The sequence below is a fragment of the Centruroides sculpturatus genome, unplaced genomic scaffold (genome assembly GCF_000671375.1).
Source record: "Centruroides sculpturatus isolate CEXI.00-Female unplaced genomic scaffold, Cexi_2.0 scaffold736, whole genome shotgun sequence".
NCBI lineage: Eukaryota > Metazoa > Arthropoda > Arachnida > Scorpiones > Buthidae > Centruroides > Centruroides sculpturatus.
The window spans coordinates 87,292-158,532 of record NW_019385055.1 but is presented as its reverse complement, the minus strand read 5'-3'; the positions used below and the strand labels follow the sequence as shown (position 1 = coordinate 158,532).

The 71,241-nt window shown below is 29.7% G+C and overlaps 3 protein-coding genes across 4 annotated transcripts; 2 read left to right on the top strand and 1 right to left on the bottom strand.

Annotated features, from left to right (window-relative positions):
- Positions 1-980: 980 nt before the first annotated feature.
- LOC111634007 (supervillin-like) lies at positions 981-5,420 on the top strand. The gene is made up of 6 exons (XM_023378676.1): positions 981-1,876; positions 3,029-3,184; positions 3,259-3,417; positions 3,496-3,617; positions 3,694-3,849; positions 3,973-5,420. The coding sequence occupies exons 1-6, from the start codon at positions 1,759-1,761 to the stop codon at positions 4,057-4,059; spliced, it is 798 nt and encodes a 265-aa protein (XP_023234444.1). The 5' UTR covers positions 981-1,758; the 3' UTR covers positions 4,060-5,420.
- Positions 5,421-27,518: 22,098 nt separating this feature from the next.
- Positions 27,519-51,683, top strand: LOC111634016 (patched domain-containing protein 3-like). 2 transcript variants are annotated; one of them, XM_023378695.1, is made up of 7 exons: positions 27,519-27,659; positions 28,014-28,110; positions 44,561-44,636; positions 46,645-47,636; positions 49,325-49,657; positions 49,904-50,288; positions 50,365-51,683. In XM_023378695.1, the coding sequence occupies exons 4-7, from the start codon at positions 46,649-46,651 to the stop codon at positions 51,461-51,463; spliced, it is 2,805 nt and encodes a 934-aa protein (XP_023234463.1). In that variant the 5' UTR covers positions 27,519-27,659; positions 28,014-28,110; positions 44,561-44,636; positions 46,645-46,648; the 3' UTR covers positions 51,464-51,683. The 2 variants fall into 2 exon arrangements, with proteins under 2 accessions (XP_023234463.1, XP_023234462.1); XM_023378694.1 differs by lacking the exons at positions 27,519-27,659; positions 28,014-28,110 and having other exon boundaries at positions 44,487-44,636.
- A 3,096-nt stretch (positions 51,684-54,779) lies between these two features.
- On the bottom strand, positions 54,780-59,364 carry LOC111634024 (patched domain-containing protein 3-like). Its single transcript, XM_023378702.1, has 4 exons — positions 58,827-59,364; positions 56,806-57,138; positions 56,175-56,559; positions 54,780-56,098 (listed from the first exon to the last, which is right to left on the bottom strand). Exons 1-4 carry the CDS (start codon positions 59,350-59,352, stop codon positions 55,000-55,002), a joined length of 2,343 nt encoding a protein of 780 aa, XP_023234470.1. The 5' UTR covers positions 59,353-59,364; the 3' UTR covers positions 54,780-54,999.
- Positions 59,365-71,241: the final 11,877 nt, after the last annotated feature.

Sequence of the window (71,241 nt, the reverse complement as noted above, 5' to 3'; positions counted from 1 at the left end):
AAATACTCGTTTACTTCAGAGATGACTTTGTCATTTGAGTGGAATCTCTTTCCAACCAAGAATTATTTTAAATTTGGAAAAAGGTGGAAGTCACTGGGGGCCAAATCAGGTGAGTACGGTGAATGTGGAACTAATTGGAAGCTAAGTTCGTTTATTTTTTGTTCAGTGATTCTGGCATTATCGTGGTGAAACAGAACCTTCTTCTTCAAGTGTGGCCTCTTCGATTTCTTTCTTCAGTTTTTCCAAAAGTATACAGTAATAGACAGCATTGATGGTCTTTCCTCTTTCTAAGTAGTCAATAAAGATGATTCCTTTAGCATTCCCAAAAACCCGAGGCCATCACTTTCCCCGCTGATGGAACTGTTTTTGCCTTCTTTGGTGGTGGCGAACTNACATACATATGTAATTTGGACTAAATGTGGGTGATTAAGTTGCCATCTTATTTTTAATTATTAAATTTTATAGAAGACAGTTGCATAACTTTCTACTTTTAGTCCATATTATGTTTATATAAAGATTTTAAATGTTTGAAAAATGGAGATATGACTTTAGAATATTTGATTATTAATTAAAGTACACCCTGAATAAATATATATATATCATGCATAGTCAATTAGAATTTCATCTGTAACATATGATTAGTCTTACCAGTCATATAAGTCTAATATTTTATTCCAGCATGATGGAAGTATCATCATTGAATTGAAGTGAGAGATTTAATAGATTTCAAGTAGTTACAGCATATTTTGATTTAAAACTTTGTCATAATCAGCATTTATTTATTTATTTATAGACACAAAAGTCTAAAATTGCTCTAGATAATGATGTTATTTCATATTCCATGCAATAATAATGGCAATATATTTAGTTCTCTTACAGTACAGTTCTATTTTACCTTTTAAAATTTACATGAAAAGTATTATTAATAAAAAAGAAAAATTTTTCCTATTACCCAGATAAAATAATTGCTAAAGTTTGGAAGATCTACAATCATTTTTCCAGAATTATTAATTTTAGTAACATATAAGGATATTTAAGAACTAGTATAAATATTTAATAGTAATAAAAAGTACAATTTACATTGCAACATATAGTTTGTGTTAAATTCTTTATTGTCACTGGGAGATTTTCTTGTTAGGCCTACTAAGCCTGGGCCACACAAAAATGCACGTGCATCACTGTGACAGCCTGTCACGACATTGCATGTGCACCACTAGAATATGCAACATTATTCATTGACTGTTCAACAACAGTTGTTGTAACATCTTCAACAACTTGTGAAGTGAGATTTGCACCCTTGACCAGGTTGAACTTCCAGTTTCTTCAAGTTGAGTAATAATTTTTTCCATAACTTGTGGAATCAATGGCTTTTGTTGATAACTGTAAATTGCTTTTTATATATCAAATTTGGACTTTGTTATTATCAAGCAAAAATTTTTAGCCATAATGCACTGGAAGTTTTGGTACATCAAAATCATCAGTGAATAGACTGTTATAACCTGAATTATTAACTTTTACTTACCTATAAACTTATAAAAATACCATAAAAAAACTAAAATTTTCCTAACTTTACATAGCTCTCTTGGAGGGAATTTCCTTTATAATACAAAACTGTATATACTGTGTAAATACTGTTGTTTGACTTTCAGCTATACCTAAATGACTACATAAGTCCAGAGACTGCCTATACTTAATAAATAATGTCAACCTTACATTTAAAATTAATTAGATTATTACTATTTTAGAAAACCACAGGAAATGTTTCAGAAGCATGTCAGTTTAACAATGAAAGAAATTGATGAAGGTTCAGAGTGTAAAGAGTTTTGGCAAGCATTAGGAGGTTGGAATCGTCATATGTATCTCTCGTTATTGGACAGTAAGTATTTTGTTTAAAATGCATGTTGTTAATGAATATTTTGAATTAATAATAATAATAAATTGTAATGTGGAGTTTATTATAATGAAATCTGTTTTATGTTAATTATTTTATGCTGAAATTAATACACTCATGTTTCTAAAATATATGAATTCCTTGCCTAAGTGTTATCATAATATCACAACAGATATTGAAAACTAAACCTCGTTTACTGCACACTTGAAGCTGAATACGTTTCTCTCTTGGGTATTCCAAGGAGGTCTCTGATTTGAATGAAATTTGGCGAGCATGTAGTTCTTAACACAAACAACTCCATGTCCAAATAATAGGATATACTTCTCAAGCATTTCTAAAAATTGGGTCTCTGAAAATTGAGTGTTTAGTGTATAAGACTTTGGAGGTTTCAAATTTCCTAGGAGTGGCAGTACCAAGTGGACAAGATGCTAGGCAATGGAGTGACATGATGTAGGTTTGAAACTTTGCAGTTTTACATGTAACATAATTATTTTATTATTACTACTGTTATTCCTCAGGTTTAAAGCTAATAAAATAAAAGCAGATGCAAAAAGTTTAAGTTTAATTAAAAATACACATACTGTGTCACCATTGGCAAATAAGCTTTGGATGCTACTGTAAATGGACAAAAAAGACAAGTGTGTTATAAAACTTTTATATGATGACACAAAAGATTTAAATCTACAGACACATCCTTTTTGCTAAACAGGAAATGACATCACAAGTTTTTAATTGTTTATAACCCAAAATGAATATTTCAAATAAAAAAGTGGCCCTAGAATTTTCTACTCAAAATTATTCTGTTCGGTTTTTTACACACAGTTTTATTACATCTTGTTTTAGTCTTATAAACACTCAATTTTCAGAGACTTGCTGTTCAGAAACACTTGAGAAGTGGGTCCTATAATTTGGACAAGAAGTTGTTTGTGTTAAAGGCTACACGCTCATCTAGTTTTCTTTGAATCAGAGACCTAAATATCTGATCTTCTCTTTGTTAGTTTCATTCTTAGAATGAACAGCAATTTTATACTTTGAAGCATTTGTTATTATTAAGTATACAATGTCTTATTAGTGAATTATTAGATTATAATTAACTGTATGTATATATGTGTATAAATTTAATTTAATTTATTTTAGGTACACTATCTTATGACTTTTCTCCACGCTTATTCTACTTGAATAGTATCTCTGGAAATTTTGCTTATGTTGAAATAGTATGTCCTCATTATAGTAAAAAACATTCCTGTCCTTATCCTTTTCTTCAGTCAGATTTATACAAAGCACAACAACCTGGTATGATCTTTTGTTATTATTATTATTTAAAATAATGAAATATATTCTAAAGTTTATAATTTTTTGTTTTCTAGCTCTGTTTTTATTAGATAACGAGTCTGCAGTTTACTTGTGGCAAGGCTGGTTGCCAGAAGGGACAGAAGATACGGAAAACGTTTCTACTGGTTCTGCAATAGTAAGATGGAATAATGATCGTCGCTGTGCCATGGAAACCGCTTTGCATTATTGTCAAAGTATGCTCATTTATACACTAATTTAAACTTTTGTTTCATTTTATTTTGATTTAAATATCTGTTTATTAATAATTTCAGATAAATGTCATGATAATCCTCCTAAAGCATATCTGATTTCAGCTGGTCTAGAGCCTGCAGTGTTTACTAATCTCTTTCCACAGTGGCAACAAAGGGATGATGTTGCCATTTCAAATATAAAAGTATTGAAGATTTTAATACTAATTATATAATAATATGTTTTAATTATTAAAAATAAATTGTTTTTTATAAATTTAGGATGGTAAAAAACCAGGAGAAATGCTCTTTGTACAAGAAGTATTAGCACAATTAACAAGGATGCATTATCCTTTATCGGAATTACAACAGTTACCTTTACCCGAAGGTGTAAACCCATCACGATTGGAATCTTATCTTACCGATCAAGATTTTGAGGTATGTAATTTCTTTTTTCATCAAAATTCTCAAAGATTTTCCAACTAATGATTAAGAAAGATTTATAATTTATATATGTTTACTCTTACCAATTAAATGATTGATTAATATTTTGAATTTTAGGAGGTTTTTAGAGTGAGTAAAGATGAATTTTATAATCTTCCCACCTGGAAACAATGTAATATGAAGAAATCAGTAAAATTATTTTAAAGTTTGTGATTCACGTTATTTTTATCGTCGGTGTTTTGAAGAGTTATCCTCCATTTTTCATTACTTCAACAGACGAATTTGTACATAAACATCAGAAAAAAGGGTGTATTACTTAATTTGATTATTTTTAATTATAATTATTATTACTATCATCAAATTTATATAAATTTCACACTTGGCTTTTCCAGTAATATATGTGCAATATTGTTACTAATGGTAATTCCTCTGTTTTACTTAATAGTAACACGACAATCAATTTAGCATTCGGGATAATTGAAAATTTTTTTGCCAATTTTTGGGGTGATAATTAATATTTCTCAGAGCTTTTGTACATAACATAAAATAATGCAGAGTATATTTAGTATTTATTTTTCATTATGGATGTATAGTGGTTTATGGTTTATGTGATGTCTTAATACAGTTTAGAGAAACAACATATATTCCCTTATGTTTCATAAAATTTGTATGAAACCTAATGTTCCTAATTTATAACTGCAATAGTGAAATGATTGTTGTGTAAAAATCCTTGCTTTATAATTTTTTTTAGAAATATTTATGCTTACAATAGGTATTTATATAAGAATTTTTGGTTATATTTATAAATATATGCATTTTGTACTGTTTCTACAACTTGACTTATCTATATTATGCATGAAAATCCCTTCAAAATTTTTCGACGAGACGAGGACGTAGTCAAACCTATATGTTAAAGAGGATTATTTTTTGATTTTTGTGGTGCTCGAGTGCCTTACTAGAGATAATCAACAGTTTGCCTTTTTCTGTATTTCTTGTGCCTCTACCAAATGTGTATAATCAAATGCAGTGATAAATTGTGCCTTTATTAGGCAGGCAATTATTTTGCTCAGTGGGGGAGTGCATTTCCACAATTTTGTGGCTTAATTTTATTAAAACATTATTTGTATCAAATGACAATTGTAAAAGGTTATTAATATTAGTCAAAAATTTCTTTCACTTGCAATTGGAATGAAAAATTTATTGCTAAAAATTTGAAATTATAATTTTATAAAAATGATGAATATTGTATAAATTAGACTAAAATGTAGCAAAATCTTTTAAATCTTGGCATATCATGCCCAAAAGAATATATATATATGCAAATTGGTAAAAAGTTATCTTGTAATTGGGCATTAAAACATATAGATTATACTGTTTCCTATGTATATATTTCTAATTTCATACTTTCATCATCAATTCCTTTGTGTAATGTGTGTTTGGTAGATGTATATTGCTGTGTGTAGCAATCTAGTTGAAGCCAAATGTAAATACTAATAATTTTTCAATATAATAAAGAAAAGCTTTTCAGATTGGCATTTGTGTTTTATTTAAGTTAAATCATTCTAGCATGCAAAATGTTTACAAGTTGATAGTTGTTAAGATTAATTAAGCCTTATTATGATAGTTTTCTATCATAATAATGCTTGTTTGTATTGACAATTAATATATCTTAGGTTTCTTATGGTAATCTAAATAAAAAATATATAGTCTGTTTATTTATATAATTATAACTTTTTCGAAAATCAACCTTTCTGGAAAGAACAAACAAATATTTCTAATGTTAAATAAATACATAAGACACTACATATAATGTTTTAATAGTATTGCTATATTGAAAAAAATGGGAAGGTTTACAGGAAAAAGATTTATTTTGTGTAATTTATCCAAATTAAATGGTAGTGTAATAAATTTTAAAATAAAACGATTTTAAAGTACAGTATTTTTTTATATTAAAAAATTTTACAACTAATACTTTACAAACATTCTCTTTTATTGTATACAGTAAATAGAAAGGTATATCCATTTTACTTTTGTTGTTTCAACAAATTTAAAAAAAAAATGCTATCACTTTTGATGATAATATCTAAATATTTATATACATTTTTAGTGAACATGCACGAATTGAAGGGGTAACAAATCTGTCTCTGTAAGGGGTACAAGTGAGTGCCGCCATCATTAGTGAGATTTTGTGCCATATTTTTATATTAATTATTAGAATTTTTATCTTAGTGTAGAATTTTAGCCCCTTATTTTGTCTGTGTAACATAGAAACTGCAAAATTTGGCATTTACAATCATCCCACACCAAAAGTATGAGGAGAGGTAATTGCAAATTGTACTTATAAATACAGATCTTACTATTTATAGTGACAGTTAAGAATAGGTCTATTTAATTAACTATGAGCATTTGATATAGGCTTTTAGAATTCCTCAAAAAAATACAAAAAAGTTGTCTAATTAATATCTGTTATCTAATATTTTTTGTTTTACCTTTTGTTTGTTACACTTTCACACCTAACAAGAAAAAATATGTTGGTCTTAATCCTTTCAAGCAAACTATTTATTAATTATAGGTATATTTTATGTAAACAGTTTTCAAAGGGCACTGAAAGTTATATGATAAATTACTGATTTTATAAAAACTACATGCAGAAACTTTGCTTTCTCTTGTTAATCTAATTTTTATAGGATAAAAATAAAAGATTTATATTAAATTATTTCATTTTTCATGTCTATTCTGATGTATTCAATACAGATTTCTTGTCTGTTTTTCTTCTGCATGCTGATATTAAAATTGCCCAATTTTCTTCATTTTGCATCTAAAAACTTCATGTTTATTTATAATTTCTCCTGTCATATTACATTTACCTCCTCTTGGTGAGGTAATGTAATATGGATTTTTTTGAACATTTTTTAAAAATTATCTTACTAATACAGCCTAGTAAGGACAATTGCAGATATACAGTATTAGTAAGATAAAACAACAACAGGGTTTTTCTATTCTAGTGGTATTATTAAGTTGTAAAACCATACTCCAGTATGATCTATGTGACCATCCCAATAGGATACGTTATTATTTTATTAGTGATGATTCTACATGATTTTATTTTTTGTCTTTATAAAAAATGCTTGAGTAGTCAAATGTTCTTTTATTTCGTGTGGTATAACAAGTTATTGATTGTTTAGTGTGAAAAAAAATACAAAAATTCATTGTTACACTCAAGAAACCGATTTAAATCAAATCGTAGTATATATTAACAAATCACCTATATTAGTTTTCAGCTGAATTTGAAAAAATTTTCGAGTAGTACATATATATTTATAATTAATTTTTTTCCTTCGGCATAAAAAGTTCTCTTTAATCATCAGTTTTTCTGGTTATCTGTGCACTATAACCCGAAAAATAATGTGTGTTCGCAGAAAAAATCCCTTCCGAATTTTAATGTATTTCTAAGGAATAAATGCTTTCAATTTGCGCAAATCTTAATTTATGTACACGTTGCAGGATAATGATCTAAGTGCAGAATTGACCCCGTCCTATTTCTGAGAATGAAGATCGACGATTCCTCAATATTATTTGACTAATTTCAGTTTAACGAATTCTATCATATGAGATTGCATTATTAAAATCAATTCTTTAATTATTTGTGATTAACATTTAATATTTGTGATGTAATTTTCATAACAAACGAATATTTTTCCGGTTTTGGAAGGTTCTGTTTTGAACAGTTTTTTTTTAAACAGAAAATCGCTGCATTCCAAAGAATTTTTCCCGTTTAAGCAGGTTCAGTTTTCGACAGGTTCTGTATTGTGTCCACAATTTACACTTTCTCTGTTATTTTCAATTTTTGAATTTACACATTAATTTGTATTTAATTTTAAATAAATGCAGATTTATTGTATTAATTATCCAGATATTTGTGTAAAGTTTTATTTTATTACATCACCTAATATGGTATGTTGTACTGTACTGACAGGGAATTCCGTACAATATTCTATTAACGTTTGAATGAAAAATTCAAATTTAAAAATTTAAAAGTGAACACTATAATTATAAAGACTTTTGTTGATTTAAATATCATGCATATTTAAATTATATTCAAACGTAGTCATTGAATGTAATTACGCGCAAGTATTTCACCTATTATCCTCGTTTTTTATGCCATACTTTTGAATATATAGGGATTTCCCGTTTTCTTTAACCGTAATCATAAATTACACGTTTGAAAAAGACGCATACAGTCGAATCGAGTGTTGTTTGCTAATACTCTTTTCAATCTATAAATATTAAGAGGTCCAATAGAAAAGAGGAAAAAGGACAGACAGCCCAGGGCGAAAATCGAATTCTTGTTGCACAGCGAGTGTTTGATTTCATCTGACATTAATTGAGTCTATATTTTATTTTTTAAACATAAAATAATGGACGTCATTTCTTTGTTATTCAATTCCTTTGCCTTTCAGTAGTGGCCATATAAATATCTGATAGTACACAGTAGTGCCACTGTTACGAAACGAACGAAGATGCAATTATTACGCCATAATAGACCTGGCATATATCAGAAGAACGGAGAAATAAACCTGAAAAACTTTATTATTTTGTGCGTTTAGGAGTTGGGCAGGGGAATATTTCAAATTTCTTTTCAAATTTAAATAATTTTATACTTAAAAGTAATCTTGAAAAAAGTTATTAAATTATTCAATTATTACAGTAGAAAATATATTCATAAACTTTTAAATAACTAATGTTTGTTTTGCCAGGTACAAATTAGGCCAAAAAATGCTACAAATATTTGAAATAAAAAATGATTTTCGGCTAAATACATGAAAATAGATATAAAACCAAATCGTATTATTAAAATATCCAGCAACGAGTTGCTTAACTTTCCCAGCAACATTTAAAATTGCGTGTAGCGCTATCTGTTATGATACAGTATTTTATTTAGAAACTTTTTATATAATTAAATATTATAAAAGTAGTAAAAAGCTTAATTTTGAGGGTTGTAATGAGTTTTATAAAAACAAAATTGTATCTAAGAACAGAATCGTCATTTTAGTCCGACCCCTCTCGAGATACGACACACGATCCCCTATATCTGACCTTTAACCACCGAAATTTAACAGCATCGATCCCCAATACACAAATCTCCCTGCAAAATTTCAGAAATTTTGGACAACGCACGGGAATTGTTATGCTTCAAAGTGTGTGAACACAAACAAAAACATACAAACACTCTAACATTCGTATACATAAAAGACCCCAGATTTTTTGTTTTTTTGTTATTGTTGCATTTCTCGACGTTTTAAGGTCCCCCGAGTCCAAAAATGTAAAAATCTTGCGGGAGAGCGTCGTTTTTTGACCGATGGCCACTCTTTCCCTCTGCTATATATAACAGAGCTGGCAAAGTCAGTTGTTTAAGATAGAACTGACTTAACATATTTTGTAAGAAATGCATTTGAGAAATTACGTTAACAGAAACAAAAGTTCGATACGTATTTTGTAGACGCAAGATACCAAGCAAATTAATGTTATAGAGCAGGATACAATTTGTCCCATTGCCAGAGGTCCCGAATAGGAGGGAGATATCGAGACAATTCCCGTATCCTATACCGGATTCGAACCCAGATCTAGGAGGTAGGCTGGCATTTTAATAAGGGATTGTCCGTAAATTACGTAACCCAATATTTATACTTTTCAACTCCCCTTCCCCTGTTACGTTCCATAACAGTGAATGGCACATGACCAATCCCCGAAATTACGTAACGCCTATCCTCGATCGATCCCCTTAATTATACTAAGGAATAATACACAGCACGGAGTACCGAACGTTATATTATTTTATTAATTGTACATATGACGTACAAAGCAGTGATACAGTTTGCTATACAACACTTCAGAAACAAAATGAATTATTCTCTTAACCGAGGTTTGAGCATTACGTAACGTTTTCTTTTGTAAACAGTCTCCACCTTCTTGTAACGATTACCTGCATACCCACACAACCATGTCTGCGTTACCTAATTTATGTACAGCTTCCACGTGTACGTGGCCGATAACATAAAATTTTTTTGGTTCAAAGAAAAAGGGAAATTTTTCTGAAGCTTACTTTTTAAAATTTTCTTCGTTAATACGACAATTATCACGAGTGAGGTTAAGAACAATCATTATTGTAAATAATATATATATTTTTTTAAATTTAAATGGACGACAAAGAAGGCATTTGTAAATCAGCTGAGGACGATAGCCTCTCGAATGGCCTTGATGTGTCAATTACACCAAGACAATTCTTTTCGGCCATATAAAGTAATAATAAAAAAAAGTAATTGCCTTTTTTATATGCATAAGAACTTACATCGAGTAGATGCGATATGAAATATTTGATTTTTTCGGTATTTGAAATAATGGAAATTTGAATTTCTTTTGATATTTTGGAATATAGCTAGTGTTTTTTATAGTATGTTTAATTAATTTTTAAAGACTCGGGATTATGTCCCTATCTGATATCAATGGCTGAAGGTCATCAGGGTAGAATATCATGTAAAATATTCTTTGCGTTTACTAGAATGAAAATTGTCGTTTTTTTAAATAATCAAAAATTCGTAATACGAAAATGGATTATCCGGGAAATAAGACGTAATTTGAAATAAATAAATAAATTAAATATAGGGCTATTTAAATATAAATAGAATTTTTGATTATGTAATCTCAATTATTCAATTCGTCTTTATACAAAAATACAGTAAAGTCATTTTATGTATTATCAATTAAAGTCCTAATTCGGAAATTTTAATGCCTGTAGCATTGTTAATTAAACATTAATATTCTAGTGGAATTTTGTAAATGTAAATAAAACAATTTTAATCTGTGTGACTGAGTTACAGTAATCTTAAATGCGAGTTTAATATGTCCTATTAATAGAAATAAACACTGTACTGGTGAATGAAATAATATTTGAATATTCTAGTGGGTTTGCTTTTTACTGTTTTACATTAAATGAGAAGAGATGGAGAAAATATTTTTGTAAGACTCATATTGAAAGATTTAAATAATTTTTGCTATTGATAATTCGCTTTTTAAGTAAGAAAATTCCTAACTAAACTAGAGATGGGAAGCGTCAAGGAAAAGAATTACTCGTAAAGAATGTTGAAAATACTGTATTTGGAGAAATGTGTTACATTTTTTATTATAAATTCGCTCATCAATGGCCCAGTGGATAAACTCCCTGAGCACTGGCTTGAACCTGGGTTTCTAGTTTTCTTCATGTGTTTAACGTAAATAGGAGCCAGTTTCCCATGGACAGTCCTCTCGAAAGTCACATCGTCTATGTGTTACATTGTTTCTCCCTTCCAATCGTGAATTTGAAGTAATTTCATCACATTTAATACAATTATATGAATAATAAACATTCGATTACTGTTATGTATTACATTCAATCGCCTAGAATACTTTAAACTAGTTCATAAAGAGCAAATTTATATAAAATTATAATATATTACATGAATGTACTGTACTGTACTTTATTTTGCTTAGGAATAGAGTTGCAAGAAATCCACCAAATGGTAAGCAGGTTTTTGATCCGTATAAGAAAATCATTTAGAGGGTTAATGTTTCCTAATAATGACCTGGAAGAAATCACAACATTCGGAAGACATTAGCCTTGGAGACTGATGACCTCGTAAAAAACACGAATACTCACTCGATAATACCTTCCAGTATTTTAAAAGAAAGATATCCTACTAGAAGAAATTAGGAAAAATTAAGAGTTTAAGACGGAATAGGCCTACTATTAATATTTAATCCAGTCAGTGATGGAAAAAGTAAAATAAAAAGTGATGATTTCTATTGAATGTATGTGACATGATTGTAAAAAGGAAAATATATTTTGGATGCTTTTGCTTCACTTTCTTATAAAATTTTATTTAGAGCCTATTTTTTTCAAATTCAAAAGCATTCCAATTTACAGAATCACTTAACACACTTTTGAATATAAAGGTTATAGCCTATTATCATTAATTTAGAAGAACGGGATAAGAGTGCAGAGTCCACAAAAATCAGAGTGAAACTGATCCGTTTCTTCAAAAGAGGTGCATTGTTCACGCCACCATGAAAAACAATTTAGTCTTCTTCGAATGGATCCATGTAATGTTCATTACATACAGGACAGAGAAAATCTTAATTGAAAGTGGAAGTTTTAGTAAGAGTGGTTTTTTCCTCATAACTTCGTTTAGCAGTCCTTTCTATAGCATGAATTATATTTTTATGTATAAATAAAATAACATTTTTATGAATCAATACTAGAAAGCTATCGTGAGAATAAGAGCATTTCCGGAATCTTTCCCCACGACATCACTAACGTCCAAATATTGTTTGCATGCTGTAGCTATGCTCACACATTGGCTTGCTTTGTTTTTCAATATAGTTCTCAATATATACCATTGTAAAATAAACCATTGTAAAATAATAATGGTGTGTATTGAGAACAAAATCATTGTTACCAAAAACGTTTTAATCTCTAAATAAATGGACGTAAATTCATACTCCACGCACATATAACCTACGTAAAATTAACTATAATTTGATTAAGAATTCTTACGTACAGTATACAGTACATTACAGTTGACCCCCTATAACACTGTTGATAATTCCATGTTATATGAATTCCATGTTGTACGAGTCACTTAGATTTTACAAGTAGGCCTACGTGTGCTGGGCTGTGAACGACTCATGTATTTGTAAAATCTAAGTGACTCGTACAACATGGAATTCATATAACACGGAATTATCAACAGTATTATGGGGGGTCAACTGTATATTAAACACGTGAAGAAATCCGGAAAACTCCAAATGGTTAGCCCATAGCTGGATTTAAGAATTTCGAGGTCCTAAACTAAACTCTGTGTCAGGCCCCTTACCAACCCTTTGCAAGTTTATAAGGCAATCATAGAAATAAAAATAATATTTTCTGTGAATCATTTCCTAAAATTCGTAACTTTAAAACGCATTATTCGTCTGTGAGAATTATATGGATTTTCATTCTTACTATTCAGGAAATTGTCGAAACGTGACTTTGTGGTGTCATAGCTTCACTTCTAAACAGGTAAGAATTCGTTTCTCATTAACTGATATGTAGTAGTAGAATAAAATTAACGGATTTTGCTTTTTGTTAACCGTTTCTGACACAATAATTGACGATGCCGCATTGTTCCAAAATATTTCCTTTCCCTGCGTCATTGCACCAACATTTTAACAAAATCAAATCCCGAAATACTAAAGAATTGGAGGACACCAAAGTAGTATTTCTATTTTTTAAAATATTATTTCGAGTTCGACTAATTGGGTCTTGTTTATGTTTAGATTGAAAACAATGAGAAACGGTGAGGAGAAAAAAGAAACTAGAATGGTCTCAGAATCCATCGCTAAACCCTTGGATTCTATGAAAACAGATGGAATGAAATAAACCTGTAAATATGTTTCGGGTTCCAAAAACTTACTTCAATGAGGTTATCACACGGAAAATAATATTGTCTGCACGTTTTGTGGCGGAAAATGATCACCAGATTACCACGGTGAAAAATGTAAATACGGTAATATTAAATTGAATAATGGCATTAATGTTGATGCACGTTGGAATAGATTGTAAACTATTAATATAAATACACTGCAGGCGGATTGAATTGCATTGTCACTGAAGATGCGGAAGCATTGTCACTTTGGCAAAATGCATTGGATAATAACTTATAATTGTATGGTGAAGTGTAAACATTAATATAACCTTGTCCTGATTTAAGTGTTCTTTGAATATTTTTAATCACCTGTGAAGTCGGAAGAGACAGAATTTTTCTCTCATATTTTGTTTAGTTTAAATGAAAGAAAAGCATTTTAATCTCCTCTTAACCTTAGTCGAAGATATAAAATTGCTATTATTTATCTTCATGGAAGTAACTGATTACTCAAGCTCAAGCTTGAGTAATCAGTTACTGATAACTTATATCTCTTAACCTTGTTTAATCGTCGATCTACTTTTAATTACTGGAAGACAGTGAAATTATCCAGGAAAACGATAAGTGACAATATTGGAGGTTACGACCTACCGGTTAGGAAATTTTGTTAAAGTACTTTATGTTATTTATATTTTTTTACGTAATCTTATTATGCTGTTTTCCAGATATTTAGAATGACACAAATATATAGATTTAGAAGGAATTCCCTGATTGTTATTGTTTTCAGCAGATGCTACGACTTGTTACTTTCCCATATAACACGGGAAAGTATTTGAATCGTGTCAGATTTGACCCTCCGGGTTTTTGCAAGTCTCGACGTTTTGAAACCCGTTGAACCAATAAATAAATAAATAAATAAATAAAAGGAAAAATTTTGTGGATATGGTATGTGTGTTGGCGTGTATTTCGTTTACTATTTCGGGATGGGGTAAAGATTAAATTTCGCAAGGTAACTTGTATATAAAGAGCATTGATGCTATTAAATTTTGATGATTAAAGTTCGAGGAGGTGAGGAGTTAAATAGGACTATAAATTAAAGATTTTTATCAGGTTTATAGTGCATAATTCGAGAAATTATAAAGCTTAGAAGCACAGATTTATGAAAATTATGTTTAACAGCCATACTTAACAATTTGAAACGTCATAACTAATAAATTTGCATAAAAGAGATGATTTTATGTCTTAAAATTTGATCTATTTATGGCATAATATGCTATTAAGATATTTAACTCTACTATTTTTTTTATCTTTCATGCGTTTATATCGTAATTTTAGAAATAAACTTTTAATAATTGATGAATTGACTAATTTAATATTTATTAGAGATTTCTTTTGTTTTTTTTTTTTACTTTTCTTCCCTGTGGGCACTAAGAACACCTTCTGTCAGACCCATCGTGGGTTCGACCAAGCCCAAAATTAAGTTGCATGGTGGTGAGGTAATTTTTAAAATAAAAGTGTTTAAAATTGCCACAATTATAATACACTTTCATATAAGTTTTTGTTTATTTAAAAAATAAAATAAAATAATGAAAAAAAGCTATTTGAATCAATGCCTTTAAGCTGGTAATTCTCAACGTTTGTAAATGTTCTAAAGAGTTGGTACTCAGGCATACTTTTGTGAGGGTAGAAGATATGCCGATACCGCAACATTCGGAATTTTATTGAAGATAAAGGAAAGTTTAAAAAAAATTTATTCAAAATTTATTATTTATTATTTCCTCGATAAACCCGAGGCACTATCGTGACACACTTGTGTGTTGCGGCATACGGGTTAGGAAACACTGGCTTAAAATATCAAATAGACCAGTGGTTCTAAACGAAGACTATGCAACGTATCAGTAGGTTACAGAAAAGATACGAAAGATTTGGAACCACAGGAATTGTCGCTGCAATTATAAGGAAATCGTGTCAATTTTACAAAGTAGAAAATAAAAAAATTTATTTTTTATTCTATATAAATGAATTCTAAATGTCATACTACAGAATTCCGAATTGAAAATTAAATGACAAGTAAAATATACTTGGGGAAAAAAATTTATATGATGAAATGAAACAAAAGTTAAGAGATTTACTAGATATGAGAGTTCCAGAATGGATAATGGATCCATTTGGAGTAAATCTGTCTAACGTAGTTATAAAACTGCAAGAATGTCTGTGGATCTGCAGAACGATTCAGCACAAATAAGATTCAGGAACAATTTCAGGATTAGTGCGGAAATTAAGAAAAAATTCCCTTAACTTTGGAACAAAGCAAAAAACTTCTTTATAAGTTTTTCAAGTTATTTGGTTGAATGGAGTTCTAGAAGAGTCATTCATCTGATATCAAGAGCACGAAACAGATTGGAAATTAATAACAGGGAAGATCTTCGGTTATGTTCAACCAGTTTCCAACAAAATGTACAAAAACTGACTTCCATCAGCCTGTGATTTTTTTATTTGAAATAAAATTTTACTCAAGAAAGAAAATGAATACTTATTCATTTGAAAATAAACGCCTTTAGTTTCATTTCTAGTTGTAAATTCAAGCTCACACAATTCAACCTGTTTGCAGTTTAGTAAAAATGTAACTTTTCAAATGAATGGTGCCACAGGGCTAAGCAAAACCTTCGAGACGTTACAATGGAACGAAGACAGCATTAATCTGAAATTCTATCAATATAAAAATAAAAAAACTAAACATTTGTATAATGCAAACTTATTTATAGATAGAAAAGAAATGATGTTAATGTTTTTTATGTTAAAACATTTTAAAACTAGAGTTTAACGTCAATATTTATGTTTATTAACTAAATCAACTAATTGTGTCATAAGATGCAAACAGAGGTCTTTCCTTGTTTACTAAAATAAAATTTATATTAAAAATGTAAATAAATAAATTTCATGATTAAAATACACAAAAAATGTTTTATGTATGAATGACCTCGTAAACGGGTAATATTTCCTTACGTATCCTTGACAAGACATACGAGATTAGTGTAATATTTTCTTTGTTGTTAAACAGCTAAATTTCTAACGATTCTATGATATGATAAATTCTATGATAAATATATTAGATTTTGTCCTTTTAGAATATAAATATACTTCAAAGGTATATAGTAGTCTACTATCATTCATATGCACTCGTTTTTATTTCAATACAGTTGTCGATAACCAAATGTATTTTACTTATAGATTCTAAAAACTATCAGTGTATTTGTAAAAACGTGTGTCATTTTACATAATGTATGACACTTTTTTATGCTTTGTTATTATTCTGGTGTTTTACATTTTTAACAATATTTTGTACCATGCATGGGCGACCACAGAAAATTTACCAGAGGAGCAAAGCTTGGAGACAAATAATATCAATAGATTTTTATCTAATCTTTTAATTTTTAGGTTTTTTCACAAGTAGATTATAGAATGCAATATTGCATCAAAGCTTCCCACGGTCGAGGACGTAAGGTTACTTATCTCAATCACTTTTACGAATATTTTAATCGATCCCAAAACAGGGCAAGTGTTCGTTTGACCCCTTAGAAAAAGCTTAGAAAAGAATGTAAAGAGCAGATATTCAAAATGTAATTATACTTTTTTGTGTAAAGTCGCCATTGAGAAAATATTAAAAGACGTTAGAAAATCAAAGTATATTTCTATCATGTTAGTTATACTCCGGACATAACAAAAAATGGAACAAATGACTCGATGTCCTTCGTGAGATGATGTAGAGAAGATAATATTGAAATAGAACATTTTTTAAATCACTTTTTGATGTTCTTGATTCTACGGGAGAAGGTCTTTGTGATATTGTAGTTAATAAACTACGAGAAGGAAAAGTGAAAAAAGCAAACAAAAGTATTATATTGCGGGTATTTTGCAACGTAAGAGAACAAGGTTACGACAATGGTGCAAGCATAAAGAAAAAGAAGAGTGGAATACAAATGTTAATTTTAGCAATGAATCCTCGTGCTTTTTATGTGCCTTGCACCGCAAGTAGCTTAAATTTGGTAATAGATGATTCCGTAAAAGTGAATTCATATACAATCGTTTTTTGGTACTGTCCAAGCAATTTATAACTTTTTTGCATCTCCAACAAAGTGTTGATGACATGATTCCCCTCTATCTTTCCACCTCCTCGACCTTCAACCACCAAATTTTAATAGCATCAATCCCCATAACACACAAACTTCGCTGCAAAATTTCAGAAATTTTCGAAAAAAAGGACAGGACTTATTAGGCTTCGAAGTGGGTAAACAAAATCGTGCCACCCATTTACCCACACACAAAAACAAACATCTACATACAGGAATAAACAGCTATTTTTTGCATTTCTCGACGTTTTAAGGTACCGAGTCCAAAAAAATGCAAAAATCTCGGGGATCTTTTTTTGACCGATTGCTTTACTTTCCATTTCTTATATATAACAGGCGGGTGTATTTCTAAAACCTTTATACGACACAATCTGGGATCATCGACATGATGCATTACGACCAATTCGATATCAAATCGGTCAAATATATTACTCTCTTTACGAATTATCAAGTGACGAAAAATGTGATAGAGATGAAAGATACGAATGACAAATTTTACATTTTAAATTGAAAGATCTTTGTGTTCTCTAGTTTTGTGGCGCGATCTTTTGAACCATGCAGAATGGATTAGTGAAATTTTACAGAGATCTTACGAAAATGTTGCGTGTGCCGTGACGTCAATTGAAAATTTCAAAACAATTATTTCTAAATACCGTATTGATGTTTATCACAAATGTTTGCTCAAAACAGTAGTAGATCTTTCTAGAGAAATTGATGGAGAAATAACATTCAAAACAATCGCAGCAATTCCTCCGAGGAGAAAAAAAGTACGCCATTTCAATATGAACAGAAAAATGAAGTACCTGATTCGCCTAAGGATAAATTTCGAATATTTTTTTATTTATACTGTTTTGAATGTTGTCCAAAGATCTGTAGAAGACAAATTTGAGTTATTGCAACACCCTAATATTTATTTCCAGTTACTATATGACATGATTCAATTGGTATCAATGGATATATTAATAAGTTTACAATAAAACTTAAAACAGAAGCTTTTTTCAAAGTACCATTAATCCTGTTTTTCTCGGAAATAACTGCATAAAACTGAAGACTACTCAAATTAAACAACTGTTTTCCTGAATAATATAAGCAATAATGAAACTGTACTGTACACATTAGCAACCTATTCTATTTAAAATATTAAAATTTAAATCATTGTTTTTTAAATTATTAATATGTATAATATATATTGACGCTTATTTTTGATAATTACAATTAATTTCGAAAGTATTGTGTTAAAGTTATTTGTTTTGTTCTTCTCGATTCGCTGACAAGCTCATGCCAATTCCTCATAATCATTACGTCAGAAGTGGTTGATGCATTGTGCTCTTCTACGAACTTCAAGGCAAACTTAATAATAAAAAAACGATTAAAAATGTACACACTCCAATACGAAAAGGTAAGATTCAGAGTACTGTACAATATTTTCGAAAATTTTTGCTTTGATCAGTCCGGATATGGGAGAGTCTACTATACTTTAATAAATGTTTATACTATAAACATCTATTGTTATTTTGCTTTAGTTAATTAGTTAAAACAGAAGTTAATTAAGCTAACAATAAAGATATCGAATTTCATAATGGAGGAGTTCTCAAACTAGAGTAAGCTAGACTCGTCTTAATAATCACTACAAAAAGAAATTTATAATTATATTTGTAATTAATTTTCTTTTACATTTTGAAGAAAATATTTAAAACTATTGATATATATTTTTATATGTAATTGTTAAATAATTTTAAATATTTCAGTGTGGTTTTATAAGTAATTCTTAACACAATCATAATTTAAATGTAAAATTTAACGTCAAAACTTTTAAAGAAAAATTTCAAAATTGTACGTTTTTTTAAAATATATATATATTACTTTTATACATTGTGATTTGAATATATAAAAGATTTACTGTTTACAAATTCTACAGCTTTTTTTTAACAGTCATAAATTGCTTGTTATACATTAGAAACTACAAAATGGACATACTTTATAATTAAATTTCAATTTAAAATATTACATTCTAAACAAAAAAAAGTAATCAATTTAAAAAGAAGTTTATGTTTTTGAAAATGTCATTCGTATTGAAAGTTATCATTACAGAAGTAGAATATTATCCGTATATTCTAACATACTTCGTATAGCTCAAGATCCCTTCTATGATGTCACGAAGTTTACGCTTAGATGCAGGTGGCACCTTTAGGGCATTGTGAAATTACGAAGTTCTTTATGTAATGCTTCATCCTAGGATATGATGAATGCCGTATATACAATACTTATAGTCTATCAGCCATCTTTACAGGAAGTCCACTGACATAATATCACTTGAGAGAATTCTACGAGATTCCATGCCAAAAACAACTCGAATAGAAGTAAGACTATTGGTTAGTTTTTGAAAACATAATATACAGTACAAAAAAGAAATAAAACATTATACCCAAGCAAGGAAAGTTAAATAAAAAAATATATATATACAGTAGTATATAATTTGACTCGCGTTGCACAATGCAAATTAATGGTTTCTTTAAGGAACCTTTCCTGATATTGTTTCATAACTGTGTTCAGGTAGTCGAGCTTAATTGTTGTTAGATTGTAGATGTAGATTCTGTTGGAAAATTATTTAATTGTTATAGAACAACAACATAATTTTAGTCATTACAAAATGTCGAAGTACTATGAAACATTTAATTAGTATATCAAACGTAATGTCTTTTACATCAGATTTATGGTATGGCTTTGGTTCTAAAATAAAATATTTTTCTAACTTTAAAATTAAATTCTTATGCCAAATGTCCGAAAAAGTAAAATTTCATTTTATGTTCAAGAAGTTCAAAGATATAAAGTAATTATCCGCTTGAGAATTTATACGAAAAGATTATTTTTAAAATAAAAAACAATCCAGCAACGAGTTTTGTAACTTTTCCGGCCAAAACAATAATGTGTAATGTCATCTGTTAATTATATTTTAATCAAAAAGCTTACTTTTTAGGATAGAGATGAGTTTTATTTTAAAAAATTGTAAATGCTAATAACGAGTAAAATCTTTATTAAGTCCGATTCCACTCGAGGAAAGACCCAGGACCCACTTCTGTCTCCCTACCTCCTGACCTTTAACTACCAAAATTTAATAGCATTAATCTCCTAAAACACAAATCTCTCTGCAAAATTTCAGAAATTTTCGTCAAAATGCACAGGATTTATTAAGCTTCAAATTGGATAAACAAAATCGTATTCCCCTATACACTAACATCCATACACACAGAAGAAAAACCCCAAATATTTTCTGGATTTCTCAGCGTTTAAAGGTCCCCCGAGTCCAAAAATGTAAAAATCTTGGGGGCCGTTTTTATGACCTCTTCTATATATAACAATCGGAAAAGTAATACTTTGTTTTTAATTCTACAATGCATTCTTCATTTCAAAATATTAATAAAAAATTACAAAATTGTCGTTTTTCTTGTGAAGTTTCTCCATATTCATTGAGTTCATTTAAGTCTGTTCATTGTGGACTCCATTATGGACATTACAGATATATATTTCTAAAAAAATACTTATTAGTGCGCACAGGACGAAAAGGAGGAAAAAACTAAACAAAAAATATTATGAACAAAATTCCAATGTTTGTGTTAATGCGATGTTATATAAGCTGCTTGTTAAGTTTGTTGTAGAGCATGACATATAGTGGCCTATAGAAATTTAATAGGAAATTATTTCTGAGAACAGGCCTATATCTTCAACTTTATATCGTAACAATTTTTCTACATTAGCCTAAAGGTAAATATTTATAAATCATACTTTCCGACATACACGATAGCATCTTATATGGGACGAAGACAAACTTTCAGGATGTTCAAAAATAAAAATACAAAACAACTACAAAGTCCAATAAAGTCGTTAAATATTAATTATATTTAGAAATGAAAGAATTAGAAAACTTAATACCAGATTTAACTATTATATATAGTCTACAATAAAATATATGTTTCATTCAGGTTATAGGCTATATTTAATTTTATTCATTTTCAAACGTCTCGAGTACGTATGAAACCACATTATTTCGTGTTTCGAATTCCATTCTATATTCACTCTATAAATCTTTCCTTCTCTGTTATATAATTGTAGAGAATGATTTGGTTACAAAATATTAAAACTAGCAAATTGTTTATAAATAAAGGTCATCGGATGTTAAGCGATGATCAATTTGCTCGCTAACATGACTTTTGCCATAATGGCAATTATTTTACATAGTCAGTATACAGTGAATAGATGAAAATATTTATTTATTTTTTGAAATTTAATCGATTTAATCTATGATATACTTTAAATATTATAGTGAAACTGGTTCTCGATAGAGCCGTCAACCTAAAAGAGTGGAAACCCCTAACAGCGTTCGACTATGTCCCTGTTGAGCTTGAATCTAAATACTGTAAATCAAGATGTAGGATAATGTTGAGTTACATTCACCGCTCTATTGTGATCTAATTGGGTTGCAATTTTCATATTGTAGACAAATTTTCACTGTCGTCCGTCTGTCCTTCGTTAATCTCGGGAACGAAGTTATATAGATGAAAATCGAGACCAGATATGGAAAGCTTGGGGTATGGTGACTCCGATTAATTATGTAAGAACGTCCAGTCTGGACCGGAAGTCACGTGATTTTTACAAATGTTTCTAGGTCATTAGATAATCAATTTGCTTTACTTTTCGTTTTCAACACATGCGAAAGCATTCTACAATTTGATGAAACGTGTTATAAAAATTTTTAAATACACGTGGAACACTGGATAACACTGGATCCACGAGTATTTTTTAAAAATTCCCATATCCGCGTCCTATTTTTGACAAAAAATTCCCATATTTTATCAAACTGGACGTAAAATTAATCATTGTGTCATCATTATTTTTGCTGTAAAGTAACTTTATATTCTCTTATTGTATGACGATGATTATACCTCGTAAATGAAGTATTTTTGCATGACGTAGTGAGTCACGCGTTAGAATGAAAACACGATTCTCCTAGCGTAGAACACGTATATCCAACTTAAATCGTAAGTTAAATTTAGAAATTAATTTGAGAAAGGAAATTTTTCGATAAAAACAACAAAATATCCACTTGTATACTTCTCTCATTTGTTAAAATAATAATCGAAAGAGGAAAGACCGGTAACAAGGGAGAATCTACCTTTTCCTCATTCGAAATCCAATTTAATACAAGAATAAACTTTGAGAATATAAAGGAAAAGCTTTATTACTCGTATGTTTTGTACAATTTTACGAAAAATGGCTCATTTATTAATCATTTATCAACAGACTTATCTTTACAGCTCGATGCCCTTCCTACTAAACTTATATTTAATAATACCTAGCCAAAACGAAAAACAAAAAGACGTACACTTTGACATTTTACATCCTACATAATTATTATTTTCTGTTAGTGTTTAATTTACGTTAATTTATTTCTGTTTATAACAAACTAAACTTGTCTTTACTCACATAATGCCCTGTCTTTTATCACCAAAATATTTTTGCTATCATCCTGCAAGTTGTTATAGAGATATTGCGAACTGTTGATATATCACAATAGTCCACAACATCTGTAGTACGAAACTTAACTAAATATTGATTAAATGATGACATATTTTCTTCTTAGGAATCCATTGTAAAATACAAGTACCACATGGTTTTTATATTATTTGAAAACTCCTTATTGCTTTGTAATCTTGATATTCAAAGATAAACGATGGCCTGCCTTCCGCTCTGTAGGATTCTAATTCCAATCGAATTCAGTAAGCTTTCAGGATGATCTGATCTTCTCCAATGATACTCATTCTGGCCTAACCTGATATCATGAAAAAGTCCTCTTAGTGCCCACGAGTCAGAAGAAAGATCATTCAATCGAAATCGGGCACTTTGCTGCACAGTTTATTTGTTATCTACTTAGCAAATACATAATATAGTCTGAAGAATATTGCTTATGGATACATAGCTAAGAGGGAAGCATAGAAAATACGGGACTCGATTGAGATAACTAAAACAAATAACAATTAAAAAGTAAACTGCAAGAAAATTTACACCGTTTCCAATGTTACTAACTTTAAAATTTGTAGTTTATTACAATATAAAATAACAATTTTCTGTTTATAGTGAAAAATTTCCTCTTTTCGCGGAAGTTATAAGTTAATCCTAACGCGTGGCTTCTTGAAGCGCAGCTCACCGCTTAAGGCCGACCTTGTATGGATCCAGCACATAAGAGTTTCATTTTCAATTAAGAATCATTATTTTCTCATTCTATAAAATAATAGAAGAAAATAACATCTAAACAGTGTACAACATAAGATACTACAGTACAGATACATGTAATATTTGCTGCTGTATACTAATTTGCATGTACATAACGTTAGTTACACGTAGACTAAATATACTGTACTGTACGTCTTACAAAATGTATATAATTATATTTAAAAGATTATTCTACTAAATTAATTAATATTATTTTCCTTATATTAAAATAGTATGAAAAATTCGTTGTGGTTCTAATCAAAGAAGTATGGTTCTAACTATTGTTACAATGGGAATTTTCAACGTATATTTCCGCAAATAAAGATAATTGGAAACTTATTTTCTTATTTTTAATGTATATATATATTGCTCTTATTGTTTACATAACAGATTTCTTTGAAAATAATATTAAAGATTCAACTACAGTAGAACCTCGATTATCCGCCCCCCGATCAACCGACCCCTCGGTTAACCGACCGTCCTAGTCGGCAAATTTCAAATGTCCGCTAGTGATGTGGCGCTACAATAGCGACGATTATTATTTTAAAAAATTTTTGTTAGGCTTAACATCGATGAAAATTCAACGCAAAATAGGTTAATAGCGATATACTAATATACTAATTACATGGGATATAATAATATACTACACTAATAATGGATTTTTTCATACTTTTCGGTTATCCGATTTTTCAATTATCCGACCAACCCCAGTCCCCAATTAGGGCGAATAATCGAGGTTCTACTGTATAACCAAAAATTTGTTAAGAAATGCCAATCGTTGTGTTAAATGGCAGCAATAAAAATTAGATTTGAATGACAAAATAATAGTTCTGTAATATATATTTTAGTTTGTGAAAAACCTTTATATTTTTCATAAAGATTTTTAAAGTTCTTAATATTATGACTTTTTAAAAAAAATTAATCAAGCAAATATAAAATATAGGGCACAGACAATTATTTATTGTGGCATCACCACGATGCCAAGCTACAATTTTTAATCATATTTTTAATTTAAATCGACTGCCGGGTGGCCTAGAAATCAAGGCAACCTACCGCTCTGGGGAATTCGGGTTCGAATCCGGACGGGTGAAAAAATCACCATGAATTTTTAGGGGGGATTCGTCCGGCTGTGTGGGGTCCCGTCCCTCACCAGCAGCCCCATTGTAGGCCCGGCCGCATCCATAATGGGCTTGCTAAAAGAAATCCTCTTAGTGCCAACAGAGCAGAAAGAGTTAAGAAAAAAAGTCTTTTAAATTACTCCTTAATTTATTTACATAGAATACTTGTAGCTAGAATAATAAAAATATACATCGCTTAATTATTAGTTAACGTAAATAATTATTACTTTGTTGTAGATCTCATTTCAAATAAAAATTATTTACACATGAAAATACGTTTATAGATTGTTTATATAAAATATTTCACATAAATAAGCTTATAAATTTAATGTATATTCGCAAATAAGCGCACTATAACAAGATAACAAACGTTATAGTAAATTAAGTGTGCACATTTCCTTTTTCCTTACAAATCAGTAATGTCATCTAAACAAAAGGATTCCAGTAGCAATTAATATATATATCCTATATAAACCAAAGCTTATGTCCTTCGTAGACAAGGTTAAAGTTAAAGTACCAAATCATTTACAGGTAGGAAATTTAGTTGTTATTGTTTGTGGTGAATGAGAAGATTTCTAAGATTTTCTTTTCTACTAAAAGATACATTGGGGGAGGAAAACGGAGATTAGAAATGCATTAGGAAAATTTCTTTATATAAAAAATACATTCTTGTTTTCTAATTATATATATCTTTTAATCTTCTAGCCTTCAATTCTCTAATTATTTTCAATGTATTTTCCTTTCCGTATTCGCGGTTTCTATATTCGTGGCAGTTTTTCAGAAAGTAATCCCCTCCGAGAATATAGAGTTTCTAACTTTGCATACTTTTTCCTCGAATATACAATTAGATAGAAAATATAATAAAAATGAAAAGAAAATTACAAATTTAGCTCAATTTATATAAAAGCAAACATTTCACAGGCTTTCATTTCACAATTTGCATCACAAATTAAGACTAATATTAACAATATTTAAAACAATTATTTTCGTTATAAATACATTATCCTCGCTTTACGACCGCTCGTTTTACGACCGATAAAAATGAGATAACTTTACAAATTGATATAACATTTAAAATATATTAAAATAAACAATAATTATGTAGTAAAACCTCTAAACAACGGCCACTGACGGAAACATAAAAAAAAAACACTTTCCTGACAAAAAATGGCCGCCGTTACTAGCGCTTAGACTAAATTTATATTATTTGATTTTTTATAAATTCCTTTCACTTATAATTAAAATCTTCATAGAATTGGCTTTTTTCTATGTAAATTATCAAACAATATAATTTACTTATTACTAAAACTTGAATACAATACGTTTACTCTATATTGTGACCTCACTCTCATTTTCTAACTTTAATTTTCTTTTTACTTAGAATTATTTATTCTCAGAACAAAAAATAGGTTATAATCGATTCCATAAACTCCATATTAAACACTTAAATTGTGTAAGATGTGTTAGCAATATCAGGAAATACTTCTATAAAAACTTCCAACTTCTTGAACTTGTTATGATAATTACTTTATTTAAATATGGCGTTGGGTATTTTTGGATTATTCATTCTTAAATAAAATATTACTACGATTTTATCAATTATGAATCAGGTTTTACATATTTCTAGTGAAAGTTATGAGTAATATTATAAAATCCGGATAACTGTTCCGATGTTTTAAAGTAATGAAAGTAGGCGATGTCCTTGAAGGATGCAATTTACTTCTTATAAAGTCTAGTAAATTCTGTTTTCTAACCCGGATTATCAAGTTTTTATCTTTATGTAACATCGCTTTTATGTTGGGTCGTTAAACTTGTACAAGGTTCTGTTATTTTAAACTAACAGTTAACCTTACAGTTACTCAGAATATAAATATGGATTTTAATTTATAACTTCTGATATAATTAATTAATTTTCTATTTAAAAGGGGTAGGGGAAGGTGGGGCAAGATGAGGACGTTAAGGTTTGAAAAGTCATAAGATGGCAACCACTTTAACGAGAACAATAATTTTTTTTATTCTCAGCAACTACAACATGTGGTAATATATAATACAAAATTTAATTCTTGAAAAACGTTTTTAAAAACAAGAAAATTTAATATTTTAAAATTATACGTAAATGCACCATCTTGCCCCACCCGTGGGGTAAGACGGGAATATTATTTTTATATACAAGAAAAACAAATTACAATGGTTAAACTGTCGTTTTCTTCAATATTGGCACAAGAACAATGTGCCCATTTTATGACAACGGCTACATTAATTATTATTTTCCGAATAAATAAATATAAAAGTTTGAACTTACTCGTATTTACTTTACCAGACGATACTGTCGCTTCGCGCATGCGCAGTTTCGCTATTTTGTAAGCAGACGATTTTTTTTCGTGGAAAAAATTTTTATTTCGATTGTTATCTGACATTTTATTTCTTGTTAAGATAGTATTTAAATTAAAAAAAAATGTTTTCACAAATGAAATAAACCGTAAAAACATAAATAATAAAGTAATACAGTATATACTGTATAAATTTATTACAGTTAGATATGATTTAAACATGGAATATTTCATTTTCTATAAAAAGTTCATTTTTAAACTTATTATTTTATATATTCGAAAAATGATATAGAATTAACAATGACAACGAATTTAAAACTAGTTCGCTGCACTATATTGCAGTGCCTCTAGCCAGCGGCAGAATTCGTGGCCAACCTTGGGCAAGATGGTAGGGATGCCCCACCATCTTGCCCCAACGCGCACTTTTCATACTGACTGCAAACACGGGTCAACTTTATTTCAAAACTAAACAATTTCAGTCTTAGAGGTTACTTCGAATACTATAATATCTTCATCTAAAAGGTAATGTAAAAGTTCGCAATAATGCTTACTTTGTAGAAACTTTGTGGCGGGCGTAAAATTAGATGAAGTATTGCCGAAACGTGGAAAACTGTCTTACTTCCAAACAAAGAGAGCGATTCGGACGTTCTCTCGTCCCGTAATCCCTTTGAGGTTGACATTTAGTTCTCCAAATAACAGTTAGATGAAAGCTCGTTAACCACGAATAAACAGATGTCCCCGTCTTACCCCATGGCCCCATCTTGCACCACCTTCCCCAATAATAGTAATTCAATTTTTAATAGGATGTTAGTCTATTATAGTTAAAATATAAAAATTTATTAACAAAATAACTTAGCAAGTCTGTTTATCAAATAGTTATGACCATCGAGAGGAATGCTGGAGATTTTTTATCCAGGGACAGAAAAAGGGGAGGAAGACGTTGCTATGGCTACAGGATCCCGACCCTATAGAGGTTTGAGAGATCGTTTTTTAAAGTAAATTTCTTTGTTTCTTTGTAAGGATACTGTGAAACCTGCTAATGTGACCGCTGAAGGGACCACTCAAAATGGTCACCTTATACAGGTTATACATTAGTAGGTTTCACTATATGACGCTTGGGAGAAGTATGGAAAAATTAAAATATTGACGGATCGGATACAGTAGAGGAAATGTGGTTAGGAAACCGAAAGACTTCAAGGTTTTACCCTTGCTAATTTTATGGTGGCTCCCACTCTTTCAAAATTAAAGTTATTTTTATTTTAAAAAAAAATAGTCTTTAAGACTGTCTTTATTGGTGAATTTTATGTTTCATTTGTTCAAAAAAAAAAATAAATAAATAAATTGGCTAAAGGGGCACGCTTTATCCCGTGCTCCCATACAAGTTCTCAGCCCTGCCAATAGTTGCGAACAATCTAAAACATTTCGAAATCATTAATTATAGTTAACTGTGAAAGCTTTTGACAGTTTTAAACACTACGAAGAATGCATTAACAACAGTTATATAAATTTCAATTTGAGAATTACACTGATGTAAAGTGAAATTTTATAATTTAATTTCAACGTCTAGCTTGTCTTTTGCTTTAAAACATATAATTAACTTGAAACATTAATAATGACAAGCGTAATGACGTAAATATTCTTTAAACTGTTATTAAGTAGCCAACAAGTAGTTATTATTATATAGTTATACAATATATTACATAAAATTTCAGTTCGTTGTAGTCACAATACAGCATATCTCGCTTTAAGACTGATAAAGAATTTTCTATTATGATTTAAATGTCATATTTAAGTGACATTTTTTTTATTATGCATCACACAATGATTCAAATTATTCCGACATTGAATCCCTAGGGAAGTTTTGGCGCTCGACTGTTGACGTCACGGTAACCTCGTTCGAAGCAAACTCGTTTTCTCCAATGCGGTCTCGTAAACACGTATGACAATTTTTAATAACAATTATTCCATTTTTTTTTTTTTTAATACCACTCCGACCTGTATGACATTATGAGTGACGTCGCTAATAATATGGTCGAAATAGGAAATTTCAATCGTTCGGAATTAATAAATAGTAATTTCTGTCAAGACGAATGCGAATGATATTTTACAGTTACGTCATCAGGTAAAGCGCCAAAATTCGCCTGGTGGGGAATCGGGGTTCGAATTACGACTGCTCGTTTAGCGACGGTTCTTTTTAAGATCCATTGTAATGAAATCACAATACCAAAAACAGCGGCAAATAGTTATATATTGTCGGCTTGTAGAATATTAATAACATTCATAAAATCACCATAACATTTAAAATAAGTAATACAAGTAGACCCCCTTATAACATTGTTGATAATTCCGTGTTTTATGAATTCCATGTTGTACGAGTCACTTAGATTTTACAAATACGTGTGCCGGGCTGTGAACGGCTCACGTATTTGTAAAATCTAAGTGACTCGTACAACATGGAATTCATATAACACTGAATTATCAACAGTGTTATAGGGGGGTCGACTGGTAATTATGTAGTCAAATCCATGAACACGGGAACATAAGATAATGGCCGTTGTGGGAGGTTATTTTGTATATATTCCGTTTAAAAAATATACTTTCTACAGTATACGTTATTGGAGAAAAATTATGCTAATTATATAATTAAATTTAGTACATGCGTTATAAATTGTTACAATGATAAAGTATTTAATTTATGGAGATTTTTAACATCTTTAATTTGGGAAAGTACATTATGAAATTTTCTTCGCTATCATTCTTGAATTGCTTCCAAGTAATGTGTCCATTTTACGTCAACGATTTTATACGGAAATAACTTTTTTCTTAACAATAACGTAAGTTATTTTTATCATTTCTCTCTCTTTTTTTAAGTTTTTTAACTTTTTTAGTAATTTGTCAAACGAATAAACTTTTTGATTAATGTTTTAAAACAATAAATTTAATAAAGATTTAAATACAAAATGAGGAAATGTTACTATTATACGTTAAACAACAATGGAAAGTAATTATATTTTAAAATTTGTTGTATAAAGTGTTGACACGTTAACGGATTTTTTTAAAAGAGAGATATTAAAAAATTGAGGAAAAATTCATTTAATTAAAATTTTTCCTCGTTTTTTTAAATAGTGAACAAAGAATAATTTTAAAAAATAATAAAATTATTTTGTTTGCCTTTTTTTAACATTTCGGAATTTTTCAATATCAGAATTTCTATCATATTTCTTTGTGTTGTAAAATTTCTTTGTAATCAATAACAGAATAAAATATAACGTTTGTTATTATGTTTAAGAAAAATTTTTTCTTGCATTTTTCTAGAAACATATATTTTTTTAGCTGTGTCACTTAAAGCAGAGGTTCGATATATTCATGTATTTAACTCAATGGTGAGTTATCTTATGGGCAAAAAGGGCAATTGCCTGGTGTCCCAGCAACAGGAGCACTAAACCAATCTTTTAAGATAAAATATTTCTTCAAAAAATTCACTAGAAGAAAAATTTCTGAAGTCAACACTATTGTATACATGGAGCTTCCTAATTCAAATTCAACAGGGCTTCATGGAGATATAACGAGCCACTGATTTAGCTACAAAAATAATCGTTTTAAACCTAAAATTTCAAGAAATTATAAAAAAAACAAGTTCATAATAACGAAATAATTCTACAATTGATAACTCGCAATAGTGTAGATCTTTCCTTGTGGTAACCTACAAGAAAAGACCGGCTGCGAGTTGTCACATTGTCAATTGTGGAACTATTTCGTAACTGTAAACTTGGTTTTTTATTTTAAAATAATTTCTTGAAATTTTAGAAGTGAAAACGGAAGCCTCATTTTACAATATTTGTAAATTTTTAGTATTTATAAATCAATTTTTATGAAGTAACTTTCGTTCCTAGATTGATAATAATCAAAAATTAAAAGCGTAATAAAATAACTCTATTGTCCTTGGTTGTAAAATAAATGTCTTTAGAGTAAGCTTATTTCCTTCATATCGCAAATGTACAATATATTTTGGGACTGAAGCCAAGTGCAACCTGCGTCATCCAAAGTTATTTGTAGTAATTAAAGAGCATACAAAACGAGTAATTCGAGTATGGTTTGAGAGTATATTTTCCTGTTATTCAGTGTTGAAAATGATATAAACATCTACTGAAGAGACCTTTAACTTTGAATATAATTATTAATAAAATGTTTATTAATTCTACTGTTATAGTATATTTGAAATATTTTCATTTTAATATGAAGGAAGTATCGAATATGTGACACGATACAAATATTAAACGTTTTGCTTACAATGCAAACACTACTTCACACACGTGACAAGAACAGTAACGTTTGTTCTATTATTTTTTATATCCTGAATGTTAAAATATCCGTAAAAACTACCAATATTTTGTAATTTAATAAAGCATCCAATTCATATTAATTGGGATAATCGTGTATAGGAAATTTACGAAACTTTTGCAGATAAGAACAGTCGAAGAAACTGGATTACAAGTGACAAGATGTCATATTGTCATATCGTTTATAACTTTTTATTCATTTTGTACTACATAACTACTTAATTATAGAACAGGTTACAGGAGATTTAGTAACTAAGATAAAAACTATTTACTTATGTATAAAGGACATGTTTTCTATATCATCAACAATACAACTAAGTAGAATTTCTATTTTATGACTTGCATAATTATATCTTTTTTCAGGATTATTTACATATTAACACTGTAATGACCATACAAATACTGTACTTATAAGACTTGTACATTTGTGCACGAAAAATAATTTATCCTTTATACATAAAGCACGTAGACAATAGCCGCTAACTTCCTTTCTTTGTTTCCATTTATCTATAGATTTAAGTGAAAATAGTTATTTTTCTGTTCACAGGCAAATTGTTCTTTTTGTCCATAGGTTAACGCGCCACTGTTTACGTTATATCTTATTTAAATAAATCCATTATGTATTTATTTATTTATTACTTTTTAGTTGTTGACAAAGGATTTTTAGAGCTTTATTTGATGTTCTTGGATCTAATCACTGAAAATTCCTTAATAGGAAAAAAGACAGTTGACAAATTCTTCATTTGAAAGTACTTGTAAGTTATGATCACAAACAAGGAAAAATTAAAGCGATTTTCCTTGAAAGTTTAATTTCATTAATGTCTTTAACGATTTATGAATCTACTTAATCTATTACATAATTGTATATTACAAAAATAATAAGAAGCAGATGTCAGGGTCGCGCGCCATTAATCGTTGTCATCTCGATTGTCACGAGTTAAGCCTTTTATTTTTTGCAACAATAAGCAATTAGGAGATGTCGTTTCGAGGGTCGACAGCAGTAGCGCGTCATAGCTTCATGGTACCCAGGCAAATATGAATTTCCATGTGCAGTGTTGACTTCAGAGATTTTTCTTAGGGGAAATATTTTCTTATAAAAGATTGGTTAGGGCCCTCCTGTTGGTGGGAGCCCCAGGCAATTTTCTTTCTTGCTCATAGGATGGTCGACAGATTATGTGAATATGTAAACATTTTGTTAATTATGTAAACATCGTTACATTTTATTTGCTAGTAGACAAGAACTAGTCTGTTGGTGCCATTTTCTTTTTGCATCATCTGACATGATCATAAACAATATGCTAACATCTAGATTTCTCGTCTTTTGTTTAGTCAGACAACAGATATAATCAGTAATAAATTATTTCATTTATTGATCTTAAACTGGATTATTGTAAAATATTTAAACCTATTCCAGTAGCAATTTTTTAATATTTATCTAACGCTTTGGACTATCTGTGTAGCTATCTTCAGGAACGAACATTTTTGAATAGAATTCTTTAAAGTTTAAATATTATGTTCTAAACAAGAATTCCTGACACTTGCTTATATATGTATATTATATATTTTCTCAAGAGATTTGTTGATCACTTTTGTTTTTAAAAGCTTAGCTTCGTTAAAGTTAGGTGTATTGTCTGGGATAGTAGCCATTATAACTAAGGCTGTTGTGGTTTTGCCCTTACGTATGTCATATTGATGTTCTTTGTGTCTTGTAGGGAGGTTTCTGGAAGTGTATCCTATGTATTTGCTTGTTTTGTTCTCCAGACCTAGATTAATCGGTATCTCGCATACCCCATGGGCCGTGTCAGGATCTATTGGGTCTTTGACATTACGTAACCAGCTGAAAATAGTTTTGTTGTGCCTATATGTAACACTTCTGATGCTCGTTCTAATGGTTTTTCTATAGGTGTTATCTAATAATTTATTATATGTCACAGGGGTGATTAAGGATGGAGGGTGTTTAGGTTTCTTGCGAGCTCTGGTGTTGTTATAAGTGTAAATTAAATACTCAACTATGGTGTGGTTGTACAACGATGCTTTTGATTCTGCTCAACTCCTTAAAGGTGTCCCTTGTGTCTGTGGTATTGGTATATGACTTTTTGATAAGGACCTTAAATGCTGCCATTTTATATTTGGGCGGAAAGTTTGAATAGCTAGTTATGTATAGTGGGTGGGAAGTATGTTTAAGAATAAACATTAGTGTGGATTTCGCCATTCGCGAGTGATGTTTCAATCGAGGAAATGTGCACTCACATTATTAAATTGGTCTAAGGTTATTGTTAACCCATACGGATTGTTGTTGACGGTGTTGACAAATAGTCGAAAGCGTTAGATATATATTGAAAAATTGATGTTGGAGTAGGATTTTCGTCTTTAAATAAATTATTTTTTGCTTTCACTCTTATTTTAAGTTTGATTTATTATATAAAAGTCTCATGTTTTATTACACATTTCAGTTATTTATAAAACTAAAATGAAGAGTTTAATTATATATATTGATGGCCAGGAAGTGACACCTCATATCTGCAAAATGGCCAAATCAAAAGTAATGCATTGAGAACTCGTACTATATAATTATGTCAAAAAATTGGACAGTCACCAATATTGTGTCTTTGAAAGGATACCTTAAAAGGCAGAAAAATAAATAAAAAGTTTGTCTATTTTGAGAAAATTTGATTTTTAAAACAGTTTTTTACTTCAGTATATCCCCAATTCTGTATATACGAGTTGTCACTTTTTAGCCATGGATATTTTGTTTCCTCAACGTACTATTTACCAGTAAGTTCTATTTACCAATAATTCCTACTATTTCGTATAATTAATATATAATATCTGTATAAATTCGTAATATCTGTATAATTTTTTATCTGTTACATAAGGCTCGCTACATATTAATCGCTTCTACTAAAAAACTATAATTTCTACAACATAAGTTGCGAAAAAGTTCTAAAATAGCCTATATTTATTACTTGGATTTGATTCATGGATTTACAACTTATTCGAATGTCATTGCTTAACAATTCAAGCTGTCAGACTAACTTTTGGATGTAATCCAAAATTTATATTATAAGGTATAATTAATGGATGCCCTTGGGACTGTTATACTTAACATATTTAGTGATAGGCCCTCAACACTTTTGTATGAGAAAATTTCCTTGATATGAGATAAAGATACTTGCTATTTTTGTAATTACATCAGAATATACATTACAATGCAATTAAAAATAATAACTACACAAAAGAATCAAAAGCTTTTGTTAGAATGTTGATATGATCTGTAATGTATATTTCGTATACCACATACATAAACACACACACACGTGTCTTTTTCATTTCGACAAGTGCTAAATATATATTTCCAATGAACAATATGCAGGAAAAATGTTTAAATTAGCATTTTTATTTTGATTTTAATTATAAAAACACGTAAGACTTAAATATAACGGCAGCTGAATAGCTTCATCTTATTTGTAATTCAAATCCTAAGCTAAAAGGCCAAACTGCATTTTCCTGGAGAAAATTTGAAGTATCAAGAGTGATTTTTAAATAAATTTTTTATATTTAAGAAAAAGAAAGCGCTTATAATTATTAAAATAATTGAAGGGATTAAAAAAAAGAAGGAGATAAGTAGCAAAATGATGATGTTGAGNAATTCTTATTGTTTCTTGATTTTTATGTTGAATACTGCTAACCATTCAATGTAAAAAGTGACAATGCTGCGAATAATTTCGAAAACTTTACGGATTGCAATTTTCAAATTGCTGACTTTTTGTCATAATAACATACATTCGATTTTTTATATTTAAGAAAAAGAAAGCGCTTATAATTATTAAAATAATTGAAGGGATTAAAAAAAAGAAGGAGATAAGTAGCAAAATGATGATGTTGAGAAATGTGTTTTTACTAGAAATAAATATGATAAAGCCGTACAGGAAAATAATAAAGGGAAAAAATTAGTACTGAATTCAACACATTTAATTGAATAATAACTTAGTTTTAATAGCAGGATGGCGAAAAGAATAATTACCTAACGTAAATTATTAAGTCATATATAAATATTCATTCACATAATTAATGAGCAATTATATATCTACTCATTTTATGAATGAGTGTTTATGTGGGTGAAAGGAAAAAATAAAATGATATAGTGATTATAATGATTAGACCATGATATTCGCATGATTTAAAACAATAACCGCATTTCAAGGAAATAATTTCTAGTTAAATAGTATATAAAGGCGTTGATTTCGAATATATTCCAGTCTAATACTCGCTTCGATCACAAAGAATGCTTCTAGAAAATGTGTTATATGAGAGAGGTAAAATTGGATTTTAACTTTTTAGTATAACAACGCATAAATATATGAATAAGCATCAGTTTACCGTACTTAAATCAACAAGAACAAAGATATTATGCTGACGGAATGAGTAAGCTCATAACATGTAGTGATAAGTATCTGAATTTTTTTTATCTGTGTCTGTGTAAAAAATTATGCATTAATTAATGTTTTAACTTATACAATTACATTTTAATATATGATATGACTTATTTTCTCATTCCTTTAGTAATAATAAACTTTATCATAGTCATCATAGTATTGTTTGTCTGCATAAGATAACGCGACACATGATTTTCCGAGTGGGGATGACTACCGGAAAGACTTTCTATGGAAAATTGGCCTTATTTAGACGTTACAAACGTGAAGAAAATCCGAAAAACTCCACGTGGCTAACCCGTTGGCCAAGCGCCAATCCTTCACCAACATTCATTGGTTTTATCTACTCGGCCACTGGCGAGCTCCATCATAGTATATGACATTGTTTTTAATAACATTTAAACGATTTTTGAAAATAAGAATAAAAATAATGCGAACATTTTGAAATGGTTTTGCAAATTATAACATTTACTTGGTTATTGATACAATGTTAGAGAGTAAAAATATACACAATGTAAGTTATATACCTACTTTTAACACTATGTTATTTATACATAAACAACTATATAACTATGTTAAACATACAGATATAGCTTTTGTTACTTATCTAAAGACGTAAGCTTGCATCAGAGAATATCAAGAATTTAATAAAATCACATGAAGATAAATCACTTTAATTCTTTTACACTAAAATAAATGCGATAAATTTTATATACAGTAGTTAGACTTCGCTTTACGACTTACGATTGATATACTTTTTATGTTATTATTGTATGAAGGGTTAATTTAAGTGTCATGTTTTCCCTTATTGTCCGCCTCTGCGCGATGTTCTATCATTCAAATTATATTTCTAGGAATCTCACCTCACTGAGGTTTATGCACTGGGTCTTTGGGAAATACTCGCAGCTCTTTTCTGTGAACCAATTTGCTTGTAAAAACCGAGGATCTTATCTCTCTCTCAGTATATATATAATTTATTTATTTATTATTTATCTCATCTTGTGTGTTATTTAATTTTCAGCTTATATGAACGAAATATTGTCCATATTGAATTATAAAACCATCTATATTTGACGCAAAATTTGAAATTCTGTTCAAAATATAAAAATTAATCAATGGATACGGATTCTTAGGTTTCAAAATAAGTATTTATCTCGAGTCTCAGGACAACTGTTTCCACCAATAGCCAAGTGGATAAAACCACTGAACACTGATAATTGGTCATGGATACCCGCCCGGCCAACAGGCTAACCACATGGATTTTTCCGGATTTTTTGCATGTTTGTAACACTTAAATAGGGATCAGTTTCTCATAAAAGTCTGATCTTTCTTCGGCAGATCACCCATGTCGCGTTGCCGTAGCCAAATAAACCAAATCTAATCTTAGGACACGTGTTGCCTGTGTTAGGATTAAGGTTCTTTTTACGTTTCATTTCATTTTTAAATACTTGATATGGTCAAGAAGGATCGGACAAGATGGACAGTGATCCACTTTGTCCACCTTTACAATATTTCAAAACTTATAAATCAGTTCTCGAAAATGATGTGCAAACTCTAATATTAACGTGTTAATTTGCATTTCAGGTAGTGTATAAATATAAAAAGTTATTCAACAGAGGAGTCGGTCCGAAGAAAGCACGAAACAATTCATGGACTGGTACTGTACGTAAAGGAAAAATGACTATATCTTCTGCTTCTCATAATCTAAGAATCCATTTTGGTACATTGCATTGCTTTTGAGATCAAATAGTACTGAAAGCAGTGTATAAAACAATGTCATTCATTCTGCAGCGGTTAAAAAAGTAAAAATTACCGAGCGTATAGGGCTTTCATAAAGATGATCCGCTTTGTCTTCAGCAATAATCCATTTCATCCATGTACTAGGATAAAGTGAATCGTTTACAGTGTCCGAAATGAATGTTACTTATTTTTTGTATTATATAATTAATTAACGATAGATCAATAGGATTAAGGTAAAGCAAGGCCAGGCGTGAATCTAAGACCACTTGACCACTTGTATTCAGTGGTTTTATTAACTCGCTTTATTTTTTATTTTATTTTTCTTCGGATTATATATATCGATCGGATAATAGTTATCGATCGCTTCTCAGGCCTTGTTGTCGTAACAGAATTAATATTTAATTTTAAAATATTCACTAATTCTTATTGTTTCTTGATTTCTATGTTGAATACTGCTAACCATTCAATGTAAAAAGTGACAATGCTGCGAATAATTTCGAAAACTTTACGGATTGCAATTTTCAAATTGCTGACTTTTTGTCATAATAACATACATTCGATTTTTTATATTTAATTTTAACCGATAATTTTTTTTATTACGGCTACAGATTAATTAATAAAAATACCCGTGAAGTTTATAAAATATTACTGTAAAAAGACAGAGTAATTGAAGTTGATAGTTTTGCCTCTAGCGGAGAGGAAGAAAGTGATTGTCATCGTTGTTTACAAAAATAACTTTTAAATTTTTTAAGAACGAATTAATCAAAAAGGATCAAGGCCGAAATTCTAAATCATATGCTTTGTAGAAATGTATAAACAGTAAAGATCTGTACAGTAGTTTATCATATCCAATGAGAGTTACAGACATTACTGAATTTATACGACATATGATGACGATGATGATTAGAATTATTGTACAATTGATTCAATCTCAAATTATGCAAAAAATTCTAGATGTACCCGCAGCTATTTTCTTTTGATATTTTAATTATGAATTCATAGAAAAAATTAAGATGTTAATGCTGCTTTTTTTTTAAATTATCGACAAGCATCCTTCCTGTTTCCCATTTTTTTTTGCATTTTCTTGCACGATTGTGCTTGAAATAATAGCATAATCGTAAAACTATGTACGAACACTGGGCATTGTTATCAAGTACAGTATATATAATGTTCGGATGATTAGATGGGACTGATGGAATAAGGCAACGCAACACATGGACGATCAGCTGGGAGTCTCCCGGGAGACCTTTTATGGTTATCTGGCTCTTATTTAGATGTTAGGCAGGCGAAGAAAATACTAAAAACTAATATGATAACACTACTAAACACTGCAATAAAGCTTGGCTCTCTAGAAGACTCTGAAGGACTCGAATTTGAGTTCAGATCCGAGCTTCAGAAATTTCCATCCATGATTTCTGGCCCCATCTGCCACTCCACAATCCTTCATACTATGGGCCAGCCAAATTGATAAAAATTTTAGAAGCAATAAATCACTTAGATAAAAGAAAGTTTGCTTTAGGAATAGACAATATTTATTTGTCCGATATATTACATGTGGCCCACAAGAATACGACACTATCTTTTATATTTAAAATAAAAAAATGCTGTTGAGCTGAGATACTGTATACAGTAGAGCGTCGTTTATCCGAATCAATTGGGGACTGGGATTGTTCGGATAACTTATTTTTTGGATAACCAATTATATACGAAAAAATATATTAATTTATCCTGTGTTGAAATTTTTCTCCGTTGCGTGTCGCTTCGTGTTGAATTTTCGTCGATGTTAAGCCTAACGAAGACTATTGTATCGTTAAAAATTATTTTTTTATTTTGTACAAACAAAATAAATATATTGAAAAATATAAAAACAATAAAAAATTATACTTCAGAAGTTAATTTAGTATCAAAAACGTAAAATATTTGAGTAGCCGAACACATAGCCAAAGATTACAGCGCCACAGCACTGGCGAAAATTTAAATTTTTCGACTGGAATTACTTCGGATAACCGACATTTCGGATAACCGACCTTCGGATAAACGACGCTCTACTGTATTTATTTCAATACTTTTTCACTGTTGAGAAATCGTAATCGTAGAAGTGAATGACATAAGTAACCTTAAATCCTCGACAATTGAACAATTGAAAAATACAATATTATGCTATTTATTTTCAATAGATAAACAACAAAATTATACATTTATTAGATGTTTAGAGCAGATAAAGCAATATTTTACTTTCGTGATCATTAAACATCATCTAGCTTACCGTGTCACTGTCATTCGTGTCAATGTCACACGAATGACATAAATAATTAACGTAAGACTATGTTAATAAATATTTATACAATACGTATTGTTTTCTTTTTATCTTACATTGGTATTTTTATAAAATTATAACGTTCTTCAATCATAAATTGATATAATTATATTATTGTAATTGTATAAAATGTGTAAAAATGACAATTCTATCTTCAATTAGAAACCTTCCATAATAAATTTTCTATTAGTTTAAATTCATAAAATTTGTCAAATATATCGAAAATCACTTTTATAATTGCCCATAAAGTATCTATATTATTATATTTAAAAATGAATTTAACAAATATAATAAATACTCATTATTATTATAATTATAATTAAGAAGATCGTATTTTACGAAATGAATAATCAAGTAAATTACGAACTAATTTGCATTATAAAAAATTTAATTATAAATAAAATTCTTANTTCTACAACATAAGTTGCGAAAAAGTTCTAAAATAGCCTATATTTATTACTTGGATTTGATTCATGGATTTACAACTTATTCGAATGTCATTGCTTAACAATTCAAGCTGTCAGACTAACTTTTGGATGTAATCCAAAATTTATATTATAAGGTATAATTAATGGATGCCCTTGGGACTGTTATACTTAACATATTTAGTGATAGGCCCTCAACACTTTTGTATGAGAAAATTTCCTTGATATGAGATAAAGATACTTGCTATTTTTGTAATTACATCAGAATATACATTACAATGCAATTAAAAATAATAACTACACAAAAGAATCAAAAGCTTTTGTTAGAATGTTGATATGATCTGTAATGTATATTTCGTATACCACATACATAAACACACACACACGTGTCTTTTTCATTTCGACAAGTGCTAAATATATATTTCCAATGAACAATATGCAGGAAAAATGTTTAAATTAGCATTTTTATTTTGATTTTAATTATAAAAACACGTAAGACTTAAATATAACGGCAGCTGAATAGCTTCATCTTATTTGTAATTCAAATCCTAAGCTAAAAGGCCAAACTGCATTTTCCTGGAGAAAATTTGAAGTATCAAGAGTGATTTTTAAATAAATTTTTTATATTTAAGAAAAAGAAAGCGCTTATAATTATTAAAATAAATTCTGGAATGAAGTAAAATGAAATGTTTACTAATTAGATTAGAAATATATTTAATGTGAATTTTTTTATATTTTTTAATAAATGAAGTGGTTAAAATTTCGTTAATCACGAGAAAAACATTGTTATTCTTCGATTGCACTATTTATAGTTCTGATCTATCTAATATGATTAATATAATTCCCATCATTAAATTAAAATTATATCGATTTACGTAGAAAATGTCGTAAGAATCTATGAAACCACGCGCTAAATATTTGCCACAAGAAACATTCACAGGAAGTGACTCCTCTGAGGGAATTACACTCTTCAATTATGAATGAATTAATAATTAAAAATATTTAAAAATAGCTACGTTTATCTTTGCAATTATAACAATTTTTCTTACACCGTTCTATTGTTATTAATTACTATTTATCGAAATATTATATACCAGTGACGTAAATGATAGTCCCAGAGTCGTTTCGTCCTCCGGAATTCAACGTCATGAAGTTGCCTAGCAACTAACATTGACGTCATAAGTCTGGAAAAAACAAGGTGAGCATTAACATTGTTAATGGCAAATTCTTTATGGGTTATTTATTTATTTCTTTTTTCTAGCTTCAGATTTCTAGAAAAGGATATTTTATAGGGCACGAACCTTGGTGATACGAAATTTATTAATTCGACTTNATAATAATAAAATTGTATACAATTATTCCAAGCTATTTTTCTTTTTTTATATAATAAAATCATCTTTAACCCTTTGAGTGCCTCATCAGGTTTGATGCAAGTCATTCCAAATATTTTAAGGGAAAGTTAAATGAACTGTGAAGATGAAATCTTACAACAGTTGAAATCTATCACTCAGTTGTAAACTAAATGTATGGTCAGAATACATTAGAAAATGTAAACTAAATTGATAAATATATTTCTCAAGCTTTTGACGTTTAGATAAATAATTAAGCACGAAAATTATTAATGAAGTAGTAAAAAAAAAAAAATAGGAATCAATATAATTGTTTCCTATTCTAAATCTGTCGTGAAATATTTCGATATTGTGTGATTCGAATACTAAATTATTTTAAAGTCTGATAAACAAGGAAAATATATAATAATCTATCAATAATTAATCGATATTAGTTATAAAAACTTGTAAAATTACTTACTGTATAGAGATCTTTATTATTATAAATGCACTTGCCAAACATTTTAGCAAATATATAACGTCAAACACTTATTTTTAACAAATAAGGCCTACTACAGAGAAGAAAACAATGCAATAAATTTATTCTTATACTTTATTAATTTCTTGCAAGTATGACGTAAATATATTATGAAACTTTTTGAATTTTATTAAAGAAAAACTTATTAAAATTATTTCTTATATAATCCATTTAAAAGAATAGAAAAGAATTTATTAAGAAACGTATTTATTAAAGGAGATTACAATAGAATGTTTCGCAAACTGTCAATAGAAAAGTAACAATTTATTATTTACTTATTAATTTTAATACTTTTCTATAAAGATTTTAAATTTATTTATTTATTTATCAAAATTTATGAAAAATATTTATATATTAAAGTAATTTACGATACAAATATTATGATTTTAAAAAGAGGAACGATTTATCATGTAGGATTACTCAAGGATACTCATTTAGATAGCAAAATCCTATTAATAATCTAATTTAAAATAGTTCTATTCTGTATAAAAACCATAACTTATTAATCGAACAATTACATTATTCCTTACAAAATACTTTGTGTCACTTAAATAAATAATGTAAATAATATAAAGCATTTAAAATTCACAAAAATGTTGTTACATTTAATTATTAAAATAAATTCTGGAATGAAGTAAAATGAAATGTTTACTAATTAGATTAGAAATATATTTAATGTGAATTTTTTTATATTTTTTAATAAATGAAGTGGTTAAAATTTCGTTAATCACGAGAAAAACATTGTTATTCTTCGATTGCACTATTTATAGTTCTGATCTATCTAATATGATTAATATAATTCCCATCATTAAATTAAAATTATATCGATTTACGTAGAAAATGTCGTAAGAATCTATGAAACCACGCGCTAAATATTTGCCACAAGAAACATTCACAGGAAGTGACTCCTCTGAGGGAATTACACTCTTCAATTATGAATGAATTAATAATTAAAAATATTTAAAAATAGCTACGTTTATCTTTGCAATTATAACAATTTTTCTTACACCGTTCTATTGTTATTAATTACTATTTATCGAAATATTATATACCAGTGACGTAAATGATAGTCCCAGAGTCGTTTCGTCCTCCGGAATTCAACGTCATGAAGTTGCCTAGCAACTAACATTGACGTCATAAGTCTGGAAAAAACAAGGTGAGCATTAACATTGTTAATGGCAAATTCTTTATGGGTTATTTATTTATTTCTTTTTTCTAGCTTCAGATTTCTAGAAAAGGATATTTTATAGGGCACGAACCTTGGTGATACGAAATTTATTAATTCGACTTTTACTTTTCGTACTGTTTAATATGGGTCAATGTATATGGTTTGTATTAAGTCATAATAAAAGTTGCTAAACAATTTTATAATTTGTCTTTAACTTCATATAAATAATACAATTTATTTTTTAAATTGCAATTAAATTTTAACAAATTCAAAATACAGTAAATAAAAGAGGAAAGTTTAAAAATATGTTATTTTGTAAACATTCTTAATTAAAATTAAATCATTTTATTATCTAAAATTGTTTACAATTATAATTTATTCATTTATTCGCTAATTTATTATAATTTTGATATAAAAAAAGTTAATTTACGCTTGTATTATTTTAAAAATCGTATTTATAAACATGTTTTAAAGAAATTTAAAAACATCATTTATCTATTTTTTGTTTAATATTGAAATAATTTTTTTTTCTAATTTTTCTCTGTTAAAATATTATAAAACAATTGTTTTTTTAATATTTATAAAAATTTCAGAAATGAATTTAGTTCGTACTCCATTTTTCAATCCAGTTTAACTTATATAAGTTGACATTATTTTAATAAAAATTGACGAAATTAAATTCCATACAATTTTTTCTTTTTTTTTATTAATTGATACTACGTAAAAGTCGACTTAATTAACCCGATTTTCTTTCTTAGAAAATATAAAAATAATGTAAACTAAAATCATTTAAAAAATTTGTTTACAAAATAAATAAATAAATAAAACTTTTTACTTATTTTTTTAATGTAAAAAAAACCTTTAAAAAAATATCAAATGATTCTCATTAGAAAACAAGGAAAACAACTTTCGGATATATTCCCTGACGCAATTTGAAAGAACCAATAGGTAGTAGTATTTTGAGATGACGTTGTTTAACAATTAGCCAATCGATCTGAATAAAAAGTTTTCCACCAATGATAACTGAATATTCCATCACGATATTATAAATAAATTTGAAGAACAGTTTCACTTAAATTCAAAACTTCAATAATATAAGTTTCATTGTTAACGATTTGTTCCTCTCATTTTTAGCCAATTTTTGGATGTCAATAATACTGTTCTATGGTCATTTTACTTGAGAAAACGGCGTAAGAAGTGATATTTTCAGGTAAATAAATTCAAGTTTTTTTATAACTAATTTATATTTGATGTATAATAAAACATAAATAAATATTTATTATTATTATTATTATAATAAATACTATCTTTCATTTAACTCGTGTGTTTACATATGAAATGATGTGTAAAAGTAATTTATTCAATACCTGTGCAAATTGTCTATTGTATGTTAATTATCTCTATACACTGATATTTAGCAGTTAAGGTCAAATATACTAAATAAATTTTCTTCAGTTGATGTTTTTAAAAATTAAATTTACCATAGATTTTCAAATATTTTTAAATCTAAAAATAAATTTGTTTTTGAGATCCTATTTTAATACTAGATTAGATTAATGAATGTTGAATTATTAATCCAAAATACAAATTGTATGGATTAGGAATTTGTTATTGCAAATTAATTTAATAAAATCAAGAATGAACTGTGTTCGGAGTTTAAGCATTGTTATTTTAATAGAGACTCAAAGCCGCTTCTAACGAAGGACATATAAAATTTTCCTGGATTGATATTTAAATACTGTTGTTTTTGTACCTTAGCATTATGTCAAGGACAGAAACTATATATTTCAACTAGCAATTGATATTCGGAAACGTTTTGTAGTTGGCATTAAAATTTATCTTATTTTTTTTTAATTATTTACTGTACGAAGGATTAAGTTGTTTGTTAAGTTGAAATTTTAATTTAAAAATTTGTTATTTGAAGCATTAGAATATTGAAATAAAGAGTCATTTTTCTTGGAAAATATATTAGTTTATATTGAATCACGTTCATTCTGGCAAAGACTCGCCATTTATCTGCATTCGTCAACCCTGAATTTCAAGGTTTTTCATTCTTTTTTTTTTCTTCTTATTTCTATTTAGCATGCTCATCTATTAACATAAACAGATATTTCGAAACAGTGAAAATAATTAAAATTATGAAAATTTTTAGTAATGAGGAAAAATCTATTAAATATTAAAATTTTTACATATTATTTATGATTGATATGAGGAATTCCTCTTAATTACTATGGCGCTATTAAAAAAACAAACAAACAAACTATTGTATTCGTGCCATTTTCTAAATCATAATTAAAAGTTTTAATTGTTGTAAAATTTGCTCAAAAAATACGTAGATAATTAAAATTTATTACATTTATTATTGTTTCATTTTATAGCAATTCAGGCAAATATTCTCCTCGTAGACAATAGATAATGAAATTTTTATTATTTATACTTTCTATACACTTGGAATGTTGTTCACCATCTCAATTAACGTAATTATCTGTAGACAGATTAGATAGATGATCTTTGTTTCAATGGTATTCTCCTGGAAAACTAAAAGACGATTGCATAAGTTTCATCATAAGAATTCGTTTGAAGTGTCTCTTGTGTTGTATGAAGTTTTAACAAAAACAGCTTTTAGTTTTTAGCCAGCAAAACTTAAAATTCATTTTTGGGGCCTCCACCAATATAGAGTTCCAAACCAATTTTTTAATAAATTCATTACTATACTAAAAATATCGAAATTTATATTTGGGGTATATCTGAGGACCCTAGATTGTCGGTATGGTTCAGGTGTAGGGAGCACTGGCACAGTGCCAAAAATCTCGTTAAAAAAAACGAAAGAGAATATGCGGAATTCTTCCAAAGTTTCCCGAACAAAAATGTTTGAATTTAACACAGTATATGGGGCCTCTGATTTAAATTTTCCTGGGAACTCCATAAATCTATAATTCGCCATTGCTAGTACAAAAGTGCCAAAATTCAAAGATTCTAATTGAAACAATATCAAATAAAAATATAAAATTCAAGGACTTCTAAATTGGCTTGCTACTATTAGAAACAAATTGTTTCATCCTAACTAAAATATAACTTCCAAAACACAAGACTTTTGATTAAGAAATTTTGTTCTTTGAAGTTTAAATTAATTTACATAATTTTGATAAAATAAATTCTCTGTTTATAAAAATTTAATTTTATAATGGGCCTAAAGTTATTTATACTTTATTTTTCAGAATCATGGGATGTGATCTAGTACACGATTTACTTGGCGATCTTTCTGGAAAAATCGGCAGATTAATCTCTCGACATCCAATTTATTTCGTTATCCTGCCTTTATTAATTGCCTGTGGTTTATCCAGTGGTCTTTACAAAATAAAAATATTAAAGGATTACGAGAAACTTTACATCCCGAAAAATGCGAGAAGTCTTCAAGAAAGAAAAATGGTAGACGATTTGTTTCCTATGAATTTATCAAAGAACTTTGACATGATGAGAATGTCTAAATTAGGAAGATTAGGAATGGTTATAATTACTCCACGTGATAATGAAACTATTCTAAGAAAAGAATTACTTCAGAGAGTCGAACAAGTAGATAAATTGATACATAATATAACTATAGAACATGACAAACGAAAACTTAATTACAGACATATATGCGCAAGAAGTTCGAAAGTATGCTACCAAAATGGGATTATTTACATGATCAAAAATAAGAACTTTAATTTCGAACGAATACCATATCCACTACAATTGGATTCCCTAACTTATCATTATATAGCTGTGCCCATAAGCGTAGGTGGTGTCCAGTTGGACGAAGATGGCTTCGTTTCTTATGCAAAAGCAGTTCGTTTGATGTACTTCTTGGACGATGGTACAGCTACTAAACGCAAACTTGCAGAAGAATGGGAAAGCGAATTTTTAAAAATAGTTAATGCACTTAGATATGGAGAAGTAGAAGTGACCGCATTCTCCATACTGTCCATAGAAAATGAAATTCATAGAATCACAGAACATGGATTACCTTACGCTTGCGTCGCAGTTCCTCTCATGATTATCATATCTGTAATTACTTGCATGATGTTCGACTGGGTAAGAAGCAAACCTTGGCTGGGCATTTCTGGTTTCTTGACTTCAAGTATGGCGGTTGGTAGTACTTTTGGAATGTTCGCTTATTTGAATGTGGATTTTACTGATGTAAATACTGCAATTGCCCTCATAATTTTCGGTAAGTCACGTTTTCTTTTTTACAAAATTAGGAATCTAGTTTATTAAAGTAGTTCTAATCAATACTAGATTAGAATTTTTTTATGTTATACTGTGGTATTTTAAGTCAATTCGAAAACATAATACCACTTTAAAATTTAGGATATTTCTTTAATTTTTCATACATTAAGTATCAAGTAGAATATATTACAATATAATGCTGTAGATTCGTGGTAAATAGAGTGATTATTTTACACGCAAACTATTTTAAACTTTGTTCTTTTTCAATGCAATTTTGAGCATAATTCATTGAAAACTAAGTGGCATTCGTTGGCATTTTAATAATTATTGTCCAAATTTTAAGTAAAGAGATTTCTTATTCAATTAGTTTAATTTTATGTATAATTAAGGATTATTTAAATTATGTCCAAACAAAAACCCGTTAATTTTTAATTTTGAACCAGACAATAAAACATCGATGTCTGTATGCGGGTATTTTTATGTAATTCAATGTAATTGGATCGATTCGTACTTTTGTGTATTGTTTATATGTAATTTTCCTACATTATCCCATGGCAAAAAAGATAATTGATTGGGGTCCCTCATCAACGGGTGGGCCCAAACCAATCTTACATAATAAAACAGTTTCCAAAAAAATTCCCCTGAAGAAAAATATCTTAAGTCAACGTCAACACTAGATAGGAGCCCCCTAATTCAAATTTGCCTGGGCCCCGTGAAGATATAACACGCTACTGTCCCTAGTTTATAAATATAAACTTTCTAATTGAATTTTTCAAATTGTAAAAACTTTTTACATTCGAATTAGACCGGGTTTTCGTGAACTTTTAACAAAATATAAATTAATTCTTTGTTCTTGACCCTCACCTAAATCGATGTTAAACCTTCACATTGATATAATTGATAATTTAATGCGAGACTCGAACCGACATACACGTTAGTCTCATAAATAACAGTAATAAATTTTCATTTTATATAATACAAAAATCAATCTCTTTTAATACTCATTTTATATCGAAGGTTATTTCCTCTTTGGCTAATTTATATTTAATACGTATGATCTGATATCTCCTTTTATATCAGCCAAATTATTATTATAGGAGAGATACAAGGTCAAAATATCTATACGATCCCATTTGTCCGTGTCTATAATAGTTTTTATGCTTTATTTAAATGGTTTACATTAATACTAATGTATACAAGACTAAATTGATAAATAACTAAGTTTTTGTGCATTGATTTAACCTTGGAATTTTCTATTCTTTTTCTTTATGGGCCTAAACTATTAAGGAAACTAACTTCATTTTTATGGTATGTAAGGAGGAAGTTTCTTACAATAATTATCTCATTTAAGAGTTAATCTGATAAGAAACGTGCTTTAATTTTTTTTAAGAATTAATAATTTAGAGATTAAAATTAACTTTTTTTAATAGAAAATGAATGGATTTTAATTACATTTTTTCACAAATAATTTAAATAATTTAACATTTTAATTATTATAAATTAGAATAATTTTTTGTGAATTATTTTAAAAAAATCTTATGATTATGATTGCATTATTTTATATAGTTTCATACTTGAGAAACTGAAGTGGCTTTATATTGTATTATTATTATAGCTTTACTAATTATTTAATGAATTATAAAATTAAGTGCAATTATTGTAAACTAAATGATTTTATTTCTATTTCAGTTCTAGGAATGCACAATTCTTTTATATTTTTAACCGAGTGGAGAAGCACCGGAAGTAATCATAGCGTTGAAAAAAGGATGGGTGATACCTACTCTCAAGCTGTTCCCATGATTTCTGTTTCGTGCCTGACTTTAGGAATCATCTTCGTGCTATCATGTGCTCTGCCGTATTATGTCATCCAAGTGTTTTCTTTCTATGCTGTTACTGCCATAATATTTACGTATATTTATGGGATGACATTTTTTGGTGGATGCATGGCTCTCAGTGGATATCGTGAAGAAACCAAGCTTCATCCCATTACGTGTTTACCCATAAAACCTCTCTGCCTTTCCGGTAGGTAATAATTTAACAATTCTCATGACTAATCCTCATTGGTGGTGGATTTAGTTTCTGCTTACAAGAATTGGTGTTGGATTAACCTCATTATCTAATTTTTCTAGGTAAATACAAAGATTTTTTTTACAAATATTATCTTAATTGCTTATCTATTTGCTTTGGCATTATTCATAATTTAGTAAATGTAAATTATCAGATTAAAAATTCATGAAATTTAATTCCTGTATTTTACATTTCTTGTAGAAAAGCGAAATCCTTTATTCCGATGGTTCTGTACTGGTGGCAATGCAGCTTCAGATTACGAAGATAATCAAAAAGAGCCAAAAAATGAGTGTATGGTGTTCTTCCAAGAGAAATTGGGCCGTTTATTAAAATATAGAATGACAAAGATAGTTGTTGCAACAGCGTTTGCTGCTTATCTTATTATCGCAGGATGGTTAATCACTCGAATCAAATGTGGTTTGGATTACAGCAATCTCTTTCCATCCAATACTTACAGTTCCAGATTTGTAAAACTATTCTACAAATATTTTACTGACTATTCTCAAAGACTTCAAGTAATCGTAAATACTCAGCTGGAATATTCTGAACCGGAAGTGCAAGCAAAATTTAACGAACTGGTTCAAAGGTAAATACAATTTATAACATCTCAAATGTAATAATAAACTTATACAATATTAAATTAATTAAATAATTAATTATAGGTTCGAAAATGCCACTTATGCTGGAGAACAAGCGCTGACAGAATCGTGGTTAAAGTATTTCTACATATTCGTCAACAATGTTACAGGGATGTTTGTACTTTACGCTCATAACCTACGAAAAAAGTTTGAATTTTTAGATGCCATCAAGAATTATTTTCTGAAATTAGAAACTGCGGTTGGATTAAGTTATGATATACACTTCAATTCCAATGCTTCCGATATCCTCTATAGTCGATTTTCTATACAAGTTGTTCATACTCACGATAATTACAACGAAATGCAAATGATGCAGAACTTCAGGGATTTGGCAGATAATTCTGATTTTCCTGTAATAGTTCATAGTATGTGGTTCGTTATATACGATATTTTCCTCGGAATCAAGAGTACTTTCTTCCAATTTTTTGGCACCACATTACTTGCTATGATTGCTACTTTCTTCGTATTCGTTCCTAATTTAGCTTGCACATTCTGTGTTTTCTTAAGTTTCGTTTCGATACAATTAGGTGTTGTAGCTTATGCTTCTCTATGGAACATTAAATTTAATGCCGTATCAGTATTTAGCCAGATTGGTTGTAGCATAGTACCTATTTTATTCTGTTTACAAATACCGTATGTATATCATAAGATAGAAGGAAAAAGAAAAGTTAAAAAAACACTATATTACGCAGGCATGCCAATTTTTCAATCATCCATATCAACATTAATAGGACTATTTGTTTTGTCATTTGTTCCAATACCAATTTTTCCAATTTTCTTTAAAGTTTCGTTTCTTGTAATTTTGATAACAGTATTTCATGCATATTTCGTCGTACCGACATTACTGTTATTTTACGAGGATCTATTCCCTCATACTAAAATTAAAAGATCTTTCCATAAAACTAGCCTCAGAAATAGTTTTAGAAAAAGTAGCATTACATCTACATTTAAATCTAGTATAAAATCGAAGAAAGAACCGGATGAGGATATGACACCCATGTCTGGTTTCCACGAAGAAGATGAAGATGAAAGTGAGGAATCTGGATTCGAACACTCTTCCAACGAACTTAGTAATGAAGTGTTCGAATTCCACGACAGAGACTGCAGTGATGAAAGTGTTTGAATTTTCTTTACTTGAAAAATACTCATTCACATTGTATTATTTGTGTATCATTTGAGCATCATTCAGCTTTCTCTCCAATGCTTAAATGCTAAATATATTGTGATACGTTAAGAGAAAGCTCAAATTGACTGTGATTCCTTCTGAACTTATAAAAATTGCTCATTATTCATATATTGTATATACGTTTATGAAAGTCATATAAATACGGTTATGTAATTGCTGTCAAATGCTAATATTATTTTATGTACTTTTCTGTTTAACATAATTTAATTTAATAAAATAGTAATTAAGAATTTTCATATCGTTTTTTATTTGAAAAATCCTTTACCTTACTAAAACTGTTTATTTCTTCAATATTATCGTACAAAAATACTCGGTGTCAAGCAAAATCCAGATGAATGAGTTTCAAGCCATAAACTTTATATCTGATCGCAGTAAATACACGTGCAAAACTAGTTGGTTAGAATCAAGGTCACATATCCTAATCTGTACTAAATTTAATAATTCTAGTCACATAATGAAGCTTAATTACTAAACAGGTTATCTATGTTGACCCAAAAACAGCGAGTTTATCGAATTATACTTTATTGGAATTTTCAATATAATATAGAACTGCAGTGAAGAAATTCTGATCAGTAAGACGATTTTCTGTAGATGTTATATTCTATAATCGTAGTTATAAATTAAAATACAGATACCATGTATATTGGAACATTTTTACTTTGTATATACTGTATATGTGTTCATATGTATATATATATATATGTATGCATATGTTTATATATACAGTACATCTGTACTATCGTTACCGTATGTACAGTATATATATACATACATGCATAGGCCTACAAATAATGGTTTTCCCCAGCAATTACAGTTATTACTATTCACCATAATAAAGAAAAATCTACTTAATTTCTAGCATTCTTCTTGATGAAATTTTCTATAATATATATTTGAATTTTACAAATAAACGAACAGAATGAAACGAATTATGAATCTTTTACGAGAATATTCATTTATTAAACGTTAATAATACTGAAAGACATAGAAGTAGATTTTTTGATGTCGAACGAAGGCATATTAAAGAAATGTTAGCAATATTGACGAGAAAATAATTGCATATTTTCCTTATTTTTTAAAAGTAATAAATGTACAGTACAAATATTACTATTTTATTGAGCAATATAATTCTAACATTAACTATTGATACTACAAGGTGTTACAGAGATACTCGATACTGCATATATATAAATATATTTACAGTGATGTATATCTTAGAATATATTAAAAACTTTACTGTAACTAATAGGTAGAGGTTATAAATAGTAATTGTTCTCGTAATTAAAAATCAAAGAGATAAAACAAAACTTTATTTAAGTAAAATTTTCCTAAATTGTCATTAACATTTCCCCCCTTTTTGCAATAAGTTGATTAAATGCAATATAATTGGAATATTCACGAAACGTGGCGATCTGCCAAGAGGGATGCCTCCTGGAAAGACTTCTATGAAAATTCGCCTCTATTTAAGTGTTACAAACCTGAATAAACCTGAAAAACTCCACGTGTCCAGCCTGTTGGCGAGGTGCCAAGAAGCTGGACACGTGGAGTTTTCCAGTTTTCTTTTCCAACGTTCAACAACTAGTGTACAGTGGTTTTATCCAGTATATTGTACTAGCTATTAATACGGCATATATTAACGAAATATTGATATTAAAATATATATATATAATTAATAAATAATTATATACTTTATTACGTATATATATATATATACGTAATAAAGTATATAATTATTTATTAATTATATATATATATTTTAATATCAATATTTCGTTAATATATGCCGTATTAATAGCTAGTACAATATACTGGATAAAACCACTGTACACTAGTTGTTGAACGTTGGAAAAGAAAACTGGAAAACTCCACGTGTCCAGCTTCTTGGCACCTCGCCAACAGGCTGGACACGTGGAGTTTTTCAGGTTTATTCAGGTTTGTAACACTTAAATAGAGGCGAATTTTCATAGAAGTCTTTCCAGGAGGCATCCCTCTTGGCAGATCGCCACGTTTCGTGAATATTCCAATTATATTGCATTTAATCAACTTATTGCAAAAAGGGGGGAAATGTTAATGACAATTTAGGAAAATTTTACTTAAATAAAGTTTTGTTTTATCTCTTTGATTTTTAATTACGAGAACAATTACTATTTATAACCTCTACCTATTAGTTACAGTAAAGTTTTTAATATATTCTAAGATATACATCACTGTAAATATATTTATATATATGCAGTATCGAGTATCTCTGTAACACCTTGTAGTATCAATAGTTAATGTTAGAATTATATTGCTCAATAAAATAGTAATATTTGTACTGTACATTTATTACTTTTAAAAAATAAGGAAAATATGCAATTATTTTCTCGTCAATATTGCTAACATTTCTTTAATATGCCTTCGTTCGACATCAAAAAATCTACTTCTATGTCTTTCAGTATTATTAACGTTTAATAAATGAATATTCTCGTAAAAGATTCATAATTCGTTTCATTCTGTTCGTTTATTTGTAAAATTCAAATATATATTATAGAAAATTTCATCAAGAAGAATGCTAGAAATTAAGTAGATTTTTCTTTATTATGGTGAATAGTAATAACTGTAATTGCTGGGGAAAACCATTATTTGTAGGCCTATGCATGTATGTATATATATACTGTACATACGGTAACGATAGTACAGATGTACTGTATATATAAACATATGCATACATATATATATATATACATATGAACACATATACAGTATATACAAAGTAAAAATGTTCCAATATACATGGTATCTGTATTTTAATTTATAACTACGATTATAGAATATAACATCTACAGAAAATCGTCTTACTGATCAGAATTTCTTCACTGCAGTTCTATATTATATTGAAAATTCCAATAAAGTATAATTCGATAAACTCGCTGTTTTTGGGTCAACATAGATAACCTGTTTAGTAATTAAGCTTCATTATGTGACTAGAATTATTAAATTTAGTACAGATTAGGATATGTGACCTTGATTCTAACCAACTAGTTTTGCACGTGTATTTACTGCGATCAGATATAAAGTTTATGGCTTGAAACTCATTCATCTGGATTTTGCTTGACACCGAGTATTTTTGTACGATAATATTGAAGAAATAAACAGTTTTAGTAAGGTAAAGGATTTTTCAAATAAAAAACGATATGAAAATTCTTAATTACTATTTTATTAAATTAAATTATGTTAAACAGAAAAGTACATAAAATAATATTAGCATTTGACAGCAATTACATAACCGTATTTATATGACTTTCATAAACGTATATACAATATATGAATAATGAGCAATTTTTATAAGTTCAGAAGGAATCACAGTCAATTTGAGCTTTCTCTTAACGTATCACAATATATTTAGCATTTAAGCATTGGAGAGAAAGCTGAATGATGCTCAAATGATACACAAATAATACAATGTGAATGAGTATTTTTCAAGTAAAGAAAATTCAAACACTTTCATCACTGCAGTCTCTGTCGTGGAATTCGAACACTTCATTACTAAGTTCGTTGGAAGAGTGTTCGAATCCAGATTCCTCACTTTCATCTTCATCTTCTTCGTGGAAACCAGACATGGGTGTCATATCCTCATCCGGTTCTTTCTTCGATTTTATACTAGATTTAAATGTAGATGTAATGCTACTTTTTCTAAAACTATTTCTGAGGCTAGTTTTATGGAAAGATCTTTTAATTTTAGTATGAGGGAATAGATCCTCGTAAAATAACAGTAATGTCGGTACGACGAAATATGCATGAAATACTGTTATCAAAATTACAAGAAACGAAACTTTAAAGAAAATTGGAAAAATTGGTATTGGAACAAATGACAAAACAAATAGTCCTATTAATGTTGATATGGATGATTGAAAAATTGGCATGCCTGCGTAATATAGTGTTTTTTTAACTTTTCTTTTTCCTTCTATCTTATGATATACATACGGTATTTGTAAACAGAATAAAATAGGTACTATGCTACAACCAATCTGGCTAAATACTGATACGGCATTAAATTTAATGTTCCATAGAGAAGCATAAGCTACAACACCTAATTGTATCGAAACGAAACTTAAGAAAACACAGAATGTGCAAGCTAAATTAGGAACGAATACGAAGAAAGTAGCAATCATAGCAAGTAATGTGGTGCCAAAAAATTGGAAGAAAGTACTCTTGATTCCGAGGAAAATATCGTATATAACGAACCACATACTATGAACTATTACAGGAAAATCAGAATTATCTGCCAAATCCCTGAAGTTCTGCATCATTTGCATTTCGTTGTAATTATCGTGAGTATGAACAACTTGTATAGAAAATCGACTATAGAGGATATCGGAAGCATTGGAATTGAAGTGTATATCATAACTTAATCCAACCGCAGTTTCTAATTTCAGAAAATAATTCTTGATGGCATCTAAAAATTCAAACTTTTTTCGTAGGTTATGAGCGTAAAGTACAAACATCCCTGTAACATTGTTGACGAATATGTAGAAATACTTTAACCACGATTCTGTCAGCGCTTGTTCTCCAGCATAAGTGGCATTTTCGAACCTATAATTAATTATTTAATTAATTTAATATTGTATAAGTTTATTATTACATTTGAGATGTTATAAATTGTATTTACCTTTGAACCAGTTCGTTAAATTTTGCTTGCACTTCCGGTTCAGAATATTCCAGCTGAGTATTTACGATTACTTGAAGTCTTTGAGAATAGTCAGTAAAATATTTGTAGAATAGTTTTACAAATCTGGAACTGTAAGTATTGGATGGAAAGAGATTGCTGTAATCCAAACCACATTTGATTCGAGTGATTAACCATCCTGCGATAATAAGATAAGCAGCAAACGCTGTTGCAACAACTATCTTTGTCATTCTATATTTTAATAAACGGCCCAATTTCTCTTGGAAGAACACCATACACTCATTTTTTGGCTCTTTTTGATTATCTTCGTAATCTGAAGCTGCATTGCCACCAGTACAGAACCATCGGAATAAAGGATTTCGCTTTTCTACAAGAAATGTAAAATACAGGAATTAAATTTCATGAATTTTTAATCTGATAATTTACATTTACTAAATTATGAATAATGCCAAAGCAAATAGATAAGCAATTAAGATAATATTTGTAAAAAAAATCTTTGTATTTACCTAGAAAAATTAGATAATGAGGTTAATCCAACACCAATTCTTGTAAGCAGAAACTAAATCCACCACCAATGAGGATTAGTCATGAGAATTGTTAAATTATTACCTACCGGAAAGGCAGAGAGGTTTTATGGGTAAACACGTAATGGGATGAAGCTTGGTTTCTTCACGATATCCACTGAGAGCCATGCATCCACCAAAAAATGTCATCCCATAAATATACGTAAATATTATGGCAGTAACAGCATAGAAAGAAAACACTTGGATGACATAATACGGCAGAGCACATGATAGCACGAAGATGATTCCTAAAGTCAGGCACGAAACAGAAATCATGGGAACAGCTTGAGAGTAGGTATCACCCATCCTTTTTTCAACGCTATGATTACTTCCGGTGCTTCTCCACTCGGTTAAAAATATAAAAGAATTGTGCATTCCTAGAACTGAAATAGAAATAAAATCATTTAGTTTACAATAATTGCACTTAATTTTATAATTCATTAAATAATTAGTAAAGCTATAATAATAATACAATATAAAGCCACTTCAGTTTCTCAAGTATGAAACTATATAAAATAATGCAATCATAATCATAAGATTTTTTTAAAATAATTCACAAAAAATTATTCTAATTTATAATAATTAAAATGTTAAATTATTTAAATTATTTGTGAAAAAATGTAATTAAAATCCATTCATTTTCTATTAAAAAAAGTTAATTTTAATCTCTAAATTATTAATTCTTAAAAAAAATTAAAGCACGTTTCTTATCAGATTAACTCTTAAATGAGATAATTATTGTAAGAAACTTCCTCCTTACATACCATAAAAATGAAGTTAGTTTCCTTAATAGTTTAGGCCCATAAAGAAAAAGAATAGAAAATTCCAAGGTTAAATCAATGCACAAAAACTTAGTTATTTATCAATTTAGTCTTGTATACATTAGTATTAATGTAAACCATTTAAATAAAGCATAAAAACTATTATAGACACGGACAAATGGGATCGTATAGATATTTTGACCTTGTATCTCTCCTATAATAATAATTTGGCTGATATAAAAGGAGATATCAGATCATACGTATTAAATATAAATTAGCCAAAGAGGAAATAACCTTCGATATAAAATGAGTATTAAAAGAGATTGATTTTTGTATTATATAAAATGAAAATTTATTACTGTTATTTATGAGACTAACGTGTATGTCGGTTCGAGTCTCGCATTAAATTATCAATTATATCAATGTGAAGGTTTAACATCGATTTAGGTGAGGGTCAAGAACAAAGAATTAATTTATATTTTGTTAAAAGTTCACGAAAACCCGGTCTAATTCGAATGTAAAAAGTTTTTACAATTTGAAAAATTCAATTAGAAAGTTTATATTTATAAACTAGGGACAGTAGCGTGTTATATCTTCACGGGGCCCAGGCAAATTTGAATTAGGGGGCTCCTATCTAGTGTTGACGTTGACTTAAGATATTTTTCTTCAGGGGAATTTTTTTGGAAACTGTTTTATTATGTAAGATTGGTTTGGGCCCACCCGTTGATGAGGGACCCCAATCAATTATCTTTTTTGCCATGGGATAATGTAGGAAAATTACATATAAACAATACACAAAAGTACGAATCGATCCAATTACATTGAATTACATAAAAATACCCGCATACAGACATCGATGTTTTATTGTCTGGTTCAAAATTAAAAATTAACGGGTTTTTGTTTGGACATAATTTAAATAATCCTTAATTATACATAAAATTAAACTAATTGAATAAGAAATCTCTTTACTTAAAATTTGGACAATAATTATTAAAATGCCAACGAATGCCACTTAGTTTTCAATGAATTATGCTCAAAATTGCATTGAAAAAGAACAAAGTTTAAAATAGTTTGCGTGTAAAATAATCACTCTATTTACCACGAATCTACAGCATTATATTGTAATATATTCTACTTGATACTTAATGTATGAAAAATTAAAGAAATATCCTAAATTTTAAAGTGGTATTATGTTTTCGAATTGACTTAAAATACCACAGTATAACATAAAAAAATTCTAATCTAGTATTGATTAGAACTACTTTAATAAACTAGATTCCTAATTTTGTAAAAAAGAAAACGTGACTTACCGAAAATTATGAGGGCAATTGCAGTATTTACATCAGTAAAATCCACATTCAAATAAGCGAACATTCCAAAAGTACTACCAACCGCCATACTTGAAGTCAAGAAACCAGAAATGCCCAGCCAAGGTTTGCTTCTTACCCAGTCGAACATCATGCAAGTAATTACAGATATGATAATCATGAGAGGAACTGCGACGCAAGCGTAAGGTAATCCATGTTCTGTGATTCTATGAATTTCATTTTCTATGGACAGTATGGAGAATGCGGTCACTTCTACTTCTCCATATCTAAGTGCATTAACTATTTTTAAAAATTCGCTTTCCCATTCTTCTGCAAGTTTGCGTTTAGTAGCTGTACCATCGTCCAAGAAGTACATCAAACGAACTGCTTTTGCATAAGAAACGAAGCCATCTTCGTCCAACTGGACACCACCTACGCTTATGGGCACAGCTATATAATGATAAGTTAGGGAATCCAATTGTAGTGGATATGGTATTCGTTCGAAATTAAAGTTCTTATTTTTGATCATGTAAATAATCCCATTTTGGTAGCATNCAGTATTTACTTTTAATATTACCGATATGTCATCGAAAAGAAAACGTGTTGTATTATTATTAAAAGACAAATTAAAGTATTTGTTTCGATTATCCGGATTTTTCCTTATCCGGACTACCTTCATCCCCAATTAGTCCGGATAATCGAGGTTCTACTGTACATAAAATTACAGTACTTGCAAAATCACCGCGGGCGAAGTCACGGGTAACAGCAAGTTAAGATATATTTTTATTATCAGAACATCTTTAGTATTGGAAAGTATAATTTTAACACTCGGTTATAAAAACATTTCTGTGAAGAACTTTGCAATTTTTTTTTATTATATTAGTTATAATCATTTATGTAGCAAGATTATTTTTTCATTTTTGGAAGGCCTCGTGGGTATTAAGAAAGCTTTTTAATCATACTTATTGTGGATTCGGCTAGGTTCACAATAGGAGGTGGGATAGAAGAATGTTTATCATATAGGAGACAGACCATTCCGAACAATTTCTGGAAATTTTAGACCGCGCGGATTCAATTCCTGATTCTCCAGAGAGATAGGAGGCGCTTTAATCGAGACGATTAAAGCGCCTCCTACATGCGATCATCCTGTCCTCTAATTAAGAGAAATTATATCTTTTAAATTAATCTACGAAAAATAAATTTATAAAAAATTTCAACTTAACTGTGTGAGATAGCAGAAATTCTTATATTTGAAATACTCTTTAATAATAACTTTCGCGAATTACGCAACAATTGTTGTTCTTAGCTACCTGAGAAAGTCTCCCGTTACATTTTCTCGAAAGCAACATGACGCTTTCTCGTGAACTATTAACCTCTGCACGGCCGAAATCGTCCGTGAATATCATCAGAGACGGCCGACAGGAGTTAGTCGCGGCCTTAGTCCTCGGAGAGGAAAGAAGTCGTCCTCCCTTCAATTATCATCTATTAAGGAATCCGAATTAATCGCCATAGGATAAACTTGTCTGTGTGTGTGTGTGTGTGTGTTAGTGCATCGCCTGGATAACGAATCAGAAACCTTAAAAACCCATAGGAAGCTGTTATAATCCGATTCAACAAGACCCGAACGGGACCTATTACCAAAGGTATTTATCATCCCGCGAAGTGTATGTGAACTCTCTCTCTCCGCGACAATCCTTTTCCAATAGATTTGTAAATAAACCCTTGTTAATTGTTAAGTGTATCTGAGTCACTTCCAATGTTGTCTCTCGAATCGACATTACGAATCCGTCTGACCACGTACGGAACCGCTCGCGCGACGGCGTGACGTAATCGCCGTCTCGGTTTCCATGTTTCGAGAAACACGGTGGTGTCAATCCTGACAGGGTACCAAAGAGGTGCCGACCCGAAAGGTCACAACTGTAATTAACCTACTTTGTATAATTGCTTATTCAAAATATTTTATGTAATCTTGTGGTTTTTATTGCTACAGGAAAAAAATTCTTTAAGTACCTTTGATATTGTGGAATTACCGTAATACTTAAGATAAAATCACGTTGTTTTATATGACACACCGCATGCTTACACAAAACTATTTGTGTTATTATTGTCAATCACGCAATTTTTCGTGACTAACAATTGTAATTGAGTTGTAAATTTTTATATAAAACTTTCCGGATAGATTATTCTAAAAATAAATTTTATTGTTTGCAAGTCAATTCCAATATACAGAATACGATTGCAATTACACGAATACAGATTGAAATATTAAGACGCAAACGACTTCATAGTTATATGTACAGTACTGTATATTGATTTTAAACATGAATTTCTCTTGAGATAAATAATGTTTATATATGACCACCGGATGACCGAGGCACGCACCAGAGGTTTTAGGTTTCTTGACCATTGTGCTTACTTACATTCTTTCGAGTGAATAAGAGAGCAATAATACGAGGAATACACGAGAGATTTTTTGTCCGCGCGATCAGAAAGTCGCAAAACATAAAAACAATTTATGTAAGTAGATTATTAAATAATTGCAGCAATTAAAAAAGATGCAACTGAACCTATTTTAAATCTGGGAACGGACATAAAATTTCCTGTCGCGGAACAAAAAACTGTATATGCGTTCCTATACTAACGGTCATTTTTATGCGGCGGTTTAAAAAGAAACAGCAACGAGTTACGTAACTTTCCCGCGAAAAACACGAGCAAATACAGTGGAACTTCGCTTATCAAACATAATTCATTCCAGAATCTTATTCGTAATGTGAAATACTCGTTAAGCAAAACAGTTTTTCCCATATAAATTAATGTAAAATACGATAATTTATTCCATGCCGAAAAATACTCAAATATTTTACGTATAACGTTTATTCAAAGACAATTATACAATATACATTCTTAAGGAGCGTGAATTATCTTCATCTTTTCTTCTAACACGAAATAAACCAACCTGAAATGCGAATTCGATTTACAGAAAAAAATATACAGATAATGTCTGATAGACACGCCAAAAGATTTGCCAAATTCTTGGGCTATGTAAAGGCTATAATTAAATATTAGAAATTAATTAATTTGACTAGAGGTAGATAGTTATGCTGCCATCTNACTGTATTTGATTTATTACTAAAAATTGATGATGATATTATTGAAATAGTTTAAAAATGAATATAAAATATTTTATAATTGCTTGTAGGCCTATATGATAATATATCGATACAATATATATATTTAGCTCTGGTTACATAAATATACGGTAATTTATAATCTCGATACACATTTTATCCTCGATACCCAGAGCGGTGGGCTAACTTTGCTGCCTTGTCCATTGGACAAGGCAGCAAAGTTAGCCCACCGCTCTGGGAATCCGGTAAAGTAATTTTTCGTGGGTGGTTCTTCTCTCAATATCCAACCTTTCCTTTGTGGATGTGTCCGAATCCATACTAGATATGATTAAAAATATCGTATTAGGCCCACAGGGAAAAATAACGATTGAATTGCATTGATGGTATTAGACAACACATGGAAAGATGTTTTCAAGGAGATCTTTTATGGAAAATTTCTATTTAGGTTTCACACACGTGCAGAAAACCCGGAAAACTCCACTTTTATTTTTATTTTTATTTATAAATATTTTTAGAATATTGATTTATTTATTTATTTTTACAAAAATTAGTAATGTCTGTAGACACACATGATTAAATGTCCTCTAAATAACCATTAGGCCCGAAGATAAAAACATAAATAACACGAAATAAACAAAATATAAGAACAATAAAATACATTCAAAAGCAATTGATAAAAATAGTACAAAATAATTGTTTTAAAAACCAAGCGCGTAAAAATACTCAGAATAATTTAAAAGTAAGTTTCACATCAAACATGATGCCAGCGTCCTTGCTCGTAGAATAGACGTAATCAATTTTTGTACATTAATAAAGAAGGAAATGAAAATGTTTTATTTTAGATTAATTTTAGATTAAAATTTTTCATTAAAGAGAGTATTGAGATTGGCTTGTAAGTGAGGATAATAAGTGGGAATCCAAGTTAATGAGTTTTACATCATTTTTAGTATAAATTATCCTTGTATTTTAATGAATACATAAAGAGAATTTCAAATTATTCAAGAATTTACAATGATTCTTATAAAAATGACCTTCTTAAATATATTTAATATTATCGAATTTTATTAATTAATCAAAACAAAGTGGAGAATTAATGCTCGAGGTCATCAAAAGAAAACGAGACCTCGGTTTGGCATTCTGTCGTCTTTTTTAACCTACTACATATGTAAACAAATTGATTAATCCCTTTGAAGTCGCTAGCGAACATGTTGGAATTCCCCGATTTGTACGCAACTTATCAATAATGTATATCCTGCGTTAAATAATTTAAGGCCGAAAATACAAGTAAAACTCTGTTCACAGTTTGAGAGTCTGACCTTAAATTATATAATTTATAAATATTACTAATTAATTACAACGTGACTCTGAATTCTTGATACGCGATAATTCGATACCCGATCATTTATTTTTCTCTCTTTCCGATTTACGAGGTGACTTATTCGATACAACGAGCATCGACCGATATTAAGGAAAACGAAAAATCGAGAGTTCGGCAGCGACTCCGCGCCAAGTGAAAAAGTCATTGGCTGAATGAATCAGAATTTCCAATTTTTGGGGGTTTATTTTTCGCTCCAAATGCCTGCAATAAGTCTGAATATCTTGTTCAAAAGATACTTTCAAGTGATACCTTCGAGATTTTTACCTGTATTAATAGCGAGGTTGCGGCCGAAGTTTTCATCTCCAAAACGTGAACGTCGAACGTCGAGCACCGCTATCTTGTAAGCGGCGCTCGACGTTCGACGTTCACGTTTTAGAGTTGAAAACTTCGGCCGCAACTTCGCTAATGTTTTTTACATTCGCTTCAAGCTTATCTTTACCAAAAAACTCCAAAGAAAAAATTTAACTGTTATCCAAATTGTCATAAGTTTTTACTTGGCACAATTTTTTATATCTCAGATGTTTTTGTTTGGATTCTAATCACGAGTATAATTTCTATTTTAATAGAAATTCTTGTGTGCTTCGATTAGATTGCTCTTAAGCACGTTTATACGTCTCAATTTTCAGCCGTAAAGGCAATCGCAACCGCAACAGTTACACGTTTCACGCTCAGATAATTGGTCACACAATAGCCGCAACGTAGTTACAAATTGACCAATAAAATTCTAGTAATAGTCAATGGACAGTATAAGTTACGATGGACGTTGTGTAATTATAAAATGAATCAGAAAATGTGACTGTTTATCTCTATCGACAAAGAGGAAAGCTCTGATTTTACTGAAAAATTTTCATAGGCATTCGTCATTACTTATTATGAACCAATTCTATTAATCTTAAGTCCAAATTGATGTTCCAATTTGTCGCCATTTTAAATAGTCAGAATCACGTAAACATGAAGACATTTGTTCCTCGACTGCGCATTTTCAATTGGAGCGAGAAGAATTAACTTTTTGTTTTTAGTCGTGGTTGTGTTACGTAGTATTAGGGAAGATTTGCTAGTTAACCACCGTGGTGTAATTGCCTGCCTTGTTAAAAATTGAAAATTGCGATCACCACTTTAGTAGTAACGCCATTCGCTCTAATTAGAGGCGGATCTACATAGGGACTAACAGGGCTTAAGCCCTGGGCCCCTATGTCAAGGGCCCACAAAAAGTGTCAAGGGCCCACAAAAATTGAATTATTGTCATAAATTTTTAATACTTTTTCATTAACAATGAGCACTTATCGTATAGTAAAAAAAATAGTTAATAGGTTAGGTTAGGTAAAAATGGGGCCCCGTTAGACTTCAATAAGCCCTAGGCCCCGAAAAACCTAGATCCGCCCCTGGCTGTAATGCTGTTATGTAGCACTCATAAATACAATCAATGGTTTTGATAGTTCGGGAAATTTACGAATAATTATGGTATATCTTTTAACTTTTACCCACTCGCATCCTGTTGCAAATTAATAAATCCATGGAAGTAGGAAGATAAGGTTAAAATTGAAGCCACTTTTGTTCAAAGTATTCTGGGATTACACGGTCCAAAACAAGTCGATTTTACATTAAAGTGTATTGAAATTGTCTCATCAATATACAGAAAATAAACATTTGAACTTCTATTTTAGAGATATGTTATAGTTAGTAACAAGTTGCCAATCGTTCGCTTTTTAGACAGACAGTGCTGTCTGTAACATCATTTTGCATATATATCTTATTTTGTAATTTTTGTTAATTTGTTAGTACTGTGGCATACGCATTCATAAAAACAATGCAACGGGAAGGCCCAACATATTTAAACACATCGTTATGAAAAATTTTTAAAGATCCGATTCTAACCCGAATCCAAATCCCACACACAACATAGTTTCGTTGATCATGTAGTATATAAACGATACTTATATGATACGATTAGCCATATAAATAAAAACAAACATTACCTTATTCTTGTAAAATTTGAAGGAAACCCTTTAGCAGTATGAATAAACCTTATACTTGTGACCGTGAAGCAAATGCTTTTAACGCTCAAATGAGATAATCGGGATCGCGATCGGCTGCAATTCAAACTTTATTCCTAAACAGTTTCATTAACCTCCGGAAGTGGTCAGTTTTGAAGTAGCAAAGTTCGGTCTAGTCCTTTAACTTCTTTTCAGATCCAGCTTCCTAACCAATTACATAAACTTTTTGCTTCAATTAGTATCAAACTCTCTTAATCAGTATCAGTTGCGAAACGTTTGGAAAGTTTGCTTTGCGGGAGATGTATCGAATTTCATAATGGTACAACTGGTCATGAGAATGGTGGGCGGTGGTTATGTCCGACCAGCTAACATATCCCTGATCAGAGTAGTATTTGTTTAGGAAGGATACTAGCATCTTATGAATGCATTTGTTTCATAGTATGCATTCATTTCATATGAATGCATTTGTTTCATATATTTCTTTAGGAAAGGAGAACCATGACGGGACAATGAAGCCTCTGAACATCCCTGTAGACTGATTGACAGCCAAACCAGAAGCTTAGGCGAAAACTTGAAGTGTCGTTTGAATTTGACTTTAGGATCCGATCCACATAGAGCCCTTCTTTGGTAAATAGTAATTGTTACTAATGCAATTATTTTCATCAAAAGTGAAATACGACTCGTTTCTTAACGTATCGAGATTATTTGACGCCTTCGAGATTCCATAACGTAACTTCCACAGAATAGTTTTTGAGTAGCAAGTTACTTCGTCGTTTATTTTGGAGCAGACTTTCGCCTCTTTAGAGTCACTTGACGATTCGTCAGAATCCGGAGAACATGTCTGTCTGAAATTTTAAACTTTCTTCTCAATTTTCTATGAATTTTCCAGCTTTTCCCAAGGCTTCTTTCTCCAGTTTGTTTTCTTCTTTTCAGTCATTTTTCTTCTCTTTCGACATTTTCTATTATTTCTATGGGTTTCTTTTCAAATGTTGTTGTTCACTGTACGCCAAAAAATCCACATACAGAGAAATGTTTAACTGAATAATTTTTCCCATTTTCGTGATTTTCAGTATAAAATCTGTCCGTTCTCCGATTGAATTCATTTAATCCTTCAGTTTTAAAAATGAAGCTTTATTTATTTCTGTAAACTTTTTCGATAAATAGATTCAACAACATTCTAAAAAAAGGTACGCTGTCTCTTATGTGTATGCAATTATTTGAAACTAGCAGGTGAGCCCGGCGTTGCTCGGGCAAAAAGTAACGATAGCAAAGATTAAGATTATTAGATTATAGCCGATCTTACCCGTTTTCACCGGGTGCAAGAATTAGGTTTACCCTCATCCGAGACTAATTAGAGAATTTTTAGATGGGTCTAAAAATATGTTCGATTTCCTGCAAAAACGCAAAAAAACCGCATCTGAAATAGTTCAATAGAAGCCGAGATCTTCAGGGTAATTTCACCCTCTCCCTCTCCACTGTGGGAAAAATTTTCAAAATTCCTTTCTAAGTGTACATTCTTGTGACGTACTGTACCCTAACTGTGTAGCAAATTTCAACTTTCAACTCCTAATCGTTTGGGCTCTGCGCTTATTATTATTATTATTAGCCCATCTCGATTATATTATAAAGTTACCGAAAAGCGCTATTGAAATTTGTGCAGATTTTTTAGGCTACACACCTATATAATTGCTTTATATTTGAATGAATTCTATGTAAAAATTATATATATTTTTAAAGTTTTATATTAAGAACTAAATTCCAATATTTTTATTATGTGTTATATAATCATAACTATGATATTGCAAATTTTAAACTATTATAATTCAGTGTTCTAAAATCTTCTTCAAAATTAGGCAAGAGAACAGATCCAAAATGGAATCCATCAGCATGATGAGGTTGGAAAATATTGTGTCGATTCGTATCTATGAAAGATCATACGATTTTAAGAAATCGAATTTCAACTTATTTCTTTATTGTGTTGTTTCACGCTATAAAATATATAGCAGGGTTTCATGAATCGATTATCTCGTTTAAAAAGTTGTGGCATGCTCCATGGAGTGCAATATAATATAAGTTGCTTTCCATTCACAGCATTCTTAAATAGTAAAGTCAAGTGGGGTAAGTGCAATCTCAATTCTGGAAATTGAAAGTTTCAGCCAGTGAGACAGAGTAAAGATTATTTGAATTCAAAAAACCAATTGCTGGAGTAACTTACTTAGTTCTATAGCAACAGGACATAAATAAAACAGGTCTCAAGTGAATGTTATTTGTTGGGCCATACCATATTTTTAAAAGATAGTGTGGTGAACGGATAGGCCGCGTTTCTTTATGTAGCGAGAGTGTGGGTAAGTGCACCGTTCACTGTAATAGTGAACGGTGCACTTACCCTCACTATCCCCAATAGTGATTTGTCCTTTTAGTGCTCTCAGAGAGAAAGAAGGCCGCAAGCCTAAAAAAAATTCCCAATAGTGAGGATAAGTGCACCGTTTACTATAATAGAAAGGAGAATCCGAATAAAATCAAAGCCAAGACAATTGTGCTTAAGCTGTGTCAATAAAATTTTGTTTGTATACAGACTTCAGTATACAGTCGACCCCCTATAATGCGGTAGATACGTTCCACTTTTTAAGAATTTCACGTTGTAGGAATCCTTAAATACATGAGCCAATCACAGCCCGACACGTGTGAAGTTTACGGACTACGGCTGTTTGAAAGGTTTCCTTCCATAAAATTAATCGATTCTAGAACTAATTCAACTTAACATTTCCAAAATACGTATAATTTTTTGGGAATAATCCGTATAAACTATGCTATAAACAAAAAATTGTAGGATTACTTACCGAGTGTGTACCGTTCGACGTCGCCATTGGCTTAAGCTTGTTTTCGTCGCGCAGCAGCGCATCGAACGGCGGGCGCGTTTTCTGATAAGTTATTTTTCTGCGAAAAATTCGCTGAACTTTGGAGACATCATTAATAGAAATAATTTTTATGGCCGTTGAATAAGAAATGTTTTTTTTTCACAAGAAATATATAAAATTACAGTACTCTATTAGACTTACAGTACCTAATTTATATACTGTACAGACGATAGTAAACTCAACTTACCCGCCTAAACTCTCCATAGTGTGTAAGTAGTTTGGCTGCTCGTCCACTATTGCTCCAGATTCGACTAATCCTGTCGCGACACGAGTCGGCGATGACGTTTTACCGCATTTTACAAGTCTCTTTTAGCGTCTTTATACGAATATGGTCGCAATTTTTTCGCTGCGATACACGAATCCGCATTATATGAACCCGCGTTATAGGGGGTCGACTGTACTCCACTACGTATACGAGTATAGCAAAAGAAGTAATGATGGCAGACTTCAAAGCAAAAATAACATTAGCATTATTTATTGAAATTTACATCTCTCGTTACAATAAAAACGTAAAGTGATTTACAAAACACGAAAAATTGCTTGAGTAACTTTATCTTGAAAAGACAGTCTAGCACTACTTTTAAATCATCAGATTATACTAAGGCTTAAAGTTACGACAAAAAGTAATTAAACCATTTTTGTCACGCTTTGCCAAGTAACTTGAGAACGTCTTGAAAAGGAATGTCTACGTAATCTTTCACATCTGGTCACCGGAAACACAAGTGTTCCCCTAGATTTCTTCTTGACAAGGTACATAAACTTTACTCTGTGTTTATCAAAGTTAATAATGACAACTCGTCCAACATAACTTTGGACACTTGACTTCATTGAAAACTTCACAACTTCACAATGACGGAATAATCAACTGCTAGTGTAGTACTTTATTCTGTCACACACAGGTTTATCTCGAGGAGTCTATATTCAGAACACAAACGGGGAGCATTTAACCCACTTGCATGATGATGTTAGCCCAGCAATCAAAAGCTATTAGAGTAAATGCACCTGGCCTGTTGTAATAAAGCATGTGGACGAAATATTTCACAACTTACTGAATATTTGCACCTATCACTCTATAATATATGCTTAAATATTATATCTTAAAATTACAAATAAAGGATTTTAAATATTAAAATTACTGTACCTATACCCTAACAAAAGAAAAGCTAAATTTATCCAATCTTTTCAAACTGCCGCTGCAACCATAGAAGCAGCCATGTTGAAATCAGCCTGAATGCTCTCAATATCTGTACTTATGAACTACAAATTAATGTATTTATATCAGCTTAATTTTGAATGTCTGATGAGAATGATATGAAAGATAAAGTTACCCCATGAATGCACTTACTCTACCTGACCATACATCTATGAAGTGTTTGCACTGTCATCTTAACTGTTTCATAAAACGTTTTAGACAACTTTAACTATTAACAAATATTGCATAAATATTCTGAACTACAGTTTAAATCACTTCATGTAAAGGTAAATAATAGTTCACAATAGTTTCACAATTCATATACATTTCTGAACGTCTCCGAAGAGATGTTGACAAACAAGAAACAGTAATTTATGAAACTGTTTAGAATATTAATAGAAAATACAATACATGTAAGTTATTATTAAAATAAATATAAAATAAATTTATGTACAGTATATTTATTTTAGCTATCACGGATAATACTCTGTATATCATTTTAATAATATAATAATTAATAATATAAACTACTAAAAACAGAATAATATTAATGTGCTAAATAGTTAGAAATAATTCAAAGACAAAACTGGATAATATCCAAGTAAATTTTCGCATGAACTTAATTACATTCATTATTATTACACAACAGTATAAATGACTGATAGTAACAAAGCAGAAAAACTTATAAAACTTTTCTGTTTTTCTTCTTTTTTTTCTGTTTAAAAATTATTGTACGTGAAATTTTCCACCTTTCTATGCTTTTCAAAGATTCATATTAATGCTAATTACAACTTTCTCATTACTGTATATTAATATACTGTATATTAGATACATCATTAGAGATTTTTCAAAAAATTTTACGAATATTATTTGCAAAATTACTCCAGTTAACAACATTATTATAACGATAATAATTAATTTACAATAGAAATTTTTGATCGTTTCTGTATTCTGTATCAATATATATTCTTGAAAGACTTGTATGACTCCAAGGCATTTAATGGATTTATGGTAGGCCATATGATAAATATTATATAACACAGTGGTAGAATTATTTCTAGTATTGAATACAAATTCATTTCAATTTATTTAATAAAAGTATTTTGATTTTATGACCATATAATTTCATATAACAATATTCTATTTAATCTAAATACAGTAGAACCTCCATTATCCGGACCTCCATTATCCGGATTTTCGATTATCCGGATTGTTCAAAATAAACAAAAATTTTACAAATTTGCTGATTTGCACTTGGCAAATTACGACACTGTTTATGTACGTGATGAAATGCATAACTTTTTTTGTTTCAACAACGTCTCACCCAGCACAGTGGTCGTAAACTCTTATAAATATATTTTACGTAGTAATAAAAATACAACTTGACATACGTATTTATAAATAATTTATATTAAAATTTCATTTCTATGACCAAGGGCGGCGTATGGCATGGGCGATGTGGGCCACCGCCTATGTCTTGCGGTCCGAAGGGCCTCGCGCCTCGAAGGTTTATGCATTACTTAAAAGCCGTGAACGCGACGAAAAAATTTTATTCGTCATAAAACGATAAATAGTTTGTCAAATTTTATTCATAAAACTGCAGTTTCAACTGCTTTTTATTTTATAAAATCCGTCTTCTTGCGCCACCAGAGAGCCTTTTAAACAATAGGTAGTCTGTTAGCGTTGGTCAGTAGTAGTCCAAATTCAATACGAACGTTTGTTTCTTGAAAATTTGATCACGATTTAAATACAGTATTTACTTTTAATATTACCGATATGTCATCGAAAAGAAAACGTGTTGTATTATC

Excerpts from the sequence above, each read along its gene's own strand:
- LOC111634024 (XM_023378702.1), bottom strand. The coding sequence starts at position 59,352 with ATGATCAAAAATAAGAACTTTAATTTCGAACGAATACCATATCCACTA. Across the intron at positions 56,560-56,805 it reads AAAACCTCTCTGCCTTTCCG|AAAAGCGAAATCCTTTATTC; the intron begins GTAGGTAATAAT and ends CATTTCTTGTAG. Across the intron at positions 56,099-56,174 it reads TTTAACGAACTGGTTCAAAG|GTTCGAAAATGCCACTTATG; the intron begins GTAAATACAATT and ends AATTAATTATAG.
- LOC111634016 (XM_023378695.1), top strand. The coding sequence starts at position 46,649 with ATGGGATGTGATCTAGTACACGATTTACTTGGCGATCTTTCTGGAAAA. Across the intron at positions 47,637-49,324 it reads AATTGCCCTCATAATTTTCG|TTCTAGGAATGCACAATTCT; the intron begins GTAAGTCACGTT and ends TTTCTATTTCAG. Across the intron at positions 49,658-49,903 it reads AAAACCTCTCTGCCTTTCCG|AAAAGCGAAATCCTTTATTC; the intron begins GTAGGTAATAAT and ends CATTTCTTGTAG.
- LOC111634007 (XM_023378676.1), top strand. The coding sequence starts at position 1,759 with ATGTTTCAGAAGCATGTCAGTTTAACAATGAAAGAAATTGATGAAGGT. Across the intron at positions 1,877-3,028 it reads GTATCTCTCGTTATTGGACA|GTACACTATCTTATGACTTT; the intron begins GTAAGTATTTTG and ends AATTTATTTTAG. Across the intron at positions 3,850-3,972 it reads TTACCGATCAAGATTTTGAG|GAGGTTTTTAGAGTGAGTAA; the intron begins GTATGTAATTTC and ends TTTGAATTTTAG.